The sequence below is a fragment of the Lynx canadensis genome, chromosome A3 (assembly GCF_007474595.2).
Source record: "Lynx canadensis isolate LIC74 chromosome A3, mLynCan4.pri.v2, whole genome shotgun sequence".
Classification (NCBI taxonomy): Eukaryota; Metazoa; Chordata; class Mammalia; order Carnivora; family Felidae; genus Lynx; species Lynx canadensis.
Genome location: NC_044305.1, coordinates 79,612,299 through 79,684,387, shown reverse-complemented (window position 1 = coordinate 79,684,387; position 72,089 = coordinate 79,612,299). Strand labels below are relative to the sequence as shown.

Here is a 72,089-nt window from a genome sequence, read left to right as displayed (position 1 = left end):
GAGATCATGACCTAAGCCGAGATCAAGAGTCAGACATTTAACTGACTGAACCACCTGCATGCCCCCACAAGTTGCATTTTAAACTCTGCAAAGTTTACCTCCTATCTTCCGTGACTATAAATAGGAAAGCATATTTTAAATTATTATCCTAGTTTTTAAAGTTTTTTTACAACCCTCTTCAAATACTTCATTAGAATAGAAGGCAGTAGCATTCCTTTGAATTTCAAAAAGTTTCTGTCAAATGGTCTTCTACCAGAGAAAAAGAAATTCATGCTAGATACAGGAAGAAGACAACAGTAAGTTCCTCTCTGTGGTGATCTAAATATATCACAGAAGGCTGCATGTTAAAATGCATTAAAAATGCACAATTACTTTCTTTTCATTCTTATATCTCCCTTTATGGACTGTGATTCATACATAAGAATGCTCTGTCACCAGAAAAGCATAAAAATCAAATTTCACCATGCCATATTGCTACTAGGAAAATATGCAGTGTTGAGACAGTGGGTGATTCTTTCTCCTTTGGTCTTTTTTTCCCCCTTTCTTTCTTTTCCTGTGTTATTACAATGTTAATTGTACATTTATTTCTATAACAATAGTAAGTAATGGTAGCTAACATTGATTGAATTCTTAGCATGTGCCCGCAACATGCCAAATGTTTACACTCCCTATCTCTTTTAACCCTCACAAAAGCCCCAGGAGGTAGATATTGTTATAATCTATGAAACCACACACAAAAAGTTAAATGTTAAGTATTTATAATTTCCTGCCTGCTCTTCACCTTTTAGAAAGGTAGAGTCCTTGGAGGATTTTTTATTTTCCTTGGTGGGCACTACTGAGGACAGGAAATGGAGAAGCCAAGAGAGAAGGGGCTAAATTCAAATAAAGAGATGGAGATTCTGAGGGCCTGGAGGGAGCTGGGCTGAAGAGCTGGAAGGGGAAAGTAAAGAAAAAGAGAGGGTAGAGAGGAGGGATAGGAGGAGACTGGCAAGGGCTGGCAGGCTGCAAGAAGAGGCTAGAGAGAAAAAGAGGAACATGCCATGGTTACTACAGAGGAGAATTGGGGGAAAGAGTGGGCTATTTGGAGAGGATATTTCAGTTCAGGTACATGAAGTATAACTTACTCTTTCATAGCTTCAAGAAAGCCTCAATACAGACTCTGCCATATTTCATCTAATCTAAGACACCACTGCCTGTAAGATACAATCAATGGCAAGGTACATCATTATTTTATGTGCCAGGAAAAAAGGAAGGAAGGAAGGAAGGGAGGGAGGGAGGCAGGGAGGGAGGGAGGAAGATAGGGAGGAAGGGAGGGAGGAAGGGAGGAAGAAATTACAAGTCCCCATCATTTGAAAACATGTCCCGATTTCAAAGAAACATAATGGATTATTCTGTAATACTCTCTCAATCAGTTTTATGTTTTTTTTTTCCTTCTTTTTGTAATACAACACTATTTGGTGAGGCCAGATCTGAGCTGCCCAGGAAGGCTTGGCTATATTTTAGTTACACACATTTTACAGATAAAATTGAATCTCGGAGAAGCTAAGTCACTCATCCCTGGGCTCACAGCTAATAAATGGAGAGCCAAGATTCCAACCCAAGTTAGCTTAATTCCCAAACCTGTGCTCTCTACTTTTTAATTAAGACACACCATCAATAGTTGGCCAGTATTTTATTAAATCTGTAGTTAGTAACAAAAATAACTTTGGAATTAAAAAATAACAGCTTTACATAACATCATTTACACATTGTTGTGCTTCAGAACTTCTTGCTCCATCTGGAGCAAATTGTGAAAAACCATGATTTGGGCTTTGTGGCTCAAGAATTCCTTTCTCTTCTTTTCAAATTATCTTGAATCAAATAAGGGTAGGATGGCCAAACACCTGAATACTCATCAGGAGTGTCTAAAATCAAAGCAAATTCTGCACCTCTGCTAGGCAAACATTTTCTTTTGGAGACAACAAAAGAGAAGACCTTTTTGTGAGTCACAGAATTAGAGAAACATCAAGGTCTAGGACCAAGCTCTAAGGACAAGTTCTAGAACCAAGATCAAATATACAAAATGTAAATGGAGGAGCAGAACATGAACCTGGGACAAAGTGTTCAACCTCGCTAACAATTACAAAACTCCCAGACTCTCCAATTCCAAAACGGGTACCTGACAACATGGTTTTGCTACATTAACCAGCACTTTTAACAATCTGGACCTTTGCTCACTCTGGCCCTCCATCCAAGAATGCCTCCTCCCCCTACTCCCACTTACCAAAATCCTTCAAAAGGGAGTCAAAAGCTTCCTTTTCCATAAATCCCTCTCAAATCCTCCAAGAGGATTAATGGCTCTTTCTGGATTCGCCTGTCATGATACTGATTTTCTTCCTCCTTGGTTTACAGGTTGTTGATGAAAGACCTCCTTAGTAGATTATCAGCTTCCTGAAGACAGGCATAATTTGCTTGTTTGTTGGTTTGTTTTTAATGAAATCATGCTTATAAAGCTTGAGCACAGTGAATGACATGTAAAGGGGAGCTGACTGAAGTCCAGAGCAAGGACCAATGTAAGAGACCAGAATATGGGGGTGCCTGGGTGGCTCAGTCAGTTGAGCATTGACTCTTGATCTCAGCTCAAGTCAGGATCTCACAGTTTGTGGGACTGAGCCCTGCATTGGGCTCCATGCTGACAGCATGGAGGCTGCTTGTGGTTCTCTCTCTCCCCCTCTCTCTGCCTCTCCCCTGCTCACGTGCACACTCGCTTATGTTCTCTCTCTCTCTCTCTCTCTCTCTCTCTCTCTCTCTCTTTCAAAATAAATAAATAAGCATGAAAAAAATACCAGAATATGCCACCCCAAATATGTCTCTTTGGTTTAAGGTTTATTTTGAGATCATGTTTTTTGAGAAACAGCAGACACAGAAGACACTCTGAAAGCAGGGTAGAATTTACCATTTTATAAGGGAAATTTACATTTATAAAGGAAATCTCCATTTGTAAGGGTGTACCAGAAAGAGAAGGAAGACTTTAGATCACAAGAGACTTACCAATAGAGAAGGCACTGACTTAAATGTATATTAATAAACCTTATCCTTATTGACTGTACTCATCCTGGTCATTTTCCCATAACTTGCCTCCCCACACTTCCTTTGTTTTAGCTAACGATGGTATTTAAGCTCAAGTTCTAGCCACCTCTTTGAGTTACTTTTCCCTGAGTTTCTCCCATATACATGAGATACACATGTTAATCAACTTTTTTTGGTTTTTGGTTTTCTCTTATTCATTAGTCTTTTGTAATAGAGGCTCCAGCCAAGAACTTAAAAGAGTAGAAGGAAAGGGTTTTCTTCTCTGCCCTACACCACCTAGTTAATGGTTGAACCAGCTGGAGCTGAGAATGCAACTGCACTTTTCCATGGAACCCTGGCTCCTGCTGCTGCCCCTGTGGGCACTCCAGTAGCTATTCTTGATAGCAGTAACAACAACAAAAACAACAACAAACAAATACATTAAAAACCAAAACACTTAGTTCATAAGGAATGAAAGAAAACTTGGTGGGGTTAATGTTCTATTTCTTCTTTTCTTCAGCTTGATTAAGAAAATTGTCAAACTATTGAATCAAAAAGTTGAAATGGATGATAGAATGAATTTCATTTATATTCATTAGTTGTTAACATTTTTGCCTTTTTTTCTGAACAATCTGAAAATAAGTTATACATCCAGACACTTCACTACTAATTATTTCAGCATGCATCTCCTAAAAATAAGGACATTCACCTACATAACCATAATAAGATTACCAATAATAAAAATAATTTCCTAACATTATAATTCTTTTTTTTTAGTATGGAACACTTCATGAATTTGTATGTCATCCTTGCACAGAGGCCATGATAATCTTCCCTGTATCATTCCAATTTTGTACCTGTGCTACCAAAGCAAACACTAACATTACCTAATTCTAATTCTAATTTCCCCAAACTATCCCCAAAATGTCTTTTACAACTAGATTTTGTTTTGTTTTATTCAACTAGGATCTAATCAAGGTTTATACATTGTATTAGGTTATTTCTCTTTGGCTTCTTTTAATGTAAAACAATCCCTCAATTATTTTTATTATTTATTATACTGACTTTTTGAAAAATGCAGGCCATATGTCTTACAGAATGTTCCACTGTCTGATTGTGTTTGTGTGTGTGTGTGTGTGATGCAGTTTAATGTTTTCTTCTACCACCTGTGTTTCCTATTAAATACCGAAGTTGGATGGTTTAGGTTAAAACTTTTTGGTAAAGTTATTTCACAGGTGATGCTTTCTGTGTCATAGAGCATCTCATCAGAATGCACACATCAGGCATCCCACTCTTAGTAACTAAGTTGGACTGCATGGTTAAAGTGCTGATCAGCAGATATTTCCCTTTGCAGTGAGCAAATAACTTGTGGAATGACACCCTGTTCTACCTTGTTCATTTCTGTAGCTCTCAGATCCTAGCACAGGCCACACCCAGCAGATGGATGCGTTCTACCTAGGCGCTACAAACTAAAGTTGAGCACAAGCACGCAGATCTCACCGAGGCACTTCCTTTCATGGATTATTCTGGAATAATAGAGACCTTGCAGCCCTAGGAGATGGCAGTAGGAATACCTACAGCAGGTGCTGAGGAGTAACAAGGTTTCTGCTGATGGTTCAGGCTGAGTTCCCAGACCCATACTAAGTGCTTGGGAGGAGATGCCTTCTTTGAGAGACTGCTGGAGGAGGCTACCCAGAGCTGGGTAGAGGCAGAAAAACAAAAACTTATAAACTATCATTTCAAAGCTGGGAACAGTTTTCTGTTTTGCAATAAGTGAAGACTCAGAATCTTCCTTAGTTTTCAGGAAACCACTTGCCTAGTTCATTAATGTTATGTAAATTTTAATCAGGAAATGTTTGAGCTAAATTGCTTATTATAATGTAAGAGGATGTCTACGCTTTTGCATAGTCATATCTCTTCAGAGCTTGTTCTCTTATGAGAAATCCTATTTTGTTTTGTTTTGTTTTGTTTTGTTTTGGAATGTGTGTGTGTGTGTGTGTGTGTGTGTGTGTGTGTGTGTATTGCCTGACCATGGTTTAAAAAATTCTCTGCACATGGAACTGTTGCTCATTCTGGTGGAGATGAGTGGAAGGGGCACCCCAAGATAGTCTGTATGTAGTCCTCACTGTTGTCATGAGGGCACCATCCACAGAAACTCCTTCACTGAATAGGAGAATGTGAATAGACTGGTTCCAAAGCAACCCTGGGCATTCCCAAAAACACCTGGGGAACATTTGAGGGGTAGCTTAAACTCATCTGCGTATGAAAGTTAAAGTATGACCTCATGGTGATGTAGTTTGATGTAGCACACAAAATGCTCTTACACCAGTGTGTACACATAAAACTTCTTTGAGAGAGCAGTGTGGGCATAGAAGTAGTGGACACAGAGGTAAGAGCCACCCACATCACTGGCAGCTTCGAGAGAGAACAAAAGGGAACATGTTGGCACCAGATCCTTTCACATTTTAACATGCAAAGACTGTCTTCTTTGGCCAGGAGTGGAGGGTAGCTGTCTATGGAATATCACCAAAAATGAGTCAGTGCCAGGTATACAGCAATTCTGTCACCTGCTGGCCTTGATATGTTATCAATGGGTCAGAATTTGGCCACATTAGAGTGGACCTCTTCAGTGGAATGAACACACTATCCAAAAGATTTCTTGATTCCTAGAATTTCACTTTTTTGATTCCTAGAATTTCTAGATACCTTAAACCTCTTAGCAATAAAGTTTGAGGAACAATCCACCAATCTCCACTTATCTCAAACTAACCATAAGCCCCCTCCCAAGTCCCCAGGGACAAGCAATGTACTTTTCAGGGTCCACCCTGTGCAGGGTCTTGGGTAGCACTGGGACTAATTTTGCTCAGGCAGGTGTGGTTTATAGCACAGGGCCTAAGATCTCAAAGTCTTGTCTCCCTTAACATCTCTCTTTGTTAATTTTTTTTCTAACTATTTATTTTTGAGAGTGAGAGAGACAGAGCATGAGCAGGGGAGGGGCAGAGAGAGAGGGAGACACAAAATCTGAAGCAGGTCCAGGCTCCGAGCTGTCAGTGCAGAGCCCGACGCAGGACTTGAACTCAAAAACTGTGAGATCATGACCTGAGCCGAAGTCGGATACTTAACCAACTGAGCCACCACCCAGGCACCCTGGGTTTATTGCATATATCTTATCACAATCTACCATGAAGTGATAGTATACCATTTCACATATCATATAAGAATCATACAGTAGCATACTTCCATTTCTCCCCTCCAAGTCTTTATGCTGTCGTTTTCATGCATTTTACTTTTAGTTATATTATAAACCTCCTAATACATCATTATTGTTTTTGTTTAAACAGTTAATTATCTTTTGAGACGCCAAGGAATACAGCCCTGGTATAAGAGAGGCTTTCTCAGACTGTGATCTGTCATCCACATTGGGACTGAGAGTCAGAAATGGTTGGGGCCCCAAGCCTTGCTCAAGAGCTTCCTATTAGTATTTCTCAGCTAGCGTAAGGAGCAAGAAGCATGAGAGCCAGCATACTGACAAAGATCAGATGAAGGACATTGCCTTCCTCTTAAGCCTATTGTTTCTGATGGCCTCAAGAAGCTGCCCTTATGTTAAGGAAGAGAGAACTGCCATGCAGAGCAACCAGTAAATAACTGAAATTTCAGAATGTCGAGCTATGTTTAATGAGATATTATTAAATATTTGGCTGAGGTCACTCGGTCATACCCCTGAAGGGAGGCAAATAACCAGAAAGCCTAAGTGCCAGCGGGACTTGTATTGTCAACAAGACCACAAGTCAGGCCCGGAAGCTGCTCTTGAACCACAGGATTCCATCTGGTTCCCCCAGAGTCTGGCATTGCACTTTGCTCCTTTCAGCGCTATCCCCTTCTTCAGGCCAGCCTTCTGTTTTGCCTGAGCCTCACAGCGGTCATAGTGACCTGCCCAGCAGGGAAGTGTGGAGAAGCCACTCCTTACAAGATCTCTCTGACACTATTTAAGGGCCAGGGATCTGCCTGCTGGGCTAGATTTACCCTAGAGTCTGTCCCCCAGTCTCTACCCTGCCCCAATGCCAAGTCCAGTCTCTAGGTACAGCTCCTCTAGTTGGGCCTGAACTGCTACTGTCACCACCCAGGTGTTGAAAGAGGACACTTCAGATGTCATGAAATCTACCTGCCTGCCCAGGCAGGGTCCTTGATATATGGTCAACTATTAGCGTTTTCTCTCAAATAACTGAAGTGTCTCTGAATAGAACTTCCACCTGAGGTTCTAATTCTGGGAACCTTCTCAATTTACACAGGATTTTCTACTTTCCCCTCCATCCACCTACCCTTCAGACAGAAGATATTTTTGATCATGTTTTCTTCTGCCTTCTCTCCTCAAAACCAAAACATTTTTAGTTGAATCAAATTCAGATAAAACTTTTTGAGCCCTATTAAGGCTATGTAAGATACAGCTGGACTCAGAGGTGGAAAAGTAGGAAGGGGGCACTGGGTGGCTCAGTCAGTTAAGCATCGACTCTTGATTTCAGCTCAGGTCATGATCTCATGGTTAGTGAGTTCGAGCCCCATGTTGGGCTCTGTGAAGGCAGTGCAGAGCCTGCTTGGGATTCTCTCTTCCCCTCTCTCTGCCCCTTTCCCCCTTGCATTGTTCTTTTCTTTCTAAGTAAATGAATAAACTTTAAAAAAAAAAAGTTAAAAAAAAAAAAGAATAGTAAGAAGAAGGAATTTTCTGATCTCTATATCAAGGAATTTTTTTCCCTACTTGATAAGAAGTGGAATAGATCCAGGCTTGGTGAACCCTGAAGCTTATGCAATTTTGTGTCCCTCTTACACCAAAGAACATAAAACTCCAACTTCACACAAGATTAGTTTCCTTAAAATAAGGAAGAAAATCACAACAAATTAAAAACTATATAGGGGCGCCTGGGTGGCTCAGTCGGTTAAGCATCCAGTTTCAGCTCAGGTCATGATCTCATGGTTCATGAGTTCAAGCCCTGTGTCAGGCTCTGTGCTGACATCTCAGAGCCTGGAGCCTGCTTCAGATTCTGTCTCTCTCTCTTTCTCTGACCTTCCTCTGCTCATGCTTTGGGTGTCTCTCTCTCAAAAATAAATAAACGTTAAAAAATTAAAAAAAAAACATGTAAACTTTAGAAACACAAGAATCATAAAACCCAGAAAAATTACATACTTTCATAAACTGTCTGACATATCTCTATAACACTTTTTCCCCACATTTTTTGGTCCACTCACTGTCTGGTTGCTACTCTGTATAACAATAAATTTGTGAAATACTTTTTTATAGGAAAAAAAAAGGATAATTTAGTCTTTCCTCTACCATGTTTGATCAAAGCTTGCTTTTCACGGTGCCTGAGTGGCTCAGTCAGTTAAGTGTTGGGACTATGGGTTTTGGTTCAGGTTATGATCTCATGGTTTCGTGAGTTTGGGACCTGCACTGGGCTTGTGGTGACAGTGCAGAGCCTGCTTGGGATTTTCTCTCTCTCTCTTTCTCTCTTTCTCTGCCCCTCCCCTACTCACGCTGTCTCTCTCTCAAAAATAAATAAATGAACTTAAAAAAAAACAAAACAAACTTGCTTTTCATCAACAGTTTAGAAAAGTCACTTTCAACTTCTCCAGCTCAGCTTCACAATTCATTATTTGTAATGTCATGTATTGTTGAATTTTTCCCAAATTTGGAGAAAACTATCAAGTTCATTTTGTACAGGAGCTATATATAATTTCAGGGACTTTCAAGTTTTCTTGTTCAGTGTGTCATCTTATTCTTTGAATTGACAACACTCATTATCCAGTTTGCCACCAATATTCTCATAGTGGCGTATGTCAATGTTTTATATCAAGACAGCAAAAACTTAGTAAGAATCTACATAGATGTGCTTGGGAGATGCCATTTCGGGCTGGAGAGAAGTATGAGCACAAGCACGCCTAGCAAAGACAAGAGTTCAATGGATGAAGCAAAGGGTACATGGATGGTGGCAATAGGTGATAAGACTAGGGTAACAGACCAGGCAGAAAGGTGGGAAAGAGTGTCAAACAAAGCAAATATCTGAGGACAGACTCTCATGCCTTTAAGTGTAAGAATCCAGTATAATTGTAAGTATAAGATTAGTATAAGTATATAGATTAAGTATAACCCAGACTTGTGTTAAGTTCATAAGATGAACCCTAGGTTGAATCCTAACTCTGCCAAGTACCAGCCTGGCAACAACATGACTTTCCACAAAAACGACTAGCTAGCAATATGAATATATCCCCAAAATCCCACTAACTGTATCTCCAGGTCAACTTCTCCTTAGTCATATCCTCAAAATACCCCAATCATTCCCACACCAGCAGACTCAAGAGGAAGTATGATGGGAGCGCCTCGGTGTCTCAGTCGGTTAAATGGCCGACTTTGGCTTAGGTCATGATCTCACGGTTTGTAGGTTCGAGCCCTGTGTTGGGGTCTGTGCTGACAGCTCAGAGCCTGGGGCCTGCTTCGGATTCTGTGTCTCCCTCCCTCTCTCTGCCCCTCCCCTGCTCGTATTCTCTCTCTCTCAAAAATAAATAAACGTTAAAAAAAAAAAAGAGGAAGTATGAGGGAGGGAGAGCTGAAGCAGTAAGAAGACCCTGCCCTAATTACAGTTAAAATGTTTTCTGTAAATTTTATAAAAACATATGACTACATGAACACATTGCTAGGGACTCTCCCAGGGCCATGCAAGGGGCTTATGCAAGTGAGGGGCCCAGAAATGTAAGTTTCTCTAGTTTCATTGTACATTCATCCCTTGGTGGAGAGCATAAAACAAAAACCACATACACACTATATTAGTTATTTCATGTTGAGTAACAAATTATATCAAAATTTAGTGCCTTCAAACCACATACATTTATTATCTCAGTTTCTGAGGGTCAGGAATCTAGGCGCAGCTCAGTTGAATCCTCTGCTTCATGGTCTCTCACAAGGCTGCAGTCAAGGTGTTGGCCTAGGGTCTACAGTCTCATCTGAAGACTCAACTGGGGAAAGAATGGCTTCTAAGCTCATTCATGTGGTTGTTAGTAGGATTCACTGCCTTGAGGACTGTTAGACTAAAGGCCTCATTTCCTAGTTGGCAGATGGCTAGAGACCACCCTCAGTTCCTTGCCACATAGGCCTGTCCAACATGGCAGCTTGCTTCATTAAAACTAGGAAGAGAGGGGCGCCTGGGTGGCGCAGTCGGTTAAGCGTCCGACTTCAGCCAGGTCACGATCTCGCGGTCCGTGAGTTCGAGACCCGCGTCAGGCTCTGGGCTGATGGCTCGGAGCCTGGAGCCTGTTTCCGATTCTGTGTCTCCCTCTCTCTCTGCCCCTCCCCCGTTCATGCTCTGTCTCTCTCTGTCCCAAAAATAAATAAACGTTGAAAAAAAAATTAAAAAAAAAAAAAAAACTAGGAAGAGAGAGTTTACTAACAAGACAGGAGTCACAATCATTTAGAATTAAATCATGGAAGTGACATCTTATTATCTCTGCTGTAGTCTATTGATTTCAAGCAAGTCACTAAGTTTAGACACTTGGAGGCGTCAAGAAGCAAGCCAGTCTCTAGAATAATTTTTAGTCTCCTTCCACCGGAAGAGACAACAAGCAGGACACAACCTGGCTGGTTGGCCTACAGCGTACAGCAGGAAGTAGAAATGCCTCTCACACACTGTGGCCATAGGAAGTGGTGGCGATGGAATGCCAGACTCCAGTCTAAATGGCTCATGCTAAGATTCAGGTTTCAAAATGAATCATTAAATGCAGAACTGGGACAGATACCAAAGTCAAGAACAGAGGCAACTGGAGTTGGACAAGAAGTGATTCGGGGAGTCCTCTAGGTAAAAGGCCAGCACCTGTGGCAGGGTGTTTAGCTATCTTCAGGTTATCTTTGCATAGGCAGGTGGTCCAGTAAAAGGTTGGGATATGATACACAGAAAGGACATAATAAAGAGTTAGCAACCATGTGAAACAAACACTTGCCTGCTTTTTCTTTCTCCCCTCTCTGGAGACCTTTTGAGGGCCACTCTAACTTTTCCTCTTTCTTTCGCTCCTTTTTTTTTTTTTTTAATATTCATTTATTTTGAGGGGGGAGGGGCAGAAAGAGAGAGAGTGAGTGCATCTCAAGCAGGTTCTGTGCTACCAGCCCAGAGACTGACACAGGGCTCAATCTCACAAACCGTGAGACCATGACCTGAGCCAAAATCAAGACTCAGATGCTTAACTAAGTCACCCAGATGCCCCAGTGAAATTTTATTTTTTTAACAACTTTCTTGAGATATAACTCACACACCATACAATTTGCCTATTTAAAGTGTAGAAGTCAATGGTTTTTATTGTATCCACAGAGTTGTGCAATGATTATCACAATGAATTTTAGATCATTTTCATCATCCCCCAAAGAAATCCCACATTCCTTAGTAGGCATGTCCCATTTCCCTCCACCAGCACCTCCAACCCCTAGGCAATCACTATTCTGCTTTACCTTTCACTGCCTATTTGAAATTAAAAGATCACATGCTCTATAGGTCTCACCTAATAACACTTCTCAGTGACCACAAACCTTCGACAAACAAGGTAAGTCTGTGAGTAGAACACCAGGCTTTGCATAGTGAGTCACCGGGATGGGACGTGGTGATGACTCTGTGATGATAAAACCTGAGCGAAGCAGCGACGGAGGCAAAAATCCCTGGACAGCAGAGTCAAAGGCCAAAGTTCATGGCTAAGGACTAGCAGAAATGCCACAGCACCAGTGCCACTTTATTGGATCACAATAGTCTCCCAAATTCTTTTCTGGAAGGCCTAGGAAGAGAGTCCCACAGCAGGATAAAGCTCCTGGGCTTTGGAGTCGGAGGGCCAAGTATAAATACTGGTTTCACACTTGCTAGTTGTGTGAACTTGGGCTGACATACTTCTTAAGCCTCACTTTCCTGATGGGTAAAGAAACCAGGATTAGGATGGGTAGAGCACAGTGTGCAGGCTCACAGAACTTCCCTCTCTGCAGCTGAGAGCTTGACACACAGCCGGACCCCCAAGAGGCATGGAGGTCTCACCTTCCCACGTCCACCAACTCCAGGTGCATTTAAAAAAAATTTTTTTTAATGTTTATTTATTTTTGATAGAGACAGAGAGAGAGAGAGACAGCATGAGCAGGGGAGGGGCAGAGAGAGAGGGAGACACAAAATCTGAAGCAGGCTCCAGGCTCTGAGCTGTCAGCACAGAGCCCAATGCGAGCCCCGAACCCACGAAACACGAGGTCATGTTCTGAGCTGAAGTCAGATGCTTAACCAACTGAATCACCTAGGCACCCCGCCAAGTGCATTTTTGAAAGAATGATCACGTGACCATAAAAGCAGGGAATTGTCCTTTGGCTGTTCCAACCTCTGCAGCTGTGCTGCTGGGGCTCAGCTTGCTCAGGCCCAGGAAAGTCCGGGGCAGCTTGCCACACAGAACTTTCTAATGAGCATCCATCCACTGTCCCCCTCGAAGCTGGGCCAGGTTATTTACTACCCCACTATGGCGGAGTCAGGGTCTGGACCCAGGTTCTTCCTCCCTTGACCATATGACCCCACAGAGTGGACCCACCCCCTACACTCGGGTTGTATGGGCACCTAAACACCTCCCCCTGCCCCATCTTTTCCCACCCCACCAGCATCTTCTCCCAAGGAACTGGATTTTTTTGCACATGCAAATACACACACACACACACACACACACACACACACACACACACACCTCTACCTTTTGGTTTTGTTGGCTCTTCAAGGCAAACACAGGAACAGAGCCTATTGACCCAACCCTGAAAGAGAAGCTGTAAACTGTCTTGCCCAGGGATCTCCAGACCTGCACTGAATAGACCCTGGGAGAAAGGAAGGCCTACCCAGCTTCCTAAGTTTCTCCACCCAAATTCTTTGTCCTAAGACAACTCCCATCCCCAGCTGCCAACCAGTGCCTCAGGGTAGGAATCTAGAGGCACTCGCAGTGGCCTCAACCTAAAACTCAGGAAAGGAGTGAGGCTTTCATGATATCAGCCAGGCCCAAGACACCCAACTCCAGCAAGCCTGAGCAAAAATGGGAATGTACTGGCTCAAAGGGTGGTGAGGATGGGATGGCAGTGGATCCAGGGCTCCATACTGTCCTGAGTCACCTTTGCTCTCTTCACTCCCATTTTTCTGTTTCCATGGGTGTTGTCTTTTGCCAATGGGAAACTTTCTGCAGATAGTCAGGGAGCTGGTGGGGTAACCCCATTTAGCAACCCCGAGAAAAACAGCTCCCCTCTCCCAGCCCCAGAGGATTCCAACAGGCCCTGCTTGATCACATGCCCAGCTCACCAGTCCTGGGGCTCCACCCATCTCCAGGAGAAGGATGGAGGAAGGCATTTTGGGCAGGCAAAAATAGTAGTTTCAACAGTCCTCTACATGGCAGCTGTTTTCAAACATGGGAAACTTCTCCTCGCTGAGTAAAAATAGAGCCCAAATGCTCTAAAATAGAGGAAGAGTCTGGAAGGCCAAGAAAGCTGCCAAGAACAGCCGTTCTGTAAATAAAGCACTATGTGCTAGAGTAGGACAAGGAACCTCCTGGAAAGCAATTCATAGCAGGCTATCCTTGAGCACACTGACATCTCCTGACCCTGGCTGAGGAGCCCCTGCTCTCATCTAGAGGGAACGAGGTTACTTTAACTTGGGCCTCCTTGCCCGGTGTGGGAAGAAAATGCAGGCCTCCCCCACATGAGACTTTGCTGCTCCCTCTACCCATGACCAGACCCTCCTCCTCCGGTGTGACCCCTAAAAGTCGCCCAGCGCTGCAAACCACCCCCTTGTTGGAGAAAACTCCACCAGCTTTTATGGGAGGAGGTCCACCTCTGGACCATTCCAGGACCACGAGGAAAGGGACTGTGGGTCCTCAGGTTCTGGTCCAGACTCCCACCACAAGGGATGTGGGGGAATTTCCGCCCCAGCCACGGACACCTCGAAGTAAACACATTCTGCAAAGACAGTTGAACCCTTCCTCCCGTTCCACAGGGGCTCTGCCCCTGACCTGCAGTAACAGTAGGCTGTTGCCCTGCACTGATCCCCACGTGCTGAGGAGCATTCAACCTTCTGTGCCCTTCTGGAAGCTTCAGATATTTTGAATGAGAGTGCTAACCACACTGCAAGGAAGTGACCAGCAAGAGGTGGATCAGCATGGGATGCAGAGGATAATGAAGGAACAGAAGGAGCCAAACCAGAGGAAGAAAACGAGAGAAAGAACAGGAACAGAGGGAGCAACAATGATGATGAAAAAACCAACAGCCACCATTCACTGAGCACTTACTACACGCCAGGCTCCAAGCACTTCCCACACATTAGCTTATTTAATTATCTGGACATTTAAAAAAATATTTTTTACATGTTTATTTATTTTTGAGAGAGAGAGAGAGAACACAAATGGGGGAGGGGCAGAGGGAGAGAGGGAGACAAAGGATCCAAAGCAGACTCTGCAATGACAGCAGACAGTAGTAGAGAGTCTGACTCGGGGCTTGAACTCACTAACTGTGAGGTCATGACCAGAGCTGAGGTCAGACATTCAACCGGCTAAGCCACCCAGGTGCCCCTATCTGTACATTTTAAATGTACAAGCTTTTATTTTTTTTTAAGTTTATTTATTTATTTATTTAGAGAGCACACACGAGCCAGGGAGGGGCAGAGACAGAGGGAGGGAGAGAAGATCTCAAGCGGGCGCAGAGCCTGACACGGGGCTCGAACCCATGAACCGTGACATCATGACCTGAGCTGAAACCAAGTGTTGGATGCTGAACCAACTGAGCCACCCAGGTGCCCCGGTACAAACTTTTCAATGTACAAATGTCCCCCAAGATATTTCTTAACTGCAAAGAGAAAGACAGCACCTTACAAAGGTGAGAAACCCAGTCAACATATTAAAATGACCAGGAATCAGACATTATTAACCCTCACTATGATGCACTGAGAAGGACAAAACATCACTTCTGTGGCATTCTTGCCCAAAATACACAACCTCATTCTAATTGCGAGAACACAGCAGACAAACCTAAATTGAAGGACATTCGACTCCTCAAAAATACTCTTCAAAAGTATTAAAGTCATAGAAGGCAAAGAAACATGAAGAAACTGCAATAGACTAGAGGAGTTCAAGAACAAGTGGGATCTTGAACAGGATCCTGGAACAGAAAATGGGCATTAGTGAGGGCAAAAATGGTAAAATTAAAGACCTGTAGTGTAGGTAAGAGAATATTTATTTCCTATTGTTGGTTCATCTAGTGCCAATTGTGATCATTGCAACGTGGCTGTGTTAACATCAGGGAAAGTTGGGTGCGGGTAGATGGGTCCAAACTACAACTTTTCTGTGAGTCAAAAATTAATTCAAAATTAAAAATTTTTTAATTATTTTTTAATTTTATGTTTTTGGGGCAGTTTTTTGTTTGTTTATTTTTATTTTAAATATTTTTTTTTTAATTTTTGAGAGAGAGAGAGAGATAGAGCACAAGCAGGGGAGGGGTAGAGAGAGAGGGAAACACAGAATCTGAAGCAGGCTCTAGGCTCCGAGCTGTCAGCACAGTGCCTGATGTAGGCACGAACCCATAAACTGTCAGTGCATAGCCCAACATGGGGCTTGAACTCGTGAACTCTGAGATCATGACCTGAGCCGAAGTTGGACGCTTAACCAACTGAGCCACTCAGGTGCCCCTAGTTTGTTTATTTATTTTTGAGAGAGAGGGAGAGAGCACGAGCAGGGGAGGGGCAAAGAGAGAGAGAGAGAGAGGGAGACAGAGAAGTGGGACTTGAACCCACAAACCATGAAATCAAAAGTTGGATATTTAACCGACTGAGCTGCTACCCAGGTGCCCTTGAATTTAAAGTTTTCTAAGTGCAAGATTTCTCCAAACAAAGCAATCCATCTCAGAAGAGTAACTTACTGGATTGGTCTACCAGCAGGGAAAAACATCCAAACTTTGGATAAGGCAGAGAATATTTTTGTGTACAATGATGTGGTATCCTAGGATACTAGAATACTATATCCTAGGATGTAGGATATGCCTTTTTGTTCAGCAGGTCCTCACTTGCAGGGACTGGGCTGGTACCCATTTCAATAAGCACCTCTGTAGTTTCTGGAGGTGGAAGAGCAAGTCAGGCTGCCTCCTGCCATGAAATGCTGCCCCACAGCCTCATGGGCCAGCGGGCTCTCCATGATGTTGTTCTGCGTCTTCTGTCTTGTTCTTCAACCCAGCAGGACTCAGCAAGTGGGAAAGTTCTTAGCTTTCTTGACAGTGCATCACAGCCCCTCCTCTTTCATTCCTTCCTCGGTGACTCACTTTTGGAGGCTTTCACAATCAAATAAATAAAGGTATTTCCCACCAACCTTAAGCTTGACAACTTCAACCCTCAGTGTCCACCAATCCTTTCTTATATCCCACAGAGGATAAGTCAGTGTGACATTACTGCTATCTAAGCAGTTGAGGTTTGCCTACATTTGCTTATCTTCTTTATCTTTGTGCTTCTCTGGGTTTCTCCTATCTCATCAACCTGGAGGGTAACAGCAGATCAAAGGCTATTGCTGAGAATCTGTAGCCCTGGCCTCCTGGCTGACTGCAGGTTGGTCCTCAAGTTTCCAATGAGCAAAACAGACAGGACTTCCACCTTGTCACTGTGCTGGACCTTGGCACCTGTCATCTGGCTCCTGGGTCTCCCTCCACCCAGTTAGGTTTTCTGCTAGGCCCCGGCAAGCCTGCCCGTTGGCTGTCTTTGTGCTGAGCCAGCAAAACTCTGTTTTCATTCTCTTCTCTCCACCCCACAGACTGGAAACAAATTATCCAATGATTAGTTAACACTTCATCACTGTGCCACATTTTGCAATGAGGTGGGACAAGTGGAAAAAAAGGAATTCTGACCTCAGTGCCTTGAACCCTTGAACAACAGCAGGAAGAGCCCAGAAGGCTACTGATTCAAAGGAGGCGAGGGTTGAACATTTCTCTACTGCCCAAGGAGACTTGGGGTGGGGCCAGAGTGAGGCTGGGACGGCTTGATCACTTCCCACCCACGTAGCAATTTTTGGCAGCTGAGGGAGTGCTGCCTGGGCAGGCTTGGCTGTCTGTGAACCAAACCCAGAGCCCTCTTCCCAAGGCCACCTCCCTGGCTATGAGAAACCGAGCTGGGGACCCCAATTCAGGAGAGTGGGCAGTGTTTGTCTCCTCCTACTACTAAAATCACCTTGAAATGACAATAACGGGATACAAAAATGAAGAAACCCAAAGTGGCGTTGGCAACAAAGATGGTACCGTCAACAGAAAGATCACTTCTGAAAGATAGGAAATATATGCAATTATATTACTGGACAAGCTGAAAGAAGGGAAGCACAGCCCAGAATACGGTCGAGAGAAAGCTGCAGGGATATGGGGCTAGCATTCACAGGGGAGCTCCACAAAGTCTCCCAGCTTGCAGGAGGCAGTGGGGATGATCTCCTGCGGCGCTGGCTGCATCATAGCTGGCCCAACCCATCCAAACACACACACACACACACACACACACACACACACACACACACACACAGTTGGGTCAGCATGAGCTCAGATGCTTATACGCTAAGAAATGTTTCCTAGACAGAGATACAATGTTCTGGTTGGCAGGAGAAGCTGAGTGGTACACGATGAAATAGACCCAAAGCAAAAAGGAGGAAAGGCAGCTCCAGCATCTGGTCTCCAGCCTACCTGTCTCCCACCTGCTCAGTCCCTGAAAGGGTATCAGCCTCTACCAGGACACTACTCATACACACCCTCACTCAGCCTCCCCATGCAAGGAAGTGGTCTTTGGGATGAATGGCCCTGAAAAGAAACAGTTCCCAGGAAGTGACACAAGTCAGTTCAGCGCATTCATTCACAGAAATGGCCAAGGATCACTTCGTATTCTCTTCCATGAAAATTAAAGTGAAAACCAGCTAACTAAGGCCTGAGATACTTCACTAAGAATTATCAAAATAAAACAGGACTAACTCTTCTAAGTCACTGCATCCACAAAGAACAGGCTGCAATGGAAAGCAGAGTAATAAACAAGATATTGCTTTTTGAAAATTAAAAAAGAAAAAGGATGGCCAAAATAAAAAAGTTCTATAGAGGGCTAAGTAAAAGAATGATTAAGACTAGAAACCTGTGTGTATGTGCACGCACGGCACGCTGCAAACAGCTTTGTTTCCATTTGGTCCATGGCTTGGGACAGGGCTCCAGGGTGGTTAAAAAGCTGCCTGGTGGCTGCAGGGAGAGGCTTGGGCACAAGCCCTGGTCCGGGGGTTGCATGCCAGAGAGGCCCCTCAAAGGCTGCCGGGCTTCAGAGGCTTCTAGTCATGCTTGAGGACGAGACTTTATTTATTTTTATTTTTTATTTTTTTAATATTTATTTATTTTTGAGAGAGAGAGAGAGAGAGAGAGAGAGAGAGATGAATAGAGACAGAGGGTGAGCGGGGGAGGGGCAGAGAGAGAGGAAGACCTAGAATCTGAAGCAAGCTCCAGGCTCTGAGCCATCAGCACAGAGCCTGACACAGGGCTGGAACTCAGGAACCATGAGATCATGACCTGAGATCATGACCTGAACCGAAGTCGGACACTTAACTGACTGAACCACCCAGATGCCCCTTGAGGGCGAGCCTTTAGAAGAAATACTCGCCCAGCCCAGCCTGGGGGCCATCCCGCCTGCAGGTGTGAGTCAGGTGGTCACCCGTCTTCTTGATCCCCTTCTCATCCTGGTCCTCCAGGAAGTCACAGAGATGGGGGCCCGCGCAGGCAGAACCCAGGGCACGCAGAGCCAAACGGGCCCGGTTCAGATTCTTCACCAGAACCGGGGCGGTGTCTGTGGCATCCAGGGTTTTATTACTCTCATCCTGGAACAGCTTCTGCCTGGTCCTGGTCCCGGTAGAGGGTGTGGCTGCCTGGTTGACTTTGCAACTTCCGGGGACACTCCACACCCTTGCACCCTTGCCAACACATGGAAGTAAGTGACCCATGCCCTCCAGATTCCCATTGTCATGGTCAAAATAGAAGCCCAGAGAGAGGTAGGTGTAGGAGGTCTGCAGATGCGTGTTGACCAGGAGGTTGACAGCCCCCTCCACCTCGGTGAAATAATTCTGAGGAATCCGGGGAGCTCATGGTTGATGGGTAAGAAGGAGCTAAGCTCAAAATAGGGTGTTGGCCAGTCCCAGAGGCAAAGGATGGCCGAGAAGATGGCTCCAAAGGTTGTGACTGGAAAAAAGGTTGGAGGGTGGTCGGGAGGCTGGTAGAAGGGGTGTCCCTGCATCCGTTCCATCCAGACACTGTTGAAGCAAGAGACAGATCCGTGGGGCATACTGCAGGAAACCAAATTATTTTTGTAGTGGATTGCAGTGCAAGTTACAGCACACTCTAATCGGCCAAAAATCACCACACACTTAGAATGGGTCACTATCCTGGTGGGAAAATTATACGTCAATAAAGCTGTTGTAAACAAGAGCCCAGCCCCCTCAGGCCTTAAGAGGGATCATTCTGGGGCATACTTTCCACACTGTTCTTCTCCACAGATGTCCCATGGGATTGAGCTCCAGATCCATGCTGGCAGTTGGCTTAACACACACTCCTTATTGGCTGCCTTTCTTCCCAACATCACCTTCTCACAGAACATGTACCCAAGAAACTAATTGTGCACGGAATCCTTCTCTAGAGGTCTATTTCTGGAAGAACCCAAACCAAGGGCAGGATATGTTTTCATTTTGTACTCTTCTGATAGTTAAAGAAGAAGTGATAAAGTTGGTGCCAGGATCAGGGTTACTGATGACATTTCAAAGAAAGGTTAAGAAAGCCAATCTGGGGAAGGACTTGATGATGAGCCAGGAGAGAGTTTAGTTGAAGACAGGCCAGGAAAAGGCGTGTCCCAGGACAGTAGGTCTCCAGGGCACCGTGAAGCCCTTGCTGGGATGTAAGTTCTTCCCAAGGCTTACTGCTAAAGTAGGACGAGAACATTCCCCTGATGTGGAACAGCTGTCAGGAAACTGCAAGCACCTTTGTTCAACTGCCAGGCCTCTTAGAAATAAGCCCTTGGATTACAATCAAATTAAAAACTCTACTTTTGTTGCCTCGGCACAATCAATATACCTCCCCTTTCACAATGCACACTAGGCAGGAAGAAAGCAACTACCAGAGCTCAAAAGCCACCACGGTTGCTTGGGTGGAAATTGCTAACCACAGAGAGTGATGGAAAAGAAGGAAATACACCTAAGTAGGATTCCACTTTCCAATTTAAGTGTTTTAAAACTTTCTATATATGCATGGAATACACACGCTAATGTTGCATTTCAATTATTCTAAGGAGTAATAGTTTACACTTTAATATCTCTGCCATTGAGGCATATCATACAACTGACATAAATCATATTGAATGGATTTTAGTGGTAAATAAAATATTACAGGTTAAAATTAACAAATACACTTTATATACAATGTGACAAGATTTTTTGGCTCCTTAAGTATTAAAATGCCTCTTTCTTGGCCTCTACCTTTTCAAAGTATTACTTTGAGACCTAAGTGAATCAGGACAAATACTTTAATTTTTCAGATTTACTGTTAACTCTAACAAGGTGAAGTTCAGCTTCAAGATTATGTGGCAGATGTTCCTAGCATTTAAAGCATATAACCAATTTAAGCATCTGACTCTGGATTTCAGCTGAGGTCATGATCTCATGGTTTGTGAGATTGAGCCCCACGTCGGGCTCTGCACTGACAGCACGGAACCTGCCTGGTATTCTCCCTCTCTCTCCCTCTCCCTCTGCCCATCCCCCAGCTCGTGCAGTCTCTCTCAAAATAAATAAATATTAAAAAAAATAAAACGGGTGCCTGGGTGGCTCAGTCGGTTAAGCATCCGACTTCAGCTCAGGTCACGATCTCATGGTTTGTGAGTTCGAGCCTCACATCAGGCTCTGTGCTGACAGCTCAGAGCCTGGAGCCTGCCTCAGAATCTGTCTCCCTCTCCTTCTGCCCCTTCCCTACTTGCACTGTCTCTCCCTCTCAGAAATAAACATTTAAAAAAATAAAAATAAAACGTATATCCAATATACAATTAACATCAAGGAAAATTTATCCAGTAATTCCCACAGCCCAGCTCATGAAGTATTTGTTTTCAACTGTTCTACACAAGAATTTTTACTTCATCTGACATTTTTCATTAAGAAGGCAAATCACACTAAATTTGGCCCAAGTAAAGGCTTTATTCATTTCAGCTTTCTTGGAAGTGAAAATAAGTCATCCTTTGCCTTAATAAATGCATCTTTTCTCTTTCTGCATCTGAGGGGACCAAGACAACCCGGAACACCAAATATTCCAGACCACTGTCAATCAGGAGTAGCAAAGCAGATGGTCATACCTGGGGGGAAGGGGAAGGGGCTTTAATTCTGGATTCAATTTCCAAGTGACTCAGAGTATTCCCTTCCTGCCCTTCTGTTCCATTCTCCCTTGACCAACTAAAGAAAGGAAACCAGGGCCAGGGATGTCTCCTTCATCCTTTCCCTTTTAACGCCTGTTTGGGTTCGTTGAAATTTAAACCCTGGCAATGTTCATTCAGCCTTGAACTTCAAACTTAAAATCGACATGACTTGGGAGTAGCCGTGAAAAAGGTCCAAACACATTTCTGCTAGAGCTCAGGTGAGTAGTTCTCAAAGAGTGAATTAGATGGTGATGCTTACATCCATGAGGTGGAGGTTCAGGGGAGAATCCATCTCGTAGGCACCAAGGGAGGGTTTCGTGAACTCAAAGATCGGTTGGTGCCATGATAGAGCCAAAGGCAACATGTAAAGGTTTAAAACCCAGTATATCCTGTTGCTAAAAAAAGGACACAAACCCCCAAATAGACATGGGGTAGGATAATACAGTCTTTAAGATGCTGCTTTAGAGACAAGAATATACAATGGAGAAAGGGTAAGTCTCTTCAATAAATGGTGTTGGGAAAACTGGACAGCTACATGTAAAAGACTGAAACTGGACCACTTTCTTACACCACACACACAAAAATTAAACTCAAAATGGATTACAGACCTAAATGTGAGATCTGAAACCATAAAACTCCCAGAAGAAAATATAGATAATTTCTTTGACATCTGCCGTAGCAACATTTTTCTAATATGTCTCTTCAGGCAAGCGAAACAAATCAAAAACTAACTATAGAAGCTACACCAAAATAAGAAGCAAAAGAAACCATCAACAAAACAAAAAAAGGCAACCTACTGAATAAGAGAAAACATTTGCACATGATATAACCAGAAAACGGTTAGAATCCAAAATAGAGAGAGAGGGGCGCCTGGGTGGCTCAGTCAGTTGGGTGTCCGACTTCGGCTCAGGTCATGATCTCACAGCTTGTGAGTTCAAGCCCCACATCGGGCTCCGTGCTGACAGCTCAGAGCCTGGAGCCTGCTTCGGATTCTGTGTCTCCCTCTCTCTTTCTCTACCCTTCTCTGTTCATGCTCTGTCTCTCTCGGTCTCAAAAATAAACATTAAAAAAAATTTAAAAAATATATATATAGAGAGAGAGAGAACTTCTGTAACACCAAAAAAATAATCCAATTAAAAATGGGCAGAGAACACGAATGGACATTTTTCCAAGGAAGACCCACAGATGGCCAAAAGACACATGAAAAGATGCTCAGTATCTCAGTGTCATCATTAGGGAAATGCAAACCAAAACCAGAATGAGGTATCACTTCATTGGCTAGAATCAAAATGACAATAACAAGTGTTGACAAGGATGCAGAGAAAAAGGAATCTTCATGCATCATTGATGGGAATGCAAATTGGTACATGCATACATGTATATGAGATTCCTCAAAAAATTACAAATACAAATACCGTATGATCCATATAATTCCACTACTGATATTTACCTACAGAAAATAAAAACACGAATTCAAAAATATCTACACACCCCTATGCTTACTGCACAACAGTTAAGATATGGAAGCAACTCAAGGGGCTATGCATAGATTAATGGATAAAGAAGATGTGGTATATACACATAGTGGAATATTACTCAGCCATAAAACACAATGAGATCTTGCCATTTGTGACAACATAGATGGACCTAGAGAGTATAACGGTAAGTGAAATGAGTCAAAGAAAAACAAATACCATGTGATTTTACTTAGACGTAGAATCTAAAAAACAAATGAATAAACGAAAAGCAGAAATAGACCATGAACACAGAGAACAAACTGATGGTTGCCAGAGGAAAGAGGGTGGGAAGAGAAACAAGATGAGGGAAGGGGAGTGGGAGATACAGGCTTCCAATTATGGAATGAATAAAATTCCTGGAGATAAAAGTACAGCACAGGGAATATAGTGGATGCTATTGTAATAGTGTTGCATGGTGGTAGATGGAAGCTACACTCAGGGTGAGCAGAGCGTAATGTAAGGAGAAATTTAATCACTAAGTTACACCTGAAACGAACCTAACATTGTGTAACAACTATACTCAAAAAAATTAAAAAGTTGCTGCTTTTGTCCTAAATTCTCTCTACTCACCACAAATGGAAGCATAAATAAATACTGATACTCCTCTTTCAAGACTCTAAATGGGAAAGCACTTTTAAGAATTTTTTACATTTTCTTCAAGTTTGTTTATGTACCTAAAGAGAGACAGAGACAGCAAGGGAGGAACAGAGAATGAGAGGGAGAAGAGAGAATGCCAAGCAGGCCCTGCACTGTCAGCACAGAACCCAACATGGTGCTCGATCCCACGAACCACAAGACTATGACCTGAGCCAAAATCAAGAGTCAGATGCTTAACTGACTGAGCCACCAAGGCACCCCAGTAATTTTAAGAATTAAAAAAAATTTTTTTAATGTTTATTTTATTTTTGAGACAGAAACAGAGCATGAGTGGGGGAGGGGCAGAGAGAGAGAGACACAGAATCTGAAGCAGGCTCCGGACTCTGAGCTGTCAGCACAGAGCCCAACATGGGGCTCGAGCTCGTCAACCACGAGATCATGACCTGAGCCAAAGTCGGATGCTCAACCGACTGAGCCACCCAGGCGCCCCAACACTTTTAAGAATTTTAAACGCAAAGACAGAGGACCCCTTGAGACAGAGAAAAACTTATAGGTCAATATTGCCATTAATAGTTTCTGGGTGGAAAAAAAAATGGTCTCTTTTGGGAAAATGTAATCAAATACAGGAAACAGAAGAGATCATAGATTATTACACATGACACAAGATGAGTAAAAATACAGTGACTTTATTTCCATCATCTTACAATCCCCAGTATCACATCTGGTAAGAAGCATCATTTCTATAAACACAAAAATATTTCAAGAAAGCATGTTACAAGATAGTATATGTAAGCAACAGTTTGGCAGAATTTTATCAACTCTAGTAGTTCACAGACCCCTCCCGCCAAAAAAGCCAAATTTTAAAATTCAAAAATAACAGTTAGCTTTATTTAACATATGTTACACCTTAACACTTAAAATGTCATGCTCTAGTTAAATATTTCATCAACAACACTGTATACAAATAAAATATTACACAAAATATATTTAAGAAAATGTTTTGGTCTTTGATCTGAACAATAAATAAAAACACAGGCACTTCTACACTGAGACAGGGAAGCAGTCACTACTCAGAATAATTTTGTATACGTGACATGTGGAAATATGGCAAGAATAGAATCCCGGAGTTTTAAACTGACAATCCGTTCACGAGAAGGTCTGCAATTTCAATCTTTTCACTTGAAGTTCAGAAATTACAAATGCCTTCCTGGTCCACATCGAAAATTCCTAAGCATAATATGGCTGCCAGGGTCAATTCAATCTTTTGATGGCCATTATGGAATCATACTCATGATCTTCAAATACTAAAATTAGAGAATTATCACGGTACCACCAAGCAAACCAAATATCAGGACAGTTAAGCTTTCTCCTTAGGACGGTCATAAGACCATGTAACAAGGTAAACCGGATAAATGTCACACAGTGATTCTCATTTTGCAAAATTAACTGACCTACTAAAACAAGAAAATACTGTTGGGGTGGCAGGAAATTTTGACATAAGTTAATTTTTGTAGACGATTTTAAAAATTCATCCAAATTTCATGAAAATAAATGGAATTGCATTTAACAAAAACCACCGAATCATGTATAACAAGGTCTTTGTAGCCAGCATGTCTATAAACACCTAAGTTGCAGATAATTCAGTCATTATAATGGAAAGGAAGAATACTCTCATATGAGGGCAAAACATAAATAACCTAAACCCGGAAATTCCAGAAACATAAATGATTTCAGCTAAGAAGGAAGGCAAATTAGGAAACAATGGCCACTAGCCATAGGAAGGACTGGAACCAATTTTCCCAGCATATCCTCTGTGAAAAGTTAACAATCTTCTGCTTTCCCTCTCCAGAAAGTACCACACCAGAGGGTATAGAGGCCCTCAAATGGATACTACTAATGAAGGCAGTTCTGATGGTTTAACATAGGTATTACCCCTAATGTGAAAGAACACAACATGGGAACTATTCAAGATATGTCTTTCTATGCAAAACTTAGTTTGTGTATATTTCAGCAATTTAAATGAGCATCTTGCAACCGAGACCAGATATCAATCATCTCTTGAGGTTTTCTACTATGTACTAACATCAAATCTACATAGGAACAAATGTTATTCTTGTTTTTCTCTTCTATATCAAATGTCTTGAAACCTTTGTGTTTCTCTGGAACGAGGCCGAGTTTCTGAAGGCACATTCCAGTATAAACATCATCAATGGGGTAGAGAAGGACCCGGTCGGTTATATTGTATAGCCTCAGGGCCAGGTGGCCAGAGTAGAGGAATCCACCTCCCCCTGCATAAGGCGGATAGACACCAGTGTAAACAACTTCTGGGATGTAGTACTTCAGTTTCTTATCCCGATGAGGTCCAGCATTGTGGATCACGTCACCTATAAACAAATCTTTGGCTTTGTTCTTGGATAAGCTATTCAAGTAATTCAGGATGTGATGCGTGTTCACAAAAACATCGTCATCGCCCTTGAAAACGAACTCGGCATTTGGGCAGGAAGTGCTCACCCACCTGAGAAAGAGCACTTCTTTCAGGGACAAGTTGAAGAAAGTGTCTCTGTAGTTCCACATAAGAATGTCTTGGTGCTTCTCACTCTCGAATTTCAACATATCTGACAGGTCCGGGTGGTTGTCCTCTGGCGGGGTCTGACCCAGTAAGAAGACTCGCACTACAGTTTGGTTCCCCACGTTGGTTTCTCTGCCCCAAGATTCCCGAATTGCTTGCCTTCTAGCAAAATGTGGAATGAGGGACTTTATAGCCAGTAACAAGAAGGGTTTCTTTGCACATTTATCCGGTTGATCTATAAGTAGTGAATAATTTCGACATCTCAGATACAGTAGAAAGTCTTTAAATCTGTCTGGCAAATTGCTGAAACCTGAAACGACTGACATGACCCTCAGGTCAGGTTCACAAAAATTTAGATGGCTTATGTTGGAAAACCCGTATACCTCCCCCGTCTGGTTGGCCAACATATTCAAAATGGGATTGTACAGCCTGTTCAGCTTCTCTTGTTCTCTGTTCCAATATGCCACAGGGGGGTCAGATATCTTCCAGAACTTTTCTTTGGGTATTATTACTTCCCCCTTTCCATTTTTTTCTTGGCTGCTGCTTTTGGAGACTTCCACAATCAAATAAATGAAGACATTAACCATCATCAGGATACCCAACAATTTTATTCTTCGACGTCCAACACTCATTTCTCATATCTGGAATAAAAAGGAGGAGCATTGTATTAATTAGGTACTTATTAATTTGCATTTGCTGACATATGTCACTTGCCTCTTTGTCTTTATCTTCTTTGGAATAGTGGTTTGGAACACAGATTCGAGGCTCATACTGCCTAGGTTCAAATCATGGCCCTACTATTCTAGCTCTGTGACTGTGGGCACGTTGTATAACTGATGTCTCAGTTTCTCCATCTATAAAATGGGGAAAATAACTCACTTCATAGAATGGTTGCATATGAAAAGCTTTCGAAACAGTAGCTGGCCCACAGCAAGCAGTACGTAAGTGACTGTTAATAGAGTGGCTGTTTTAGACACCTGAGGGCAAAGATATACATTTACTAAGTAACCCCACAGGTGTTCAACTGCCTTGCTTACAAGGACACACATACAAACCAATGTGTTGCAAACTGATTCATTCACAATTCATAACAAATACATTTTATATTGTGACCCAGTTCACACACAGAACTGTATTCATGTGTGTTACAATGTGTGAGTTTCCGTGTAATTCACAGATTTTTTTCTATTTTGTTTTATTTCATTTTTTAGAAAATGTTAATACCAACCCTGAATTGTTTCTCAATCCACACTTTTATAGATGAGGAAACCAAGGCAGAGAGATTAAGATGCTTGGCCAGGGTTGCAGGGCTAGGAGTTGGATGAGACTGAGTATTAAGAGAAACAAAATGACAAGACTCATACTGGCTTTATTCTACTGGCCAAAAACTGAGGACAACCCAAATACCACCAACAGAAGAACGGACTGTCAAACTGTAGTATTTCATACAATGGAATAACCCCCAGCAATAAAACTACTACTAGCTACAATAGTACACTGTGCATGAAAGACAGACCACAGGGGCACTTGGCTGGCTCAGTCAGTAGAGCATGCTACTCTTGATCTTGGGGTCGTGAGTTCGAGCCCCATGTTTGGTGCAGAGATTACTTAAAATAAACAAACAAAGAAATGTTAGGGTTTTTTTTTGTTTTGTTTTTGTTTTTTTAAAGAAGACCTCAAATTCCATATATGTTAGGTTCAAGAAGGCAAGATTAACCTAGGATCTAAAAACCTGAAAATGATAGAGATAGAGGTTTTGACTGGAATGGAGCAGGAAGGAACTTTCCAGAGAACAGAAATGTAGTATGTATATCTTGGCCTGGATGAGGGTTTCATGGATGTACACATTTGTCAAAACTCAAATTGCATACTTAAGATCTCTGCTGTTCATAGCAAAACGAAAAAGGGAAATGAAAATGACATTTTCGTGAAATATCAAAGGCCAAAAATAGATTTCAGGCTGTGGGCAACAGAAGAAAGAGCAATAAAATAGTTTATTTGCCAGGGATATAACTCCAGAGTTCGAGCACTACTGTGATGGATGACTTATACAAGAAGCATAAACTTGACAACCCAAAAAAATAGGAATGGTAATACACTGCAAGGAATGTTCTTACCAGGTTAATTCTATCACTGAGAATCTATCCTTAGAAAAGAATTCCTAAGAAGTACTGTGTCCCAGGCACTGTGTAATACCTTACTTGATATAGTGAATCTATGAAGTAGGTGTGGTTACCTTTATTCCCATTTTATACCTGAGGAAACAGATTTAAAGAAGTAACTGTTACAGGCAGAGCTGGAATCCCAGCCAAGGCAACCAGGTTCCAAGGCCACCAAATCAAAGGGTAGTTAGTCAATCTCCTCTGACCTCTAGAAACAAAGCTGGGTGCCTATTTCAAAGAATAGTGTTTATTATTTTTTTTTAATTTTTAATGTTTATTTTTGAGAGAGCGAGCGAGCGAGAGCATGAGCAGGGGAGGGGCAGAGAGAGAGGGAGACATAAAATTTGAAGCAGGCTCCAGGCTCTGAGCTGTCAGCACAGAGCTCGACGCGGGGCTGGAACTCACAGACCACGCGAGATCATGACTTGAGCCAAAGGCAGACAGTTAACTGACTGAGCCACCCAGGCGCCCCTATTTTTTTTTTAATATAAGAAGATATTTAAGTTTACTGGGTTCTAACAGATAGTCCCAAGGTAAAAGTATTTGTTATGCTGAGAATGCTATGAAGCTATCACATGCTGGACAGCCCAGATGAGATGGATTGGAATTCACAAGTTCTTTTGTCTTTTAAAATCTGTTTAGTAGGTCCTCATCTAATTGCTTCTGTTTATGTGCTCGCTTCGGCAGCACATATACCAATTGCTTCTGTTTACCACTGCTCAACAGCTTTGATTATAGACAAAGAAGTAAAAGGTATTTAAGAAAACAACAGGGGGCGCCTGAGTGGCTCAGTAGGTCGAGTGTCCAACTCTTAATTTGGGCTCAGGTCATGATCCCAGGTTTGTGAGATCAAGCCCCACATTGGGTCTCCAATGAGCATTGAGCCTACTTAAGATTCTCTCTCTCTCTCTCTCTCTCTCTCTCTCTCTCTCTCTCTCTCTCTCCTTCTGCCCCCCCCCCTCTCTCTCTCTCTCAAAAAAAAAAATAAAGTATATTAAAACACACACACACACACACAATGGCCCCTACCCCATACTTCTAAAGCTTTTGCACATCTAGAAAACATGGCAGATGACCAAGTTATGTGGGTACCCCCAACTCACACAATAAGCAGCCCCCAACCCACTTCAAATCTCCCCTCCCTTCTGAACCACTACCTACCCCTCCAGAACCCCACCACTGAGCTACCAAGAAAGGGCCTTGTTAAATAAACTTCCTCCAGATAACGTAGTAAAAAACCACAAGATATTCCTTACTCCTTAATTCCTGTTTTAAAGGGCCCCAAGGCACACACAACCTGAATAATTCAAACACCCATACCCAGGTCTAGAGTCCACACCCTCCTCAGGTTAGCTCCTTTAAAATGAGCTTTTGGGCAAACCTAATGATCAAACTGAAGGTCTCAGTCCAATACATCTTTGGCAACCTAAACCCCTTTACTCTGGGCCTTACTTGCAAGGACAAGAGAACTCAAATGGACACTTAGAATATACTTGCATGGGTACCTCATACAGTTAAAGAAATTGCCATCTTTTTAGAAAATAAATCATAATTTTAAGGGTTGTTTTTTGTTTTGCCTTTTTTTTTGGCTTCTAAATTGAAACAAAATAGTTTTCAAAAACAAGCAATTTTCTCTAAATTGGGATAACTCTCCTACAGCTACAGTAGCATTTGACCCAGTATCTCTGATCTCTACATCTTGGGCACTTCATGTAAACAGCTTGAAGGAAGGGCAATAAGGAAAAGTATGAGGGTGAATGGAGAAAGACTACAATGAGGACAAAGATTTCGAAGGTACTCAAGAAAAAAACAGCACGCACTATGGGGCAGCTAACTACTTTTCAACTCAGAACTCAGAACTACATTTTCAACTCAGGCATTTTCAACTCAGAAAAGGAATATGGATATCAGTAGACTACTTCTGAAATTTCCAGAGTGAAAGAAGTCAGTTTAAAGAAGAAAAAAGGAAAGCACAATACTTTACATAGCAGGTTGTGAACCTCTAAGTTAATTTTCCTAGGGAAAGATTCAGAGTGAATAAGATGGGAGAGGATCCCAGATAAATGAGCTGCATGAGCTGGTTGTACATCCAGGTTATGGGGCAGGGTTATGGCTATGTGGAGTCCAGCCATAACTGTCTGAAGTGATGCTCTGAAGTTTCTATCACGAAAAGCACCCATCCTTCTTTCGGGAATATTTGGAGGAATACATCAGGCTTGCCACCCAACTTCATCCACTGCAATTCAGGCTTTTATTTCCATGATCAAGACCCAGACAGGACTTCCCACCACCTCAGGCAAGACAGAGCTTTACGGCTCTCAAAGGGACACCATCCTCACTTTATTTACATCTGCTCAAGGATTCCAGGCTGAAGGGCATTTTCCTGCCCATTTCCCATTTGCACCCCTAAGGGAAGCTGAAAGGACAGTGCCTTAACAGTGAGAAAAATGGAGGCTCAGAGAGGGTTAACTGAGCTGCCCAAATATTATATAAGAGTTAAGTGACAAGGGTGAGAGGATACAGTTTTTCGGTTTCCAATCCAGGGCTCTTTGGATCTCCTCCTTTTTCTACAAGGCACAGCCACATTCTTGTAATCTGACCCTGGTCAACAGCAAGGTTACGAGGGCTGGCTCAAGACTGAAAAAAACCCAAAGCACAGGAAAACTCTGTTAGCTCAAATGTACCAAGGTACATTTGATCATTACTAAGACTCTCCAAAGAAAAGGAAATGCGAGTGCCTAGAAGCTCCCAGCCCCCCTTCTGAGAATGGGCCAGCCTTACTTGTCCAAATTCCCAAACATGCAGCTCAGGCTAATGCTTACCCACTACTTGCTAAAGGACGTTTTCTTCCAACCTGAGAAAAAAAGATGGGAAAACCAAGATTCTCAACTATAGTTTTCCATGAAGTTTAAAAGTCATCTTTCATTTGTGACCTGGGCACAGTCCCTCTCATGAGAACTCTGCTTTTGGTAGACTCTTACTACAAACCAAAGTTCATGGAAAGGAGGACAAAACAGTGACCCCCATAAAAATATCTGTGGGAAAAAGCTCTCTGAATATCTGACTAAATATTCCCATTACAGACATAAAACCAATACGTGTCCTTTTCTGAGCAGGAAGTTACATTGCTTAAAAAGAATTTGAGTAAGAAAACTTACCCCAAAGCTGGGCAAGATGTTATACAACTCTGACTGTGAAACACAGAATTTTTCTTATGAGCAACAGAAATAGGAAGAAATCCCAAATGCTAACAGCCTTAGCCTTTCACCTGGTGCTCCCCAATAAGGACTGAACAGTTTTGAAATTTCTAAAACGCTTCAGTTGGTTCTGTGTAACGGAAAACAACTTTCTTCTTTATTTTGCAATTAAAATATTTAGAAAGCAAGTTAGAAACAGGAAAAATGTATTTGTTAGCTGAAAACGGGTTACAAAATAGCACAGAGGCCCTGCTTAAACTATGTGAAAATCCAGATAAAATACGACACGAAAACAAAACTGGTTTCATCGGGGCGGTAAGATTATAGGTTATTTTAACATTCTTTAACACTGCCACACCATGTCCCTCCTTGAATAGCCTCTTACCACAACGTCCAGACTGCCTGGGATGGGGGTGGGAAGCATATCACACAAAATTCCTGAGACTGGGTTCCCATTTATGAAGCCCACGTCGCTATCCTGTGTCACGGCCTCAGTCCCACAGTCTCTATATCGTTGCACTGGACCCCACAGTGTTCCGCAGAGGCTCTGCCACAACATCCACCCCTAGCCCACCTGGACATCTCCTGTGCTCTTTATCTGAAGTCACCTATTAGGAAGGATGCTTTCTATGAGCACATATGCTTTCTTTGAATACTTAGTTAGGTACCCGCCAGGCGCCAGCAATCCTATGAGGCAGATACTCTCTGAGAGGTGATTGAACTTGCCCAAGGTCACACTAGTTCAAACCCAAACAGCTCAGCTCCAGAGTCTGAAGGTTAAACCATGATGCAAATGAATGCTGCCACACAGGGTTATGACTAATGGACACTAGTCTTACTTTCAGTGGTTAATCTCCTTAAGAGTTATTAAATATTTTAAAGCTTTTCATTTATACACTTTAACCTACAAAACTACCATCCGTCAAAGTCAGATACTGGAGGCAGGGTGGTAAATAAGTAACCTTGATTCCTCTATAAACTAAGTCCTGGACAAAATACCTCACATACCTCATTTTGTTTCCCGGTATGCAGTCCAAGCAATCCCAGTATTTCATTCATGGACACTCGAGTGGGAACCACTGAAGTGGATCATCCTAAAAGGTTGCCTCCAGTTCTGAAAGCCCTAGAAACACTGAAACAAAGTGCTGGCCAGAAAACATTTTATTGTGGCCAAGAGGACTCATTCTCACAGAACTCCAACTCAAGGAGAGTCAGTCTCTCTCTCTTTCTTTCTCTTTTCTCTCTCTCCAACCCCACCCCCTCACGCGCACGCACACACACACACACACACACACACACACACACACACACGGAACCAAGGAGCTCAAGCAAGTTAGGGAGATGGCTACCAATAGCTAATCAGGGCTAGAGCAAGCAATCATATCCAGGCCTGACCCAAAACCTGTGCTTGAGACTGCCCTACATTCTCACCCCAGTATTCCCAAGGTCAAAGATAAAGGAAACCTTCTTGTGTAACCATTAAATAAAATGAGCAGCCATCCCCGTCCAGTCAGGCTGAGGCAAGGAGGCTGGAATTTCAAGCTCTTGATTCAACCACAGTATGAACTAGCAGCCTTCGTGTCCAGGGGGGCCCTGCTTCCTGCTCACTCTCCTGCACAAACCAGACACACACCCCTTCACGGGGGAAAGAGCCCAAGCCCACTGCCATATCATGAGGGCAGGGGAAACACGTGCACTCTCTGGAGAACGTGCACATGGTTCTGGCGGGCTGCTGCTCTCCCCCACCCTCCAAAACCCTGGCGAGAATGGCTTTCCTAAATCCTTACCTCCCAGGCTGCTCCCATCTGTTGCCTAGTCCTTGCCAGCCCCTTCCAGGCTCTGCTCTGATAAACAGAGACAGGGACAGTTTGCAGCTAAGTGGTTCTGGGGGAGAGAACAGCTTCTAGCACTCATGCAGACAGTGGGGTGATAAGGGTTTGAGTGAAGCTGCTCAGAAGAGCTGGGCCAGACCTAGAACCCATTCCTTAATAGGAACAAGAAGCCTGACCTGGGTTCTTGCCAGGGCTGGGGCAGGGAAGCCCAGGACTTCCCCCATAATCTAGAGGCTGGCACAGAGAGAGAACATGTGTCTTTGACTTTGCTTTCTAATCTCTAAGTCATAGAACAAACTACTGGCTAAATTCAAGGAAATTTGTTCACAGTCATTAATATTAGTACTTCATGTTTGAAATGAAAAGGGAAAAGAACATATGATGAATGTGCTCACCTACACATCCCCACAGGCAACATTATACACGAAAGTGTCTGGCAGGACATGTTCTGGTCCCCAAGTGATTACAGTTCCCCAAAGCCTGGTATGGCTGACTTCCTCAAGTGGCATTTGTCATTTAAGATAAAATTAATCACTAAGTTCATTCTTCAAATAAACATGTACAGAACTTTCAGAAAAGGAGGAAGAAGAAAATGCGCAAATGATGGCAGGGAATTAACCCTCCCAGAGGCCATCTTGACCCTGCTTTTTGTAAAACTGACAACAGTTTTAGACGTTCAATGTAAAAGATTATGTAGTTATAAAACAAGGCTGGTAGACGTTTGAGGGCAGGAATGTCCCAGATCCATTTTCACTTTTGAAGGTCAGCCTGGCATCTGCAGTCAAACAGCCCAGAGTTAAATTCTGATTATGCTACCTACTAGCTGTGTGACCTTGGGCAGTTACTTGACCTCTCTGTTTCCTCATTTGTAAAATGGGGATGAAATTACCTACCACACCAGTTGTCTATCACTCAATGGGCATTCCATAGTTCTCCTTCAAGGATTCTGATTCCTCCAACACTAAGCACATTTCATTGCCCCTTTCATAAATCTGCTCTCTCTAGGAACTTGTCTATGCACCGCCTTAAACATCACCTCCAAAAGGAGGATCACAGGTTGACTGAGGATCGCAAGTTGACTCAGTTAACTGCAGATATTAGCTTCTAACAAGCTTTGTGGGGTCCCTCTTCTCAGGCCCCCTATTTAAAATGGATCAACTTCACAGGCACCTGGGTGTATTACCTCAAACTGCTGCCCCTTCCTGCTCTGCACATCCAACCAAGGAGCACAGTCCTGTGGACCCACCTCCATAATGTGACTTGTACCTCCGCCATCACCTCTCCTCTACTCTGCTCAGGCTCTGCCACCAGCCCCTGTGATAGCCTGCCACCTTATTTCTCACCATGCTCCCAAATATGCCCTCTTCCTCAAGTACCCAGTCTTCAGCCCCCTGTACAAACACACATTCCCTGCTTATGTTCTTCCCCTGGTGTGGTCAGACCACCACCAACAGGCTGCTGCTCCCTCAAAGGGTAACCTTAACTGTGTTGTCTTCTAAAATTCCTAGGAGACTATAGATGCTGGCGAGGATGTGGAGACACGGGAACCCTCTTGCACTGTTGGTGGGAATGCAAATTGGCGCAGCCGCTCTGGAAAGCAGTGTGGAGGTTCCTCAGAAAATTAAAAATAGACCTACCCTAGGACCCAGCAGTAGCACTGCTAGGAATTTACCCAAGGGATACAGGAGTGCTGATGCATAGGGGCACTTGTACCCCAATGTTTACAGCAGCACTTTCAACAATAGCCGAATTATGGAAAGAGCCTAAATGTCCATCAACTGATGAATGGATAAAGAAATTGTGGTATATATACACAATGGAATACTACGTGGCAATGAGAAAAAATGAAATACGGCCTTTTGTAGCAACGTGGATGGAACTGGAGAGTGTGATGCTAAGTGAAATAAGCCATACAGAGAAAGACAGATACCATATGTTTTCACTCTTATGTGGATCCTGAGAAACTTAACAGAAACCCATGGGGGAAGGGAAGGGAAAAAAAAAAAAAAAGAGGTTAGAGTGGGAGAGAGCCAAAGCATAAGAGACTGTTAAAAACTGAGAACAAACTGAGGGTTGATGGGGGGTGGGAGGGAGGGGAGGGTGGGTGATGGGTATTGAGGAGGGCACCTTTTGGGATGAGCACTGGGTGTTGTATGGAAACCAATTTGTCGATAAATTTCATATATATATATATATATAAAAAAAATAAAAAATAAATAAAAAATAAAATTCCTTGGGGCACTTGTGTGGCTCAGTTGGTAACGCATCCGCCTCTTGATTTCGGCTCCGGTTCATGGGCTCGAGCCCTGTATTAGGCTCCACGCTGACAGTGCGGAGCCTCCTTGGGATATTCATTCTCTGTCTCTCTCTGTCTCTCTCTGTCTCTCTCTCTCCCTGTCTCTCTCAAAATAAATAAACTTCAATAAAATAAAATAAATAAACCTCAATAAAATAAAATAAAAAACTCCTCTCTTCTCCATTCCCAGAGCTGGAGCTCAGGGCTTCAGGGCTTCTCCCCCTTTTCTACAAGATGACTTACCCAGTGTTATGTCCCAACCTAAACACCAGCCTCAGTCCTCCGGTTTTCCAACTCACACACCCTTCTGGTCCCAGCCAGGGTACTTCATAACTATTTGTGCTTCCCTTCAAACCATCTCCAGCCAACAGCCCCCACCCCAACACCATCCACACTTTAACATCCAAACACAGCAAACACACTTCTCTTCCAGAAAATCTCAGCTTCTCTCTGCCATCTGCAGAGTGCCTTCCTTTTGCTAGGCCTTGCTGGAGAGCTTCTACTCCTTCCAAATTAGCTCAAGTGTCACCTCCTGGCTGAAGCACCCACCTCCCAAGAGTTAGGGCATCCTCTCCTGATCATGTTGGCCTACACCTGGGCATATTGCATGATCAAAGTCTTCACACTCTGCCACCATTACCCCAGCACGTGGCACCTGAAAGTCATTCCGCATTTGCTGAATGGACAGATATTTTGGTCATCTGGCCAAGTTCACTGAGTAGAAACTGCATTAAACACATATACCTCTCCTCCAAAGAGAGGACACTGGGAAATCATGTATGAGCACGCTGGTAAATGACACACACGTATTTATATAAATCTGTCTCTCTTTTTAAAACACTGAAGTACAACAGAAAAAAATTTAAAGGATCTTTCTAGAATTGAGAGAGATGAATTTCAGAAGTAGTGAGCCCATATTAAACCTGAGAGCTCAGGATAAGATCTGAAGAAGTAAACAGGGGTGGACACTATAGCCCAGCCCCCCATCTCCCACAGTCAGCCCCAGACCCACCAAAGGCAACATACTTGTGGGTGTGCTTCGGGCACATCCTGTGCATGGGAATGCACATGCACAGGACTCAGTAGTGCTTCCAGGTGAGGGCTCCATCCCTCCTCCTGCAGCAGACCCTTCCTCTGTCCTATCCCAAAACAGAGGAGCCTCCACACCCCCTTCCTGGTGGGGAGCGGGCAAGTGGGGGAAGAACTGTTACCACCATCCAGGCCGTGATGGTGAGGCACAGGGTGAACCCTAAAGGAAGGCAGGCCCTTAGTACAGACTTACAATTTGAGGGCACCCACTTCCCTAAGGCAGGAAATCATTTTAGAAAAGAAACACTGAAGTGCAGGTAGTCACTTCCTGCGGAGCTTCACGTGTCTTGAAAGCCCTTGTTAAGAGCTGGACGTGGCTATGGCTTGGTAAGTACTTCCACTGGCAGCTGCAGGATCCTCGCACAAACAGTGTTATCTGGCACGCTCTCAATGGGCCACCGAGACTTCTCTGACTCATCCTTCTGCTTCGTTGGGTTACACGGGATATGTTTCAGTCTGGGTCCAACCAGGAGGCAGAGACCACACAATAATTTAAGCACAAGTTTAAGAATATAGTAAGTGAGTAACTACAGGACGGAACAGAACTCCACAGAGTAGTCTCTGGCAAATGAAAAGTACCAGGAAAAGGACAAACGTGGAAGACAGCTTCAGAGCTTATTTGAGAAGGTATGGATGGCGGAAAAGTTCCCAGGTTCCCGGGCCAGAGATGGTTTAGTCACCAGGAGAGCAGGAACAACCCTCTGGGGTGCAGGCACAAAGCCTGGAACACGTGGTGTCCCCATCAGGAGGATGAGAGAAAACAAACCTTTGAGACTGCTGGTGGGCATTCAGAGAGAACGAGGGTGGAGAGGGGGTCACCACACACAGGGAGTCCAGGATGTTGCTGGAACAAGGAAGTAGGGAGACCCCCTTCCGTGGCAGGTTAGCATGTCAATGAACGGCTTAGACAGGAGCAGCTCCTGGCTGCAGCCTGGGACAAAGACCGGGTGGCCAGTTCACTAGATGACCATGACCATGGGCTCCAGTATGAATATACATGGGGCTAATGAGAGGGGCCAGGGAAGCAGTGGCCTGGGGTGGGCCCAGGCTCCCCTTCCTACCACTGTTGCCAGAGCTGGAAAAAGCCATGCCCTGTAGGTACCTAGGAGTGCAAGAAAACCAGCAGGTTCTGTAGGGAAGTCTGGTTCTAGACACTGGGATCCAGGAAGGAGAATCCTACTCTTCTGCAACGCCCTCTTCAGAGCCTCAATTTATACAAGGCAAAGGAAAAATATTTAAAGGCCCTGATCCATTTTCACATATCAGGCAACAAACAAAAACTGGCACAAGTTCTAGATCCCTAGATCACCAACCCAAATTCATCTCCAACTACAGTACTTTTATTGGAGTCTGAAGTTGGGAGCAAAGGGTTGTTATAAAACATGGGCCCTGTACAGTGAACTGGTAGATAGGCAACAAATACATGACAGTCCATTAGCTGATAGCAGAGGCCAAGGCAGGAACTGAGTGGGGCCAGTTTGTGGGCTCTGAGGCCACACTGGGAAGAGGAAGTAGGTGCTGGTGGGCCCAGGGCCTCTCTGCTGGAAGAGGATGACTCATGCCTACACCTAACTTAACAAGTGCTGTTGCTGGAGAGACTGTAGGAATGTGTTTTCTTTCACAGCCCCGCTATTTACAAAAAAAGAAGAAAAGAAAACTGGCAAAATCACAGGAATATGAAAAAAGGAAAAATGAAGAACTCAAATTGGATGTGCACATTGATGACAAATACAGTTGACTTTTGCATTCACGGCAAATTAATTTCTGTAAAGCAGGTTGAGTTCACAGGGGAAAGAGCACAATCTGAGTAGTCAGTCTTCTATCGGTGGATCTCTCATACAGCTTTGTGGGAACATGGGTATTTGTTCTGGCTTATCAATCACTACCAAGGAGTTGTTCATGATTTTCCACATAATCGAAAAAAACCCTGATGAACAACCTCATAAATGCAAGTTTTTTGTCTTAGGATTTCCTTTGGAAAAACTACAGAGAGAACGTAATTTTTTTTTTTAAGTTTGCTTATTTATTTATTTAGAGCAGAGGAGGGACAGAGAGAGAGGGAGACAAAGGATCAATCCCAAGCAGGCTCTGCACTGTTAGCACAGAACCCAGGATGTGGGGCTCAAACTCACAAACCATGAGATCATGACCTGAGCTGAAACCAAGAGCCGGACCCTTAACTGACTGAGCCACCCAGGTGCCCCAAGAGAACACAAATGTTTAAAATAATTTAGAAACCAATCAAATTGTTCTCCTCTCCTCCCCATCCATCTCCCCCACCAAAAAGAAAGGTCAGAACTCGTTTATCTTCACTGCACACTTAAGAGCATGGAGCCAGCCACACTGATGTGGTCCACTGGTTGTGGACGCTGTCCTTTTTAGTCTTTACAAAAAATGGACATCTCCTTGTTTTAATTTACACTTTAATATGCTTCCGTCCTGGTTTTCCTACTCCTCATGCCCTTTCTCCTTTTCCTATGTCAGTGATTCTCCTCTCATTTAATCTTCTACAAGCTCAAAAATGTGAAGCAATTAGTCTGAGGTCATGGAGCTAATCCCAGTGGAGCCAACATTTGGACCCTGGAGCCTGACCCTAAAACTAAGCTCTTATTCTTTCTACCACACAACACTGATGCTCAAGATGTCAAGAATCCCTAGATAAGCTTGGACTTAAAAAAAAATAACTTAGGAATGAAAATCTTAATCAGCATGAGAAAGCAGCATTGTAGACAAAATCGCCTGTTGGGAACTGTTCACTGGTTTGAGGTGCCAAAGGTCCTGGTCTGGTAGTGTAAGCACCTTCCTTGATAGGGGTGAGGTCCCTGCAGATGTGTGTGAGGAATTTACCCACGCTATAGAATGAGAGACTGGCAGGGGCTGAAACTGGTCTAATCACATACTCTCCAGGCAAACTCTTTTGTGAGAGCTGTTTACACAGAGAAAATGTGACCTTTTTCTTCCCTTCCCCTCTAGCACCACCGCCTGAAGCGAGGGATCCCAGCACAGCCCTCCATCCTGCTACAGGTTAGTGCACAGAACTAATCTGGCCCAGAACTCCACTCCCCCAGCTCTGAGAGGAAAGGACACCAGCCCTCACCAGAAGAGATGATCAAAGAGCAAACGTTGACCACAAAACTGTACCACTCAGCCTTTCACTGGGTTTCTCCTTCACAAGCACACACATTCCACACAGAGATCATATACCAATTTCGTTATCAGAAAGAAGCTGTTAAAACTTTCCTTTCCGGGGCCTTATAGCTCATCTACTCCTATCAACTCATTTACAGAAGAGGAAATGAAGGCATCAGAAGGACGTCTTGTCCGACATCCCCACAGGAACAATCAGGGCAGTGAGTGCAGCAGTGAGAATTACTGTCAGGGACAAAGTCTTTTTCTCATAGTCTACAGCTTCAGTGCTAGGACTTAAACATAAAAAACAAAAAGGCCAAAAGGCCAATTGCCTCAGCACTGCCCGGAGTGGTACCATCCCTGATCTCCTCCCGTTGGGTATGTTTGTGGTACTTCCCCTTTGCTGCTGGAACCCCTAACACACATATTTATCTGACTTCCCCACACCTCCTTGCTAACAAGTCTGACACACCCACAGGATGTGGGAGCCTCAAGGACAAGGGCTGGGCCATGTTAATTTCTGTATCTCTCGTGTCTGCCACTCAGACAATATATTGCTATTTTGTCAATGAATCTGAGGAAAAGAAGGACATAAAAGGGGAGGTGCAGTAAAGAAACAAGGACTAACTATAATTTTTTATTTTTTTGGTCCTTATGATCAAGAATCAACATCACTCTAAACAAGTCATGGTTGAATAATTTTCATACACAGGCCCTACATCTCCAACACCCCCACCCTCACCCCCAGAGCACCCTACCTGGCCCCCCGGCTATCTGTCAGTCCAGGTCAGTCCTCTTCCTAAGGGTCCTAAGCCTTTTCCAAGTCCAGTGCTTTCCTCCTCAATGCCTTACCCCTCACTCGTCAGAAGCAGTACATCACCTAAAAACATCTCAGGAAGGGGCGCCTGGGTGGCGCAGTCGGTTAAAGCGTCCGACTTCAGCCAGGTCACGATCTCGCGGTCCGTGAGTTCGAGCCCCGCGTCGGGCTCTGGGCTGATGGCTCGGAGCCTGGAGCCTGTTTCCGATTCTGTGTCTCCCTCTCTCTCTGCCCCTCCCCCGTTCATGCTCTGTCTCTCTCTGTCCCAAAAATAAATAAACGTTGAAAAAAAATTAAAAAAAAAAAAAAAAAAAAAAAAAAACTCAGGAAACAGTCTAATATGATTAAATAAATCTATAAACAAACATAGGCCCAAGGGTTGAAAGACAATTACAAATTAATAAAAATGCACAGGCATAAATTACAGTATTGGACTAGAAACAGAATCCCATTATATAAACGAAGTTATCAAACTGACCTTATATAAATGCTTCTGGAAGTAAGTAGGCCATCGGCCATGGCTTGGCAATTTTGATGAACAGAGATGGGGAGGGGAGGAGGTAATTTGGTGCCTGCTATGTGGACTCCTCGTGTCTACAGACACTTAAAACGAAAAGCTGATGAAATCAATAAGAAAGGATATTTTCATGTAAGTATTGGAGAAGAGATTACTGGCATTTTACATAGTAAAATACATGAAATTTTCACTTAAAGACTAACTTAACAAAATTAAAAGTTGACTCTCCTCAAAGTTTTAAAATTAACTTTCAAAATTACATCATTGCCCACCACTTAATTCCATGGGTTGTGATAACTGACCACAAACAGAAGTAGGAATTTTTTATTTTAAAACAATCACTTTAATGTTAAGCACCGGGACAGCCAAATCCAATGTGGCATAGAGACTGACCTACGTCACTCCCAACAAGCTCGACAAACTTTCAGATCAACCACTGCCCTTCCCGATTTTATTAAATTATATTTGGCAATTCTTGTCCCCACAAAATGCAGAATTTCAGAGCATGTCCATCAATTTCCTGCAACATAAAAGTTTACATCTGTCTTCCTTCCAAAATAAATAGATAACCTCCCCAAGACAAGAAAACGTTATTTGAACGTGCTGCAAACTGAGACTGTGTATATCATATGAGACTTCTTTTGTAACTTTAATATTTAACACCAATGACATGCATTGTGTTTGTTTTAAGTAACTGAAAAGTTGCCTTGGGAAGTCTCGATTTCTTGGCTGCTACGATGAGGGTTTCCAGTGCCACGTTTTCGTAAAGAAAATCTGCCCTTCATTACAATGAAGGTGACACCAAGGGGCATGAGTTACTGTGCCTCCAGGACTCTAACAACATGCATAAAAACCACAGAAAGTTGTACAGAATTGGCATGGGCAGAGATTTAAATGACGGTGTATTAAAATAGAAAAAATCAACAGATCTAATATCTTGGAGGGGAGAGGGGAGACAAGAAAGGAAGGAATGGGCTGGAAGTACCAGACGCTCCTTTTAACGACAAACTGACAACTGCATACCAGCCCTTACCCATTCACTGTCCATGTACCAGGAAGCATGCCAAGGGCCCAACTGGATACTCAGTCCTGTGAAACGGTCACCGAGGTATCCTCACTTTACAGATAAGTCAATCGCTTCCAAAAACTGGCCTGAGGTTCCCAAGATGGTGAGTGAACGGTGGGAGAGTGGCAGAAACTGGGAATCCAGATGGGTTCCCAGCCCATAAGTTCATCCCAGTTGCCGCTAAACTTGAAGACAAGCATGGCACTGTGTGGTTGGCATGGGCAGGGTAGAGGGAGGTAGGCATCTCCATCGACATTAAGCACTCTCACAAAGACCATCCTAGATCGAAGCATGTCACCCTCAAAGTCCCCTCCCAGAGAACTCCTGGGCACCTGCACCCTTGTGCAACAACTGAACAACTCCTGTCCTTCCTACCCACACCTTTGCTCATGCTAGCTTCCCCCAGCCTGAAATGTTCATTCTTCTGTTTCTCAATCCTACCCTCATCCTTGAAGGCCGTGGTTCAAATTCCACCACCTCCTCCATGAGGACATCCTCTATTCCCCCAGTGCACACTGTATTTAATCTTACCTCCTGGCACTCGGGATCCCCCCCAAAACTGGAGGCTCTCAAAAAGAGTACCAGGTGGGAATGCAAGCTGATGCAGCTACTCTGGAAACAGTATGGAGGTTCCTCAAAAAACTAAAAAGAGAACTACCCTACAACCCAGCAATTGCACTACTAGGTATTTATCCAAGGGATACAGGTGTGCTGTCTCGAAGGGACACATGCACCCCAATGTTTATAGCAGCAAGATCAACAATGGCCAAAGTATGGAAAGAGCCCAAATGCCCATCGATGGATGAATGGATAAAGAAGATGTGGTATATATGGTATATATATATATATATATATATATATATACACACACACACACACACACACACACACACACACACACAAAGGAGTATTACTCGGCAATCAAAAGAATGAAATCTTGCCATTTGCAACCACGTGGCTGGAACTGGAGGGTATTATGCTAAGCGAAATCAGTCAGTCAGAGAAAGACAAATATCATATGACTTCACTCATATGAGGACTTTAAGAGAAAAACAGATGAACATAAGGGAAGGGAAACAAAAATAATATAAAAACAGGGAGGGGGATAAAACATGAGACTCTTAAATATAGAAAACAGAGGGTTACTGGAGGGGTTGTGGGAGGGGGGATGGGCTAAATGCGTAAGGGGCATTAAGGAATCTATTCCTGAAATCGTTGTTACACTATATGCTAACTAACTTGGATGTATATTTTTTAAAAATTAAAAAAAAGAAAAAGAGTACCAGGAACTAGTTACCTAGAGCCCACTCCTCAACTCCAGTAGTGTTTCCCAGCCCAAATGGTCAGGGGAGCCAAGACCCCACTTTCCTCAACCCTGAGGGAGGCAGGACCAAGGCGCCCACCACACATGTGCTATAGCTGTGAGGAGAAAGCAAACCGACCACACAGAGTGAATGCCAGGTGCTGCTCCTCACACACACACGGAATGTCCAATTAAACCAGGCTCCCCTGGGATGCCACCTCTTCTCCAGAGTCAGGGACCATCCTCATCCCAGTAGACAACCTTTCTGGTGACAAGTGACCCTAGGGTGGCAACTTCAGAACAGGGTACCAAACAAGCAAAATACACGCCCCCCCCCCTCAGTTCCCTTCCCCTAGCTTCCTTTCCCTTTCCTGCCTCTTCTCCTTTCCTCTAATGTTAAATCTCAAGAAAGTTACTAAAAGGAGCCTGAGGATTGTTTTTAAGTTGCTTTTTCAGATATCAAAATAAGTCATACGGATTTAAAATACCTATCATCAAAAATTATTTTGGCCTTTTATCCAAATGTTCTATTAAAAGGGGGGATGTTCAACCAAAACTCAGGTCCACATATTTAAAGAGACGAAATGGTAACACTTCTTTCTTTGGCCACCTGCCAGGAAAAATTTATGTTGCCAAAATAAAAGAGAACATGTTTGCTCAATATAAGAGCACAGGACAGAACAGCTTAGAAACTGGGCCTCTTTGACCAAGTGGTTTAAATCATCTAATTTTAAGTATATCTGTGAATGTCACCTTCACATGTCACAGGCTGTCATCTACTTGGAAATATCAGGACCGTAGCAATCCACTTCCACCCTCTGCCCACTTCTCGCTCCGCATGGGGCAAAACATGGGGGAGCCCCGTGTTTCGACATGGGGGTCGAAACACTCTCATGGTTTCTACTTGTCCAACTGAGGAGCTGGAGGTGTCACAGGCCTTGCCCTCCCGCTCTGGGTGCTGCCCACACAGCCTCCCACTCATGCGTGGGGCAGGGACGAAAAAAGAAATGTCATGCTGAAACCAGTGACAGCCACCTGAGGCTTCATTATATCACTCTCTGTATCTGTACTAGTTTGAAAATCTCCATTATAAAGAGCTTTTTTTTTTTTTATAAAAGCTCCATCAGAACCTTAAGGAAAAAAATTCAAAAGAGAAACAGTTAAAAATAGGAGTATTCATGAGAGATATTTTAAGTTCATTTGAAGAAAATAAATTCCTTATGTGGTGATGGGAAGAAAAATAAAATAGCTACATCTCATTTACTATAAAGAATAAATGCTACATAAGTTCCTTATAAATAAGCGTCAAATTCAGCCATAAAATAATAAATGCAAAATACATTTCTTTAGTTCCAAATGTTAAATATTTAGAAAAGATGGTATTTGTAACAAACCCAATTTGACCCTTTCAGTGCTAAAACAAATATATTTGATTCTAAAAACGTCACTAGGCCTCCCAACAATCTAGAGCCAGACTTGAAGGTTGTTTTGTTTCTTTGTTTGTTTGTTTGTTTTAAAACCACTATTGTGTTACTCTCTGATCAGGACTCAAAAGCAGTAGTTCAGAGAAGCTCTTGGATGTTAAGCGCATTTCAAAGAAAATAAACACCAACAGAATTCTGAAGCACAAATTAAAAGCCTTATCAAGTTTATGGTGCATAGAAATAACCTTACTGGAGTGTCAACACTTTCATATTCATGATGGCATTGGATTTTAACAATCAACATGTAAGATTGGCTGTGCAGGTTTTTTCCTATTTTGCATGGGTGGGGGAGGAAACAGAAGCTAAGTTGGGTTGCCATGGTTACAAAGGTGTGTGTGTGTGTGTGTGTGTGTGTGTGTGTGTGTGTGTGTGTGGTTTTTTGGTTTTTGTTTACCCCTGAAGTCAGCCCTGGGACCAAAATCTACTTCAAGTTCTCCACAAGGACCACTCTCCCCCTGACAGTAAGTCACTCCCCAGCCCTCCTAAGATTACCATCCCCTGTGACAGCCCTTGCTGCTCCCCTGGGGTCCCGTGTATCAATGGTGGATCTCCACTTTCTCCTTCACCTTCAAACTCTCCCTCCCAGTGGCTCCAGGTGCAAGCTTCTCCTTCCCTTCTCTGCCAATATTCTGAAAAGGTTCTGCTCCTGGTCATGCCCTTTTATATGCCCGGACCTTTCCAATTCCCTTCATCCTCTAGAATCTTCAGTCCTCAGCCTCTCCTGGCTTCCCAGAGCACCTAACACTGCTGACCACCACCCTTGCTTCCCCCTCCCCCCAACCTCAAATTCAAGACCACCCAACCTGGATTCTCTTCCTGGTTCTCTTGCATCTTGGCAGCTTTGCTCCTGGCCCTATGCCCCAAAACTGGTGCTCTCCACAGTTCTGGGCTTAAGCCTATATTGCTGGGTCTTCCCTCGCTCCTGTCCCCTGGACCCTCTGAGACACCACTAGAGCCTCCAATGTCCTAAATGTTAAAAAGCTCCCCCATGTACCTATATCTGTAGCTCACCCCCTTCACACTTCCCTATACTGGTTTTATCTCTCAGTCTCTTTCAAATATATCACATATTCACACTTTAATCCTGTACTATCCCTGGCCTGGTTTGGGCCCTCAGATTTCCCCCAGAAAGACTGATGAAGTGACCGAATTCAACAAGTAGCAAGCACGTATTTTAACTGAGTAGTATTTAAAACAGACAAATAATGGGGTGCCCAAATGGCTCAGCTGGTTGAGCGTCCGACTTTGGCTCAGGTCATGATCTTGCAGGTCATGAGTTCAAGCCCCACATCGGGCTCACTGCCATCAGTGCAGAGCCCACTTCGGATTCTCTGTCCCTCTATCTCTGCCCCTCCTCTGCTTATGCTCTCTCTCTCAAAAATAAATAAAAACATTTTTAAAAAATTAATTAATGAACAGACAGCTAAGAATAAAGTTATGTGGTCAATTACCATAAGGTTGATAGGAACTTACACAAATATAAAGGACAGTACAGATAAGGATAAGGACAGTCAGACAAAACCTCTCTTCTCAGCGAGAAGGTAGCAGGAGTGGGGCATGATAATTCCAGAAAGAGAGAACAGCCAGTGCAAATGCCAGAGGCAGGATAGCACAGAGGCCAGTGTCACTGCAGTAAACTGAACCAACAGCCTCGTAGGTAACAGAAGAACTTTGGCTTTATTCTGAGGGGCAGTAGGAGCTACTGTGTCAAGAAGCATATAAAGTAATTTCAATTGTAAAGATTCCTCCACCTTCTTTCAGAGAATACACTGTTGTAGGGCAACTGGAAAAAAGGTTCCCCATCAGGAGGCTGTAAAATGACCCAGGCCCATAATCACACCTGCCTTGCATCCATCTCATCTTCCTACATGCAAGCTTGACCCTGAGATGTCACCACATCCTCTCCACAAGAACTTTCCATGGCTCCCATGACCTCCATTAGCTATCAAGTGCCACTTCTTTGCATGGTCACTGAGCTTGCACCGTGTCCTATTACCCTTTCCTAAACACCTGGACCTCTAAACCCATGAAATCACCTGCTGTTTCCCTGACACACTACCACAGGCCTGAAATACCTTTGCTCTCCTTTCTCTGCCCTCTGAAAAGTTATTAACTCATCGGTGAAGGCTAAGTTCAAATACCACTTCCTCAGGAAGCCTTTCTTGGCTACCTCCAAAACTGCACATTGCTTGCACCTCTACAAGAGCATTCTTTCATGGGTTCCAGGTTAGAGGTGCCACAGACGGCTAACTTGAGGGCAAGAACTGTGCCTGGACCATCTAGGAATACACATGGGGCCAAAGACAGTGCTAGGCATACACTAAGTGCTCAGTTAATGCATGCTGATCAAGTGAATAAAATGCTCATCTGATTATACATCATCTTGAGGTCTTAGGGGGAGGGGGTCCCAAGGACAGATTTTCGCTCTCAGCTGCTATAATGTGGAGGACAGGGGACCTGATGGGAGTGTTGGGGGACTGCATGCCTAGCACTCCTGACAATGGTACGGCCACAAGTAGGGGCCAGGCTGGGTATGGATTTGAACTCAAGCCTTCAAAGCCTCCTGCCCTCTCAGTCAGGTCTAGGCAGGCCACACAATCTGTTTTAAATTTGCCTAAAGTATCAGCAATGTGTTTTTCATAAGCCCCGTCCAGAAGTGTACAGATACAAGAAAAGAACCTAGAAGGATCCAAACCAAGTTAACAGTCGTTACAGTGTTAAGAGATGGTGGCATTAATTTTATTTGCCTTTACCTGACCTTGATTTTTCTCCCTAAATAAACATCATAAGGAAAAAGTCTTTTAGAAAGAATGCCAGAGTACCACCCAAGTTACATTTAAAGTATGTCTCCAAAAATAGAAAGTATCCAAAAAGCCCACCAAAACACTGAGAACAGGAGACCACTGAATATATAATGCCACTTGCCAGGAAGATTATAGAAGCTGAAAATGTTTTGAATGGTTTGAGCACGCGATCATCTGAGCATAACAACTGGTCCTGTGCTTTCACTTCTGAAACAATTATTTCACAAAATATAAAGCAGTAAACATTGTTCTGGATATCCCGGCCACTTACTATTGCCTCTTATCTAAACTCTTCCATAGACTTCATAATCAAGTGTAAACTGTCTTCCTTGCACCACAGCTCATTCCACGCAGGTGATCGCAAGTGACTGATCAGCTCTACATTTCAATGACTGTCATTTCATGACTTACAGAGGAAATGTCAATTAAAAATAATAGGAGATCAATTACTAAGACATAATACGTCTTATTTAAGCTGAAAGCTACATCAACAAAATATTAAATCAACAAAGACTTGGCTTCTAACTTCCAGTAAAAGATCAACATAACTTTTATAATGAAACGGCATATTAAAACAAGAAAGATATAGTTGCTTTAGTTATCATCCCTTGAAAGAAATAAAAGGGCGACAAGGAAAGTGTATGTCAAACACAATGCTAGATACTGTAAGGGTATGATCACATGAATCTTCTTAGTAAATCTGAGAGCTTTATCTTCCCCCTTTCACAAATGAAGAAACACACAGAGAGGTTAAGTAACTTAGTTACAGGAATCACAGTCACACAGTGGCAGAAATGCAACTCAAAACCAGGTCTGTTTCACAAAAGACTCGACACTGTATGACTCTGTAATTCCACTTATATTAAGTTCAAGAACAGGCAAAATCAATCTCTATGAAAGGAGTCACATCTAAGATGATATGAAAGTTAGAATAACGGTTCCCTCTAGCGGGTGGATACAGACTAGAAAGGGGCACAGGCACCTTCTGGGGCACTGAAAATGTTTACTTCTTGAGCGAGGTGGTGGACACACATTCAGGAACTGTACATAGTATTAGGGCACTTTACACTTTACTGTATGCTATCTCTCAAGTTAAAACAATTTTTAAAAATCCTCATCTGACTCTCAGTTCATACTCTTAACCACTAAACCACCAAAGAGCCACTGACAGACCCGGCCACACTCTAGAATTGATTTCCTCAGATAATCTTTTTTTTTTTTTTTTTTTTTAAATATTCTGGTGAGCAATGTACATCCTAATCACATCAGAGTGAAGACACTGGAACAATAAACCTGCTTTTAAATGCCACAGAATGAAAAGTAGAAAGTATCAATTTCCTGGCTACTAGGAATTTCCCCTCTGTAGCCACATCAGAATACAATGTTCGCAGATGCACAGAAAATTTGTAACCAAGTTATCTATGGAAATACCTAAAGCTAAAATTACACAAAATATTTCAAGACATGTTATAACTTTATCAATAATGCTAACTCTCAAAAGAAATTTGAATTCTGTTACAAAAATTAAGGCAGGCAGGCCAAAGCTGATGGGCAAAGAACATAAAGCTCACAATAGGGGCCACACATAATAAGTGCAAAATCTCAGCTTAGTGTTCTAACACACAGAAAACTGGTCCATACAATTAACTTTTTCCAGCAGTAAAGTTACTGTACCACATATGCCCTAATAACAAATTCTCCATTAAGTAAGTACGAGTTCTTCCCACTGAAGTTCTGTTCAGACTAGCAAAGCCTCATCACCGCCAGGTGATGATGAAATCATTACATCAATTCTCTCAAAGTCTTATACCACACACAGATACATCTTATTCAAACAGTAATTGCCTCTCCAGAGAGAGGAATTTATTCATCCTACAATTTGGAGATATCTTTGGCAAGCACCTAGTGACAGTTATCCCACCTGAGCGGGGAGTGGGGTGGGGGCAGGAGACAGCTGTATCTTACACACCTGTTGGGTATATGTGCTGTGGTCTTACTGGGTACTTTCGATTGTGTCAGCCAGGAAACCTAACTTTCAAATTGCCACAGCCCAATTTAATTCATATTTTAACGTTCTGTATACACTAAAATTGCCAGGCAATTGACTGAAATGATTTTACTTCTCCCTGATCATTTGCATATAAGACCAAAAGGCCTTTAGGAGAATTTTTGACGACTGGTAACTTATACACCATGAGTGGACATGTTGCAATAGATTATATAACCGAATATTATCCCAGATGCAAGAATCTTAATGTTTATAAAAGTATACATTGGCATTTATTAATTTTTAAACTCTTTAACAAACTGTTCAACAAACGGTCAAAAAAACTAAGTAAAGTTAATATTGTAGCTATTAAGCAAGTTAGAAAGAATTAAAAGCCCTGACCCAGTATGTTAAGAACAGAGTATGCTTCAGCACATTCACAGCACTGGTCAGGATCCTTAAGTTATTGTTTAAAAAGAAACAAAACAAAACAAACAAACACAAAAACATTACCAGAAAACATTAAAACTTTTCAAAGTTTCTCTAAGAAACAATGGATTCATCTTTTCTCTTATTCCAGCATCAGCTGAAAAAGCCCCACACGTTTCTATCCACAACATCTTGGCTTTATACCAACAATGCATCATGTAAAGCAGAATGATCCATTTTTTTTACATTCTTATTCATTTCCTAATATAAGTCCTTTTTTCCCAATGCACCTCTAAAAAAAGGCACACATTTGGACACATTGTATAGTGAAAAATCAACCATGAATTATCAGTTCCATTTTCCTACTTTAGCAAAACTGTAGTATCTTAGAATCAGAAAAATCTAAATTGTGTTTTTTTTAAACAAGGAACTCTTCAAAACTACAAACCATTACTCAGCTATCCATCAGCAACCCCCCAAAAATCATAACTTTTACAAGCATATGTTTATTTTCATCAAAAGATTACTTCATTCCCTGGACTTTAAAAGCTTTATCTCCATCTGCCAAATTTGGCTGATTTCAGTCAGACAAATCTGAATGGTTCCCAGTTACTGTGTCTGGTAAAGGGGAAGTTGATGCCTAGAGGAACTTCTATATTGATTACACAATGACCACCACTTATTAAGTGCTCAACTCCCATAATGCAGAGCCAGGACTTCGGTAAACATTATCCTATCTGTCCTAAAAAACAATCTGGTGGAGCAGGTGTTACCATCCCCAAAACCAGTTATGGAAAATAAGGCTGGGATGATCAAACCTGCCCTAGGTCACTGAACAGTATGTCGCAGAATCGAGACCAGTGAACAGAGAGGGTGGGAACTTGAACTGTTCTGGAGAATTAGGTCTTGCATCATACACATGTCCTCTGCACAAAAACTAAATGAAGAGCAGTGAGCCCCTGCTATTGGGATACGGCCATAAGGGAAAAGAGCATTTCAAACTGAAAAGTTTCAACATTGTAATTTCAAACATTAGATCCAAAGATAAAGGCATTGGTAAAGGCTGCGCAGAGCAGAAAGCTTTACTTGTAGAGAGTTCTATAGGGTTCTGCACTTCCCTCGTCTTAAAATCTAATCTGATTTAAGAGCACAGGGACTCTAACACTCTCCCAAATTCCACCAGGCTTAATAACCTCTATTCAAACGAAAGAGAAGTGAGAACTAGAGCAGTGGGAAGAAGTGACCGCCCAACCCTGTCTGTCCTCCCACCGGGGTCAGCTGTCAGATCCGCATGGGTGCGACGAGCAGACAGCTGGGCTCCAGACCCCTTCGACTGGGCTAGGCTCGGGTCTCCCCTACTTCCCAGTCCCAATCCTGACTCCGTTGGCCACCTCCCGAGGCAAAATACACCGGAAGAATTTGTTATAACAAGTAGACACCCATATTCACCAACTGGTTTAGCAATCTGAAATCTACATCAAGGCTCCAACAGGGAGGGGCAGGAGAATATGGTATAATTGTCCTAAACTATCTTTCTACGAAGTTGGGAAGGTTCACGAGGCCATGAGGGTAGAGAAGCAAAGACAAACATACCATCTCTACGTTTTAAGGAGGAGACGGAGCCTCCTCGCCCTGATTTAAAATGTATTATTTTCAGAGGTAGGCTTCCACGCCGTGACACGTGTGGGGAGATAATGGGTTCTGGGGCTCCCCTGCCCTAAGTGCAAAATACCGTACTCTGGAAATTAAGGTGACTTGGTTTTATTGCCTCCAGAAGAGTCCGCCTGCCGTCCCGGGACAGCCTCCAGGACCCCCGCCCGCGGCCTCAGCGGGGTCCCACCCCGCGCCCCCACTCCCACCCTTCCAACGAGGGGTTTCGCAAGGGCCTGCCTTACACGCTCCCGGCAGCACCCACCCATCCCCCTCCCCAGGTCTCAGGCAAGTAGCCTGGTTAATCATTCAACGCGGGCGGCGTGAAACATTTTTTTAGAGGTCAAAGCGAAAGGTTCTCCCTAAGTTTCACAGAAACCAGCCTTTGGGGACCCGGAGGTGGCAGCGGCAGGCAGATGGGGGCGGGGAGCGGCTGCTGGCGGCTATTTGGCTCACAAAACACCTGATCTCCCCATGCGGCACCCGAGACCAGCGCAATGAGAGGGTGGGGTGAGGGTTGCGAGAGCGAAATCACGCACAGCCCCCTATCCAAACCGCCCGTGGAAGCCAGGTGAGGACGCGGGCCCCAGATGCCGCTTCGCAATGCCTGCATCACCCAGCGCGGGCTCCCCCGGAAGTTGGGGTGCAGCGAGGAGGGGGGAATGTCCCCCGGCCCCGTGGGGGTGGGGGTGGAATAGGGCAAGAGACTCAAAAGACACGCTGCTGCTGGTTTTGTTATCCTCCTCCTCTAGGGTAAGAAAGGTGGAGGAAACAGGGGACGCCTAAATGCGGCGGGAGCCACCCAGGAATGGTTTCCTCCTCTGGGGCGCCGGCACGAAGCCGGAACCGGCGAGGATCTGGATTGGGAGGAAGACGGGTCAGTGCGGAGCAGTGGGGAGCCGGGAGCAGAGATGGAAAGGAAGCGGAGAGGGCTTGGGGAGGTGGTGGGGGAAGGGAAGGGCGGAGGGCGGGGGGTGGGGGGGCACACCCGCCCGGCCGTACCTTGTCCGGGAGCAGCTCCTGCTCAGCGGGGCGGGGGCGGGAGATCCCGGCCACATCCACGTCCCGGCCGCTCGGCGCGGCTCAGCCCGGCGACCGCCGCCGCTCACGCTCCATGCGTTGCACCGCGACGGGCGGCCCAGTGGTGTCGGCGGCGGGGAAGTCAACGGCACGGCTCGTCTCCAGCACTTGTTGCCGCCACTGCCACCGCGCCTCTCACTCCCGGCTCCGGCTCCAGGCGCTGCCACCGCCTCTGGGCGCCCCGTCCGGCCCCGCCTTCGCCCCGCCCCACGCGCCAATCAGGCCCGGCACCGCCCCTCACGTCACCGCCCAGCCCGGCCCGCCGCCCCGCGCCCCAAGTTTGGGGAAGGCCGTGCGCCAATCTGTCTGCGAGTTGGCGCCCGAGATTCGCCCATTCTCGTGCTTCTCCTCACTTCCGGGGACCATCTGGGACCCCCAGGTCTACACGTGGGCAGTAAAGGGTTAAGCCGGGGGAAGGGGACCCCAGGAAGTAGACTCCCTCGGAAAAACACGGCAGTTTGACCGTATCCCCAAACCCGGTCTAGCCTAAATCCCTCCAACTGCAGGTTGCCCCTCTTGCGGTACGTCTGATGTTGGGGGACTAAGCACATGGCCAGGGGTGCACTCCAGTGACCTTAAATGGCCAGAACCAGTTTGTAACTGCGCCTAGACAGGACCACAGCCGCCGTTCCGGTGTTTGGGTGCGTGCGCCCCCGCAAAACCCGGGGTTCCACTGAGTAAGGGGGAACCAGGGCCAGAATGGGACTTGACCATTGCTCTCTGCCCACGTGCCCATTACCCGCCGCCACCTCTCGGATACCCAAATGACGCCCTAGAGCCCAAGGCCTACAGTGATGCCCTACTTGGCATTGCCGCCCGATCTTCGGATTTATGAGGCCGCCCACTAATTGGTGAGGGGGAAGTTTTAGTTCTCCTTGCGGTGTCTTGCAGAGAATTTCCTCGAGGTTCCACGCGAGTCTTGAAAGCCAGAAATAAGGTGTCCAGACGCTGCGCCTCCAACTCGCACCGCGGCCCAGAGGGGCTGGGCGGACGCCTGGGAACTGCCTAAATGGCTGAACTCTGACGCTCACACCTTCGGCTCCCCGCTGCGGGGTGAGGATTTGGGGCCGACGACACACACCGGCCGAAACACCTGGAACCACAGACGCATCTTCCCAGCCCAGCGCCCCCGCTGGCTCGCCAGAGCACTGCATTTTAAGGCGAGTCCCAGCCGCTGTGAAAACAACTTTGGGGAGCCCCAGGTAAGCCCTGCGCGACCGCGTGGGGAGGTTGCCCAGGTCTGGAAGGCCCAGCGCAGCCAGCTCACCCCGCGCGTACTCGCCGGGAGGCAAACCTGGCGGCAGGCACACTTGAGAGCACCTCCCTCTCTTGGTCCTTATCTCTTCAGGAAGAAAAAGGTCTCCTTTACATAGCCAGACTGAACAATTAAGGACACGACACCCTGAAATATTTGCATTTTTCGGAAGGCTTTCTGAGGTGGAATTAGCCGAAGGGGAAGGAATTGCAAATGTAGGAATTCAGGCACCTGTGAGCTCAGCCCACTTGACTGTGGACCCTAACTCTTCTCCAAGCTCAGAGTAGAACACTTTGCTGCTGGATGCACGGAGCCACGTGGGTGCACCCTTCTAGAAACAGGAATTCAGAGCCAGATCTGGGAAAGTTTTTATTTTCAGCCTTCGGACCTTTTTGCTTTTATGTTGATCACATGGTTCTCTTAAGACTGAGACATAAAAGTCCAAGAAACAAGTTGGATTTTTGTATATTCATAGAAAAACAAGAAGGATGCACACCGACTGCTAACCACGGTTACCCCAAGTGTGGGATTGGAGTGTGGGAAGCGGGGAGATGAATTTTATACCCTTACTGACTTTGAATTTTGTATTTTTCCAGTGGTATTAACTCTCTTAATTTAGAAAGCTAATAAAACATTTTTAAAGAAATATAGGGATTAGAAATTCCTAAAAAAATTTTTTTTCACATGTATTCATTTTTGAGAGACAGAGTGTGATTGAGGGAGGGGCAGAGAGAGAGGGAGACAGAATCCGAAGCAGGCTCCAGGCTCTGAGCTGTCAGCACATAGCCCCACACGTGGTTTGAACTCACACGTGGGGAGATCATGACCTGAGCTGAATTCGGACGATTAACTGACTGAGCCACCCAGGTGCCCTTAGAGATTAGAAACTCTTTAAGAGTACATAAAGTATAAACTAATAGACAAACAAAGCCTATGTCTTTCATTCTGCATCAAAGTAATTAATCCTGAGTCCATGTTCCTTGGTTTAAATAAAGATATCTCTATGCTGCCTTTCTGATTAACTACTGTGATAAGACCAGACTGACATCTGAAGATTTTTCTGTGCCCTCAGATTGATATATTGTTTCTAAGCACATAAGGGCATTCTCTCCATCCTGCTATTAATTAATGCAGTTGGGAGTATATCTATAACAGTTAACATTGTTCCTTGGGGAGAATTACTCAATGCTAAATTCCATACCCCACTTGGCGGTAGTCTTTACACTTGGGTTGGCTCCTGGGTCCATCATCCATAGGTAAAGATGTATTATTTATTTATTTAACAAATATGTGTTGACCACCTACTAGGTGCATGGCACAGTGCACAGTGCCGGGCACTGGAGTGGTGAATGTGGTAAAACACTTCCCTCTCGGAGCTCACAGTCTAGCTGGCGAGAGAGTTTAACAATGAAGTGCATTATTGGGGTGCCTGGGTGGCCTAGTCGGTTAAGCATCCAGCTCCTGATTTCAGCTCATGGCACTATTTCACAATTTCTGAGTTCGAGACCCACATCAGGCTCTGCGCTGACAGCGTGGATCCTGCTTGGGATTCTCTGTCTCCTTCTCTGTCCCTCTCCCCCACTCATGAGCTCTGTCTCCCTCGAAATAAATGAATAAACATTTTAAAAAACACAATCACATGCGCTATCAATTATATAATTGCAATTGTGATATGGGCCAAGGAAGCTCAAGGTGGTGTGACCATTTGGGGAGTCCAAGAGGAGGTGACATTTGAGTTGAGCTCTGAAGAGCGAGCAGGCAGAGAGGAGAATGGAGCAGAGTTCCTGGCTGGTTTAGACTACAAAGGGAATGTGGTTGAGGGAGAAGTTGGAGAGGTAGGCAGGGGCTTGATTTTGTAGGGCCTAGAATACCATTTTCAGTAAGATCACTCTGACCACAATGTGAAGAAGGAATAGGGAAGAGGGAGAAAGGGGGTTGAGAGACAGGAGGCTGTTGCTAAAATATAAATGAAAGGGGCTGTTTAAGTGGTAAAGCAAATGCAGAGAAGTAGATACCAACAAAACTTGGTGATTGCTTAACTGGGGAGGACTCAAAGAATACTCCCAGTTCTCTGCTTCTTCAACCAGATGGCCAGTGATGCTATTTTCTCAGTCAGGGGGCCTTCAGGGAAAAGGATTGAGAAAACCTTCCCAACGTTCACATTTGATCAAGGTGGGTCTGAGGTGCCTGTGAGACATCCAAGTGGAGATGTTGAGCAGGTGGTCGGTTGTAGTATCTGATGTTCTGAGGAGAGGCTAGAGCCAAAGTAATAAGTGTAGAAGTGGTAATAAAGCCAGGAGAATGAGGTGGTCTCCTAAGAGAATAGAGAGTTTGACCAGAAGAATGCCTAGGACTGAGCCCTGAGGAACTGTTAGGTAAAAGGACTGGGGTGGGGGAGGGGCCTTGGTGTCTTAGTTGGGTAAGCATCCAACTTTGGCTCAGGTCATAATCTTACTGTGAGTTTGAGCCCCACACTGGGTGCTGTGTTGACAGCTCAGAGCCTGGAGCCTGCTTCAGATGCTGTGTCCCCCCATCCCTCTCTGCCCCTCCCCCGCTTGCACACATGCACACGCTCTCTCAAAAATAAACATTAAAAAAAAAATTTTTTTTTCAGCTGGCCCAAGGCAAACTATCCTGCAGATGAAGTGGAAAAGCAGCCAGATAAGCAGGAAGAAAACTAGGAGCTTGAGGAGATGGGGTCCCAGAGCCCAGGGAAAGAACATGTTATAAGAAGGCAGTAGTCAGCAGCCCTCAAAATGACTGAGAGACCAAGGGATATGAGGACTAAATAATATCCACTGGATTGACTGGCCTTGGTATCATTGGGACATTCATGGAGCAGTGATTGGCAAAGAGATAGACTGGAGTGGATTGAGGAGTGAGTGAGAGGTGAAGAAATGAAGAAAGGCACTTACTTCATGCAAGCAGAAAGGGTCAAAGAGTCAGAGAGAAATAACGTTGAGGATTGTTATGTCAGCAGTGGGTTTACGATAGAATAACTTGAGTGTGTTTAAATGCAGATGGGGAGGATCCTATAGAGAAGAGGAAGATGAGGTATAGCAGTGAAAGGACAGTGGACAGTAAAGGTTCCTATGACCATGGGAGAGGATGGAACCAGTGTATGGATGGAAAAGGCTGACCTCATGCAGGAGGCTACCTCCACTATTGTAACAGGAGCCAGCAGGTTTGGTGTGGGACATTGAATCTTTCCACACCATGACTTTCTATTGCTCTGGAACATACAGGAGGCTGGGGGTGAGGCAAGGATAGCTGAGAGAGATATCTCTTCTGAAGAGAGTGGAGAAGGTGTGACAGAGTCATTGCAGAAGGTGGGAAGGTTGAGATGACCAGAGAAATGGCCATATGGTACGGCAACATGGCAACCCACTTGAGGTTGGTGGTGTGAACTTATAAGGTACCCTTGGGCCCTCCTATGTGATTTCCTCCGGCAGAGCTCAGCTGTCTGCTCAGGTGCAGGCTCAGGTGAGGAAATCACTAGGGCAGAGGAGCAAATTCCTTTTGCCAAGGAATTGAGAAGTGGCAAAAGTGGGGTTGACATGATGAATGATAAGAGAGAAAGGACAGAAGTCAATGGGCTGGAGGGGTCAAAGGAGGCAACGTTTAGTCATGTTGGAAGAAGAGGAGGTTGGGTCTCGCAATCTGGATGCCAACGTTAATGGTTTGGGAGGTGGAGAGGTTTAAGATCATGACAAAATCATGATAAAATAGGCGAAAGTAGAGGTGAGAGTCACTGGAGAATATGAGGCCAAGGGATTGAGAGTCAAGGTACTGGATAGGTCATCTGCGTGAACACTGAAGCCAACCTGGAAGATGTGGGCAGGAACTGAAGTCAAGGTCCTAGTGTGAAGGTCATGGAGCTAGGAGCTAAAGCCTCAAGAAAGTGAGATAGAGGGAGTGACCAGGAGGTCAGAAGATAGGAAAACCAGAAAGGAAGAGGGAATATAGGTAGGCAGCAGTCTCCTCAAAGGAACAAGAGTGTTTGCAAGAGGTGGAGGAGACATGATCAGAGAGGACTGACACCACTCTGGTGGGACACTCAGGTGAAAGAGTGAGCAGCTCCATCTACTAGAACTTCAGGGGAAGCAAAGGGGATTTCATTCTGAGTAGAGGTTAAGAATGGATGTGCGGATGGAGAGATGGATGAACCGACCTTCAACTCAGTTTGCTTATTGAAGTCTGCAATCCCAGAGGACTGTATAAAAAGATTTGGAGTGTGGGAGTGAGTAGAGGTGGGAGGTCAGGTGCCAAGAAGAGCAGAGGATTTGGGCATGATGGCAGATAGAGGATCCATGAGAGAATGATAATGGAAACAGAAACGAGTGGTCTCTATAAAGCCTGACCCAGTAGGTCTGTAAACCAGGGCCACATCCCCCTCACTTGTTTCACCCCAAGATTCCATCAGGAAGGCATGTGGAGGCCTCCATTCTCCTTCCCCTTCTTCTCCACTGGGAGCGCCTATGGGACTCTGGCCATGAATCAGGAATCCCAGGCTTATCTCCCCTCTGCTACTTACCTTGTCTCTTCCTCAGGCAGGTTGTTGAACTCTTCTGTCTGTTTCATTGTCTGTAGATGCTAAAACACACACCCTCTCAGGACAGTTATAAGGAGTAGAGAAGATAACTTAAGTAATAGCACTTTCTAGGGGCACCTGGCTGGCTCAGTTGGTAGAGCATGTGACTCTTGATCTTGGGGTCATGAGTTTGAGCCTCATGGGTGTAGAGATTAATTACAAAAAAAAAAAAAACTTTCTAAACTGTAAATCGCTGTAGGAATGTGAGTGATTTCCCTTGATCAAAACCCCCTCACATACATCCATCTCTCTCCCAGGAGCTCTCCCCAAAAGATTGTGAGTCCTACTCTAGAGGAAGCAGTAATCTTGCCCGGAGACAGGACAAACACACCCAAAACAATTAGAAAGGAATGCACAGCTGTGTCTGATTAAGTGCTAAATTGTAAGGTGCAGACAGTAAGAGCTCTGAGATCAGAAAAGGGAACAATTAGCCAGAATTGGGAAAGTCTGGGAGGCTTCCTGGAGAAGGTGGGGTGAAAGGCACCCAGACTGATCACTTAAGCCAAGAAGAATATTTGCAAATGCCCATTCCTTTGTGGCTGCAAAGACTGTCCAATCTGACAATCTGACATGGGTCTGCAAAACGTTTCTAGGTCACAGATTTCTCTCTTGGCACCTCTTGCTGCCCAACGTGTTGTCACCCTATAGCCATGCACCTTCTCAGTCCCTGTCCTGTGCTCCCCCTCAGGGGGTTGGGCAGCCTGCAGTATCCAGTGAATCTTACATGCTTTGTCGTGGGCCTCACATGTTTCAATCTCCCTTGTTACTTATTTTCCTGGTGAAGAAACAGAGGTTGATCTTCAGCAAGTTTCTCGTACTGTCTTTGGTGCTAGCATAGACTTCAAATTTTTGCCCCGCCGGACTGCAGGCTCTTGAGCTAGCAATCCTGAATGCTCCTCTTGCTGCTCTTTGCCTCACTGCACCCGGCCAGGCTAGGGTCCCTGCATGTCCACTGAATCAAAGCCCTGCACCCGCTCCCCCACCTGCCTCCTTTGCTCCTACTGCCTCTGCTTCATTGTCCCGGAGCACCCTACAACCCACCACTCAGATACAGACCCCATGGTGCCACCACCCTAGAGCCCAAGACCTGCAAGCCCAGAGCTAGCTTCCACCCTTTTGGTTGTGCTGGAGCCAACTCCTGCAGCCCTTTGGACATGGCTCAGAGTGAAGGCCTTCTTCCTCAGTAACTAGTCCCGTGGCCTGCATGGTGCCTCAAGCCCTATACTTCCCCCCTCCCTTCACCACGTTCCGGAAAAGATCCCATCATGCTTCAGGGGCAAGCACACACGGGTAGCATCAGCAGCGGAAATCCCTAAATCTTGTGCACGCTATGGACTTAGGTTTGCTCCAGAAGGACAGCTGTGTTTTGCTAGTCTGTTAATCAGTCCCAGTTAGGGCCATAAAAACAAAAGTTACCTCTGTCAATGGCTAAAATATTAATAACTGATGGAAAGTGTGGAATCTTGGCATTGGAATTCTTGGAACTCCAGTCTAAATCCCTTGGAAATTACAAGTGAGAAAAAGAAGGTCCGAAAACTAGCTTTTTGGAGGCCAAGCATCTGATACTAGAGATAATCTCTTGAATGTTGGTCAGTTAAGTCACAGGTTAAAAAATCACCTAGCTCCTGGGGTGCCTGGTGGCTCAGTCAGTTGAGCGTCTGACTTCAGCTCAGGTCATGATCTCGCGGTTCATGGGTTCGAGCCTCGCATCGGGCTTGCTGCTGTCAGTGCAGAGCCTGCTTCGGATCTTCTGTTCCTCTCTCTCTCTCTGCCCCCTCCCACTCATGCTCTTTCTCTCAAAAATAAAATAAAACTAGGGGCACCTAAGTGGCTCAATTAGTTAAGCATCCGGATTAGGCTCAGGTCATGATCTCACGGTTTGTGCGTTCAAGCCCTGCATCAGGCTCTGGGCTGACATCTCAGAGCCTGGAGCCTGCTTCGGATTCTGTGTCTCCCTCTCTCTCTCTCTCTCTCTCTCTTCCCTTCCCCTGTGTGCACTCTCTCTCTCTCTCTCTCTGTCTCAAAAATAAACAAACATTAAAAAAAAAATTTTTTTAATTAAAAAAAGCCTGGAGCCTGCTTCAGATTCTGTGTCTCCCTCTCTCTCTGTCCCTCCCCCACTCGCACTTTGTCTCTGTCTCTGTCTCTCTCTCAAAAATAAATAAAGATTAAAAAAATTGGTTTTAAATACATAAAACTTAAAAAAAAAATCACCTGGCTCCTAAAGCAAACCCTTTATCCGAAGATTACTTTAATTTTGCAATAGCAAGAAAACATAAAACCCCATTATCAGATGCAGATACCAGAAACCAATGTCATAATTCCCAGGGGATTTGCTCCATCTCCCACAGCATCCTGATGCTAGAAGAACTCAGAATTCCCAGGTGAGTAAAGTCCACCCTGTGTATGACATTGTGATGGTGTGTAAGGTCAGTAATTTGAAGGGGCACAAACAGCCTTCTCTATTGGGGTCATAATATTGTTTGGGAAATGGAACTCTCATTAAAGAGAAATGCAAAATCATCCTTGTAATTATTATCAAATTCAAGAGGAGAGGCCCATAATTGCAGCATCAAGCATGAGACAGTGCCATTAATATGATTATCAGGGCATAAGCCTATTAGAGAACTTAATGCCTCACTGCTGGCATCATCCTGCTGGCTACCCTAGGTCTGGAAACCATCTCAGTTGTAAACACAACTGTTACAAAACAGTGATTTCCAAGGGGCAGAACAAAGATCTGCTGGCCTTTACTGAAGGTCAATGCCGCCTGGCTAAGGAGAACAGAGAACATTTCTGAAAAATGAAGACTCATCCGTCAGCTTCACTTGGCTCTTACTGTGAAAGAAAGTATGCTAAGCTCTGAGTCCTCCCCAGCCCTGCAGCAATCCAGATATGGGTATAAGTGTGAGGTCTGTCACCTTCAGATGGACACAGTGGCCTAAGTCTTGGCTGCTGGTGGTGAAAAAATCATGGTATGGAAATCTACAAATCCAAGTTCAAATCCCACTCTGGGAACAAGCCCCGTGTGTCCTCATGAGTGTAGTAATACCTGTCTTGAAGCGTTCCCAAGATGGGGAAATAAGGTCATTTATAATCAAGTGCTTAATAAAAGTTTGTTTCACCCTCGGCCTGAGGAGTGGGACCAAGTCCTCATCAGGGGGAAGTATAGGTGGTACCTTGGCAGAGAATCCTGAGATTACCAACATTTGTCCTGGGAGCCTACAAGAGGAATTGCTATTCTATCTTTATTCCAAAATGTTCAGATACCATTAATCAAAATCACCATTTAGAATGGGAAGATCAATTGTCTGTACCTAGGAGAAGCCACCTGCTTGGTCTCTAGGACCCTGTAACTTACGAAACTCACTTGGCAAGTTGTCTCATAGCAAAACCATCACCAGGAGGCACAGAGCCTTTTCCTTAAGCATAACAAATCAGAGCCCAACGGACCCCATGGATGGTTCTGATTACTTGTGCTGTAAGCATCTTTGCCATAGACATCTTTGCCTCCAGCATTTTTGTAGAAGAACTAATTAGCAATAATACAATGTTGCCATTACAGATAAAAAAGTAGGGGTGCCTGGCTGGCTCAGTCGGTAGAGCACGCAACTCTTGATCTCAGGGTTGTAAGATAGAACCCCACAGTGGGTGTAGAGATTACTTAAAAAATAAAATCTTAAAAAAAAAAAGTAATTGGTTGACAGTCTGGTTTGTTTGACAGTTTGGTTTCATCAACTAGTTGATAGTTTGGTTTCATTTCTCCACTGAGGCAGTCCTCACATTTTTATATGATATAAATACTAGCTTTCATAATAGTCTATATGGTGGCATAGAAGTGTTTATTTTGTTTTGTTTTGTTTTGTTTTGTTTTGTTTTGTTTGAGAGAGAGCACCAGCAGGGGAGGGAGGCAGAGGGAGAGAGAGAGAATCTTAAGCAGGCTCCAGGCTCTGACATGGGGCTTGGTCCCACGACCCTAGAATCATGACCTGAGCCAAAATCAAGAGTCGGACGCTCAATTGACTGAGCCACCCAGGCACTCCAGCAAAGAGTCTTGAACCTGCGTTTCTCATAGAACTTTGGAACATCTATCAACAGACAAGTGAAAATATGCCCAGAACAAATAGCAGTGTAGAAGGCTTTCACAACACAATACAAAGCCCAGTTATAGATGTGCATCCTAGTATTTGGAATCTGATACATCTCTTATGAAGGAAGAAATTGTAGAAAGAAAGAAAGAAAGAAAGAAAGAAAGAAAGAAAGAAAGAAAGAAAGAAAGAAAGAAAAGTGGAAAAGAAAGAAAGAAAAGGAAAGAAAAAGTGTAATGCCAAATGAAACAAATCAACAAGCAAAAAAAAAAAAAGTATGATACTATGAACAAAAGACTTTGAAGACAACCACTTAGGTACAAAATCTACAAAATAAAACCAGTTATTTGTGCAATACTGCCATGAATCAACACACATTTTGAATGTATTCAAATATTTTGTATTTTGCAATAAAGTCTTTTAAATTTTGTTATTCATTTTCCAAGTTTCATTATGTTCTTTTTAATGAATGTTCCTCTTTTATTTTTGCCATTTTATCTTTTTTTTTTTTAATTTTTTTTTTCAACGTTTTTATTTATTTTTGGGACAGAGAGAGACAGAGCATGAATGGGGGAGGGGCAGAGAGAGAGGGAGACACAGAATCGGAAACAGGCTCCGGGCTCCGAGCTCAGCCCAGAGCCGGACGCGGGGCTCGAACTCACGGACCGCGAGATCGTGACCTGGCTGAAGTCGGACGCTTAACCGACTGAGCCACCCAGGCGCCCCTGTCATTTTATCTTTTATGTCAAACTGCCTTATAGCCAATAACATACACAGATGAAATGCTTGCAGCAAAGATGTTTAAGGCAAAAAACCAGACACACCCATGGAGGGTCTTAAAATGGAAGCAGGATACATGTGGCAAGGTGGATGAATCTCAAAACATGTTGAGTAAAAGAATTCACACAGAAAACAATATCCATGAAGAACAGGCAAAAACTAACCTATGGTGATAGAAGTCAGAACACCAGTTGCCTCAGGGATAAGGAGAGAATTAACTGAAAAGAGGTATAAGGGGAAAAAAAAAGGGAAGTATAAGGAAACTTTCTGAGATGAGAGGAATGGTCCATCTATTATTGGAATGATGGTTACATGGGACCATACCGTGTCAAAATTTACCACACTGTATACTTGGATTTGTGCATTTTATTGTTTATAAATTAGGCCTCAAATAGAGAAAGAAAGAAAGAAAGAAAGAAAGAAAGAAAGAAAGAAAGAAAGAAAGAAAGAAAGAAAGAAAAAGGGAAAGGAAAGGAAGGGAAGGGAAGGAAGGGAAGAAGAAAAACAGTCTTTAGGTGGAAGGGAGTACAGGCAAGTGGGTGAAAGAAAGGGGCCCCCATCCACTACCATGCCAGGCAGTTTCTTCAGCACCAAACTCTGGGACAGCTATGACAGCTATGAACTGACATTTCAAAATAAACTACAGGTAGGAGAGGATGCATTTTTCTAAAAATAAGTATCCTATTCTGGGGCAAACATTAGGTTTAAGTCCTTGTTCCTCAGTAAGTTGAATCCTTTTCATCACATTTCCTTTGCTTCTCATGTAAAGCCATCCCAGGACATGGTTTTCCAGAGTCAGCATCCTTTAGGAGTCACCCTCCCTCTGTCCCCAGCTGCACATACACATTATTGGATTTCATGAACTCTATAAACTTTGTGCCCAGGAAGTTATAGAAAAGGAAGCTGAGTTTAATTGATCAGCCAAAATAAAATTAATGTTCATTAGAAGTCAGAAAAAAAAGGACTTGGATCACCAGGAAACTTTCTGGGAGAATTTTGACAATCAAAGATTTCGAAAAGGGGGCACCTGGCTGGCTCAGTCAGTGGAGCAAGAGACTATTAATCTAGGGGTTGTGAGTTCTGGCCCCATGTTGGGTGTGGAGCCTACTTAAAAAAAAATTCAAAAAGTGCAAGCCCCCAAAGGATGGAAAAATGAAATAACAGTTGGAACAGGAACAAAAATCACAGATTATAGACCAAACTCCGTCACTAAGTACTTGTGTAACAAATTCCTTCTGGGCTGTCAAAGGGGATTTATTGCAGATGACAAAAAGATCATCAGCAAGGTGCGCTCTGCTTCAATTTGATTTCTCTGATATTCTCTTGGCTCCCTCTTCTTCCCACCTCTGTTCCTTTCTATAGCTATTTTAGGCATCCCATTCAGAGTCAACATCCAACAAAAAAGGACTCTTTATCCTTTGTCTCTTTTCCTGATCCAGAAAACATTTCCCATAGTTCCCTACCAGATTTCCCTTCCTATCTCATTGGCTGGGATGGAGTCAATATGATCCTTCCTAAGTCAATCACCAGCAAAGTGGATGGGGACCACCCTGAGTAGCTTGGACCAGTTATGGTTTACTCCTAAGTCATCACATAAAGAAGGTAGGGACCCCCAAATACAGTCAGTGCTCTACTAACCAAGATAAAAGGCGTATTGCAGGTAGGGTGCCCCCAGCCCTGAGACAGAGGTTTGCAAGTAGGAAGTTTCCTAGGAAACACCTGGAGGGAAGGGAAGTCAGCAGGAATAGACACAGAGAGCAGTTGAACTACAATGCAATCACATTAAAAGCCTAGCTGATCTTTCAGGGAGCTCTCCTGCTGGGCTGTCTCAGATTTGTCCCAAACTGGGGTGACAGAGCTGGGCCTTTTTACTCCTGCATCAACCAGATATGAGATGTGAGCTGCCCTTGGGAAGGGGGACAATGACCATGGGCAAGGTGGTTCTTTTCAGTACAGGAGAAGTCTCAGAAAGGGACCCAGCTGACAGTCGCTGCTGTCAACCCTCTCAATAGATGGGGAAACAAATGCTTCAGTCTTGGAGGGGGGGATCTGGGTGGCACAACATGTCATCCCCTCTGGAGGGGGGGATGTTTGTTGCATTTGTAGTTTTATTGGTCCCCTAGAAACAAGAAGTCCACACTCCTGTCCAGAGAAAACATTATATATCAGTCTGTACCAGGACCATCTCTGGAACCCAATCATCTCACTACCCTTCCACTTCCTTAGGAAGAGGTGACAGGAGAGAGCCTTTAAATGTCAGCTGCCATCTCAGTCTTTAAGGGTGGGACAGCTGGGAGGTGGCTGTGTGGATTGATTTTGGGTGGGACCTAAGCCCTCAGATTTAAGGGGCATGATGCCCACAAGAATGAAAATCCACAGGATTAGTCTTGAACAAGCCGAGAGCCTGCTAAGCCCTGGCATCTGCTGAACTTCCCAAATTACACACATTAAGCTGTTCGGTTCCACATTTCCATAGTGTGCTTCCTGCCAAGCTTCCTAGCACAGTCTACACAATAAGAAAATCAAAACGAGCAGTTAGAGCAATTATGGATACGACAGGTCAAACAAATAAGCCTTTATCTAGGACTTAAACAGACATAGTCAACAAGGGTCTAATCCAAAACTGAGATTTGGACAAAGAAAGGCTTTGCAAAACAGAAAAAGGTGGTGGTGGGGTGGGGGGGGGGGGGTAGAGATATTTGCATGCATTTTTTCTCCGTCTCACTGAAAATACTAAAATAACATGTTATTCAGCCTCTGCATGCTGCTCTGTCCCCCGAACCCCCACCCCCAGCTTCTTGAACATTCTCAAACTCTATTACTAATCTGGCTATAGGGCCAACTCATAGGAAATGTTATGTTAGGGAATGAAAATAGTCGTCACTGAAAGGAGCTGGGAAATTTACTTTGTTCATTGTTATGCACCCAGTTAAATACCCAAGAATTAAAGCCATATACGTGAGTGGTGTATATTAATTCAGAAAGTACAGAGACTATGCATTACAGAAACTCTAAGCATTTCAGCTAAGTGAGAAATTCTAGGTAGAGTGAGGGGCTTGAATCTGATATGGCCATATTGTAGTGGGGAGCCAGATGTGATAGAACTTTATGATTTTATTATTATTATGTTAACAAGAAAAAGGAAGTTTCTAATCACCCCTCATTCTAGTAGTAGAGACCTCTTGTGGATACTCATTGTTCTGTGGAAGGAGAAATACAAAACAGTTTGTTTTTCTTTATACCTTTTCCCCCTCTCTGGAGTGACAAACGCCACCCCTCATAATCTTATGGGCAAAGCTGAAATGCACACAGCTCTGGAAAATGAAGTGCTGCTAAAGCTAACCTGGCAGCAAAATCTGACTAGAACTTATGAGAGGTTAGTTCTAGTTTTTATTTATCCCAGGTTTCGCTACACATATGTTAATGTGTTTGATCACAGGTGCTGCTGCAGACACACTAATGTGAATGACGATACATATTTTGGGGAATTATCAGTATACAGATGGTAAATGAAGTCATGGGAATGGTTGAGATGGTCCAGGGAATGAAAAGACTGAGAAGAGAAGAGGGCCTAGGACAGAGCCCCTGGGGACCAAATTTAGTGAATGGACCTGAGAGAGGAAGAAAGCGACTGTGGAGATGCAACATCCCAGAGAAGAGAACGTTTGGTCATGGCAGCATGGCTCGCAGTGCTGGCTGGGGAGGTCAGTGGCAGACCAGAGGGCAGTTAAGGGATCTTGCCTTCTAGAAGGCTGAGAACATGTCTTAAACCTATATTCTCTTTTTAACACACTGAGCTGTGCTTTGTTCATTGTAGGTACCCAATAAAGACTTGCTAGTTAATTGATTATGTCAGTAAAAGCCATAGATCAGAGAGGCGAACCTGCTTTTGTGAGGCCTCCTTTGGGATAAAAGATTGGGAGGACCACAGAAAGAGCACAGAAAAAGAGCACAAAAAACAACCAGAAAGTGAGATGATGAGTTTGCTCACTGACAGGAACAGTTGGAAAGGAGAACATCTCGTTCCTTTCTACATGGAAGAACAGTAGGGATGGGTAATGAGAAACAGTAAAATTGGCAGGTCTTTGAGGTGAAAAGAGTAAGAACCATGGTGGAGTGAGAAAGTAGACTGACCAAATAAATATTTATTCTTAAACGATGGGTCAGAGCAATTTATGGAAACTTGGAGATAATCAAATCAACTATTATTTCCCAAATGATAAAATAAACAGAGAATCTGAGTGACTCTCTTAAGGGAACAGCTAGTTACTGACAAAACCTGGACTCCAACTGAGGGCTCAGGGCCCAGTCCAATGTTATTCCATATAAACATAGAATCTCAGTCCTGGGCCCCTCCCCCTATTTCCTGCCTGTCTTTCTACACTTTTATCAGTAAAATCTGGTTAAAATGAACATCTGGACAGCTGTGAACATCTGTATGAAATCATAGGCCTGGGGCTGAAGCAGTTTTTTTTATGCTTATTTATTTTTGAGAGAGAGAGAAAGAGGATATGCACGTGAGCAGGGGAGGGGCAGAGAGAGAGGGAGACAGAGGATCTGAAGCGGGCTCTATGCCAAGAGTGGAGAGCTCCACGCAGGGCTCAAACTCACAAACCATGAGATCATGACCTGAGCCAAAGTTGGACGCTTAACTAACTGAGCCACCCAGATGCCCCTGAAGCACTTTCAATGGCAACAGTCACCACAATGGAATCATGGAATCAAGGATCAGAGGTAAGACGTAAGGGGGTTACTAATTTTCCTCCTCTGGAAACCCCTGGAAAGGAAGAACCAAGCATGGCTTCAGAAACTCACCTTGGAAAATAATGTATTTAATGCATTAGGGTGGAGAAGAATGTATTATTCTCTTTTCCAAATGGTATTTATTATTTTTATAATCAAAAGAAACATTTGGGAGGGGCAGGGGAAAGGGGAAAATACTTGATGAACATTGAGGAGGGGACTTGGGTGAGCACTGGGTGTTGTATGTAAGTGATGAATCACAGGAATCTACACCTAAAACCAAGAGCACACTGTATACACTGTATGTTAGCCAACTTGACAACAAATTATGTTTTAAAAATTCATTAATTTTCTTAAACCTTTATTTATTTTATTTTATTTTATTTTATTTTATTTTATTTTATTTTATTTTATTTTATTTTATTTTATTTTATTTTATTTTAAATGTTTATTTTTTTGAGAGTGTGTGCATGTAACTGGGGGAGGGGCAGAGAGAAAGGGAGAGGGAGAATCCCAAGCAGGCTCCATGCTCAGCAGAGCCCAATTCAGGGCCCAATCTCACAACTATGAGATCATGACCTGGGCAGAAATCAAGAGTCTGACACATAACCAACTAAGCCACCCAGGTGCCCTATTTTATTTTACTTTTGAGAGAGAGTGGAGGGGAGGAGCAAAGGGAGAGGGAGAATCTTAAGCAGGTTCCATCCCCAGCAAGGAGCCCTATGTGATGCTCAATCCCACAACTGCAAGATCATGACCTGAGCCGAAAACAAGAGTCAGATGCTTAACCCACTAAGCCACCCAGGTGTCCCTATTTTATTTATCTATTTATAATGAGAGTGGGCAGGTGAGAAGGAAGAGTTAGGGTGGAACAGGCTTTTTGTCAGTGTGACCAGCAACCACTCAGAGTCAGGTTGTGCCTGGTGAAAACCAGGCAGGGCTCAAGGAAAACAAATTCTACTTTCCCTTCCCTTCTACTTCTCTTTTGGTAGTTTACAAGTGAACTTCTGTGCAAGGCAGCAACTTGCATAGAAAAGATAATGAAACATTTTCTTGACTTGGGGAGATAGGAGATCAGTTAAAGGAAGGAAATGGAGAGGAAATGGACACAGGAGAATGGGTGAAGCCATGTGACTTAGGGAGAACCACTTCACTGAAATATTCCTGAGTTCCTGTTTAAGCAAGACTAAGGAGGATAAAACATGATCCTTGCTCTTAAAATGTGTGACTGCTACTCTATCCCTCCAATACCCAGCATGGTGCCTGATGGGCAGAAAGGGCTCAATCAACCTTCCCTGAATGGAAGAATGAGATGCCCATTCTTGAAAAGATGCAGCACATGCTTTCAGGTGGAAAAGAAGTTCCCATACCCTTTTCCTTGACTTTTTTAGATCCATTAGTCCCAACAGGTCATTTCTGCTCTAAGCTGTCAGGAAAACCAGGCCTCATGATACCAAAGAGCCACCATTTCTCCTCTCTTGATATTCAACACTGCCCAGCTGGCTATCATATTAACTGGCTGTCCCCCAAGTCCCAGGCATTGGGAGAAGACCCAGACCTTCCCCGAGCATTGATGGCTAATCAGGCAGTCTGCTCCAAGACTTCCAGGTCCTCGTGTCTAAGGTCAAGCATGGCATTCTGGCCCTAGGAAACCCCAGAGACAGTTTCTCCTTATTTAGTGACAGGTTCGGGCCTGGCTGATATGCTATGGTATCAGGGACCAAAAGCTGTTCTTATTTTGCTTCTAAAGGTCACTTTTAGATGCCAGAAAAAGGAAGTTCTACCGCTTGGAACACAACATTCTAAAACAGTTGAAAAGGCCTTGGAAAGTTCTCAGATGAAGTTAATTAAAACCTTCCCCCATCCTAAGGGTCAAATCCTGCTGTTTCAAGTTGTTATCCAGCTGAGTCTCTGGATGAGCAAGTCTCCCAAGGACGGGTGAATTTAGTTTAGAAAGCTGTGTCATGTGGAAAGTGCCACCTGTCCCTGCAAGGGAAACAAGTTGTTTTCTGCCTTAAGGGTTCTAGGCCACAAGTATAGGAGAACTCAGAAACATTTCTGCCAGCAGCTTTTACTCTAGCTCATACTCTCAATTATCAAACAAAGGAATTCTATCCCTCAGAAACAATCAGGAAGGAAACCTTTGTGATACACAGCAGTGAGTGCTATGCTCACTGTCAGAAGGGCTAGCTTTGTTTTGGGAGAATTGATGCTGTCAGTCTCTCTGTACAATGTCAATAAGCTCATATCGCTGAAATGGAATAAGAGGGTTACCATAGCAAAGGCAGTGCCTCACTTGCTCCCAGGCTACACTAAGAGATTTCTTAGTGCAAGGAACTGAGCCTAGCCCCGGTTTGGCCACACACAGCCGGGAGGCATTTCAGGAAAAGGGAGCCATTGTCCCCAACAGGATGCACACTTCACCAGTGTGTCTATTCATCAGCCCAGCACAGGTTGGCTTCTCTGCCTGTGGATCAACAAAGTCCTTCTCAACAAATGTCAGATGTCTTTGTGCTTTAAGATTCCCAAGAACAGATGTAGTTGAGGGAGCTAATTATAACTTAGGGATTATTTTGCCCAGTCTACTCAGTAACTGACTGAGTGGCTGACTTAAAAGAAACAATGGCATGTGCTACTGGAAAACTACTGTTAAGACCGAGATCCCTGACCTCTAGCAGTTTATCATCTGGCAGTAGGGGGCCCTGGAAATCTCAGTTATGGGCTCTGCCATACCCAATGTCTTCTACAGACATTGGTCTTCTCCCCCCCCCCCCCCAGAGTCTCCTACACAAAGAGATAGCACCAAGCTGTTCTATGTCCAGGAATGGCCACTATTAGGCTGGGACCAGGGCCACCCCCACCCCCCAACAGGCCAGGCAGTGGCCAGCATAGAAGGATGAGCTGGGCCAAACCTATGGGAATAAGAGCTAGAAGCTAGGTGCACTTGGAGGAGGTAGAGGGCAGACACATGGATAGGAGCTAGGTCCTAAAGGCTATGCCCTGTAGAGAAGCTCCTGTGACCTGGCTTTACCACTGTTCCTGTCTTTCCTCAGGCCTGACTATCCTCCTTTTTCTGGGTTCCTGTGTTATGTTCCCTTCCGATACCCATGACTTACCATGTACCTACGCATATACAGCTGCATTACTGCTACTAGTTATGGTAACAAGAGAATCTTTTTTTCTTTCTTATTTGAAAATGTATTTATTTGTTTGTTTATTTATTTATTTAAGAATTCATTTTTGAGTAATCTGAACCCAAGGTGGGACTAGAACTTACAACCTTGAGATCAAGAGTTGCATTCTCTCTCGCGGTCCGGTCTGTGAGTTCGAGCCCCGCGTCGGGCTCTGGGCTGATGGCTCAGAGCCTGGAGCCTGCTTCCGATTCTGTGTCTCCCTCTCTCTGCCCCTCCCCCATTCATGCTCTGTCTCTCTCTGTCCCAAAAATAAATAAACATTGAAAAAAAAAAATTAAAAAAAAAAAAAAAAAAAAAAAAGAAGAAGGGGCGCCTGGGTGGCGCAGTCGGTTAAGCGTCCGACTTCAGCCAGGTCACGATCTCGCGGTCCGGTCCGTGAGTTCGAGCCCCGCGTCGGGCTCTGGGCTGATGGCTCA

General features: G+C 44.1%; 2 protein-coding genes and 1 non-coding gene across 4 annotated transcripts; all 3 read right to left on the bottom strand.

Annotated features, from left to right (window-relative positions):
• Positions 1-3,820: 3,820 nt before the first annotated feature.
• Positions 3,821-3,926, bottom strand: LOC115511313. Its single transcript, XR_003967985.1, has one exon. It is a non-coding gene; the product is annotated as a U6 spliceosomal RNA (small nuclear RNA).
• Positions 3,927-18,643: 14,717 nt separating this feature from the next.
• LOC115510624 (ferritin light chain-like) lies at positions 18,644-20,739 on the bottom strand. Its single transcript, XM_030310681.1, has one exon. The coding sequence runs from the start codon at positions 19,051-19,053 to the stop codon at positions 18,700-18,702; it is 354 nt and encodes a 117-aa protein (XP_030166541.1). The 5' UTR covers positions 19,054-20,739; the 3' UTR covers positions 18,644-18,699.
• A 3,538-nt stretch (positions 20,740-24,277) lies between these two features.
• Positions 24,278-53,105, bottom strand: B3GNT2 (UDP-GlcNAc:betaGal beta-1,3-N-acetylglucosaminyltransferase 2). 2 transcript variants are annotated; one of them, XM_030310676.1, is made up of 3 exons: positions 52,945-53,105; positions 41,181-41,319; positions 24,278-26,821 (listed from the first exon to the last, which is right to left on the bottom strand). In XM_030310676.1, exon 3 carries the CDS (start codon positions 26,810-26,812, stop codon positions 25,619-25,621), a length of 1,194 nt encoding a protein of 397 aa, XP_030166536.1. In that variant the 5' UTR covers positions 26,813-26,821; positions 41,181-41,319; positions 52,945-53,105; the 3' UTR covers positions 24,278-25,618. The 2 variants fall into 2 exon arrangements, with proteins under 2 accessions (XP_030166536.1, XP_030166535.1); XM_030310675.1 differs by lacking the exon at positions 41,181-41,319 and having other exon boundaries at positions 52,945-53,104.
• Between the last annotated feature and the right edge of the window lie 18,984 nt (positions 53,106-72,089).

Excerpts from the sequence above, each read along its gene's own strand:
- B3GNT2 (XM_030310676.1), bottom strand. The coding sequence starts at position 26,812 with ATGAGTGTTGGACGTCGAAGAATAAAATTGTTGGGTATCCTGATGATG.
- LOC115510624 (XM_030310681.1), bottom strand. The coding sequence starts at position 19,053 with ATGGGTCACTTACTTCCATGTGTTGGCAAGGGTGCAAGGGTGTGGAGT.